A 72,089-nucleotide genomic window follows, 5' to 3' on the forward strand; every position below is an offset into this window, starting at 1 on the left:
TCGTACATTGACATTGACCATAAGTCCCCAAATATGGGTAAAATATCATAACATCACAATAAATCTGATTGGCATTGCTTCACAATATGACAATTTATCCTACAATGTATTCGTCACTTGACATAGCTTCTAGAGAATCCGCCAAGTTGTTAGAAGTCAGTTACACAAAAATGACATGATCTCTTTAACCGACAATGGCTTATTTATCAGTGATTTAACGACTTTATTCAGTCTATTTGTTTTTCTTCTCAACAAGTAAATGAAGAGTCGATTAAAGCCCATTCCGGTCAATAGGCCTATTTTCTCAAGTACTGGCCTCAAATCAACCTATTAGATTAGATTGCAGTGACAGATGTAGAACCTAGCTTAACTTGGCTGCATTCTTATTCAGACAAAATTACAACATCGTTTAATTTATATTTAATTATCTTATGACTTGTCATTGGTTTTTATTGTGTGGACTAATTGGTAGACACAATCGTTATCATGTTCCATGAATTAGATCGTTTAGATGAAGAATTAAGAATTATCGTCCATTCAAACTATGTATTGTTATACCAGCCTTGTAAATTCGCTTAATAAGCTGACAAGGCGGGCTGTCAGTTAATAAGCAATTCGTAGTTATCGACCAATTTGTATGAATAGCTAGCGATAATTGTTGCTGAGTAACTAAACTGACTATCTTCTACTCCCTCCAGTTTTCTTGTAATTGAATGTATTGTCTGTCCAGTTTGTTAATTAGAATTGTTGTATCTGAATACGACAGGCTTATTGAGATCTCTCTAACTCTCGTAACAATTACTACATATGCACACGACACATTGCATGAAGAAAACGTGACATGGGAATTCAATGCTAATTATAAGTAATTCAACGACGGACCTTGTAGCGATTGAACACTTTTTGTCTTTATATCTATAATGATTTAATTTCTAATATTATATGGAAATCGTGCTGTTGCCGATCGATAAAATTGCCTTTTTTTAATCGTTGTATAACAGACTACACCTTACTATAATAAATGTAAAGGACACTGTAAAGGAAATGAAATGGAATTTAGTTTTATGATCTGCATGGATGACGAGGAACACCAATGATAAATATTGTCAGGACCTGCCAAAGCTCTTTTTAACAATGTACTATCTGACATACTAGTCTGTACTAATCCCATTGGTGAAAATACGTTGAAAATATCTTCCATGTGAGAATCAAATCCTGGATCATGCTTCTGACTTTTGACTCACTCTGCCACCAGAGTTAGAAAAACACCAAGTTTGGAATAACATCCACATGGATTTACATTACAAAATAATTGTAATCAAATTCCAATCTATCTTGAGAACGTTTTTAAAACAACTGATTCAGACATACAGAGCACACTCTGAACTGAACATACTGAACTTGACTTGAACTGGGCATACTGAACTGGTCACATAATCGTACGTGTTGTGAGGAGAGGGTGAACGTTGCATATTGAACATTCTGAACCGAACATACTGACTGAACTGGACAAACTGACTGAACTTGACATACTGTGAACTGGACATGCTGTGAAATGGACATACTGAACTAAAGACAAATGACACCATACATATGTTCTAAATGCAACCTTTTGGGGTTGTTAAACATAAATGATGCAAGGAAATATGACAAGATGAAAAAAGAAAAGAAAAAAAAATACAAAATGTACAATTTTTACATAACCTTTCGAGCAAAAAACACTGTTGTTTATTGAAATAAAACTTTTTTTGAATACTTATTTTTTAATTAAGTTTATTAGATTGATTTTCACTTTTACCACAAGAGTTATATTATTTTATTTTGAGATAATTTTATGTGATTAACTATTTTGTCTGCAAGTGTAGTGTTGTGGTGTAAGTCATTTCAACAATATTTGAATTCTTAATGCACTAAAATAAAACTGAGTTATGAATACTGTGAGTTAAATTAGCACGTTGGCAGTTTTCAGTATTAAAGTGCGACTTAAGAGTAAGTGCGCGTGTTGAAAGTTCAATGGCATGTATCGTGACGCAGTGTGTTTCATAATCATTAGTTGTTATTATATAATGCAATACAAAACTACCATGCGTTCGGTTAGGTTAGAAGAACATTTCGAAGTATTTTGTGTGTTTGTTTCACTGATCAATGCTGTTGCAATGAAGCAAAGTTTGACAAGACAGAAGCAATAGCCTACCCGATCTTGATTTCCTTGCCTCGTCCAACGCTTTTACAGTCCAGTACTCTCACCAGCATACCTGACAGGCGGATCGCGTTCAAAAAGTCGAAGCTCAGTACTACAAGTATACGATTATTCTTTTCAATCGTCAATTCAACGTCCAATTCAGTACATTTCCAAACATTATTATCGCGTAACATAGCCAACAAAATATCTTTTTTTTGTTACATTTTTAAATGTAAATTATTTGTTAAAATTCAAATATTATCTGTCTGGATGAGTGAATAGCAGTTGTTAATAGATGGTATGGTCAATACGAAATACTAGATTGGTTATTAACGATTTGAAATTAAGGTTAAATATTTCAATTTAGATTTAAAACAGTTTATTTGAATAGAAACTAATTAAGAAGGTGTATTTAGAAACCAATGGAAATAAGCTAGACATTTGCTGAAATTCCCTTAATTGGTAGCTGTTATGCTTTCTTTTCAAAGACTAAAAATAATCATGTAAACAATTTTTTATTTATGCATAACACACAATCTCAAGCAATGGAAAAAAGTAAACATTTCATCAAGAAGGAAATACGTGAATCAGACTCGAGCGAACTGCCTATGGGATAGGGCACGTATAAGTCCGAAACATCTGTCCCAATTCCAGTTTCTAAGAGCTATTTTGAAAGTTGCCGACTGGAGTAGGGTCATAAAAACTAGTCCTTGTTTTCTCAGGATTTTCCACACCTCCGAAGGTGAGGGTTTTCTTAGACATATTCATTTACTTCGAATCCACCAAACCCAGTTGCTGGGCATCACTGCTATACTCACTGCTCGTTTTGTTTGAAACTTGTTACCTTGTGGCCCTTGATCCTTGGATGCTCATGCAGTAATGGTATGACAATAAACTGCAAAAAAGTCAACCTTTCCGAGGTTAATGCATTTGTTTAAAAAAATTATTTCCTAATAACAACGGCACAACGACATATTTTGCTAACCCTACTTCAGCCGACAACTGTCACAAAAGCTATGAAAGGCAGATATTTCGCACTTGACACGTATCTGCGGCTGCGTGTGATATATTCTTTGCAATCTAACGAACCCTACAAAGAGTGGGCCATGTACTTGAAAACCATAGGTAAAGGCCTTTAATTTGTCTACTGGAAAAACTTTCCAAATTGTTTTCATTCTAATTCTTCTGTCCACGTTTCGAAGACTTAACAACCAGGACAGTTGCAAATAAATCCCAGAGCATTCTTTAATACAACTCTGTGTACTAAAATATTTCATTGACACATGTCTGTGTTGCTGAGATGTGATACAGATGATTTTAGAGCTTGTCGCCGGGTAGAGATTCAACAATTTTTTTTTGTGAAGTAAAAGCTAAAACCATTGCCCATAACATCGACCTCTTTTGGTACAAGACCCTGAAATCTGCCTGTTTAATTTTTCCCACTTAACTCGCTTCTTTTTCAATACTTAAATAATGCCAAATTTCATAATCCAAAATTCTTTCACAATCGAATTTGAATATTTTAGGCAAATCAGGGGCAATAACTACAGCTCCCTTTATCCAAAAACGTTAAAAAAAAACCTATTCATGATTTTAGATTAATTGAAGCATTGGCCTATAAAGGCGATTATCAAATTATTGTGTTATTTCCTTTATAAACAGATAAACACCCGACTGAGGAGTCCACTGCTATATAATTATTAGTGCTATCGTAATATTGTTTCCAATGCAATGTTACAATCATTATTTTATCTTCACATGGAATCTTCAAAACCCAAACGTTTCAAATGTTTCACTCGTTTCTTCTCTGGCTGACCTTGGACCTTCAATTTGAAATGTTTTTCCTGTGTGTATGTGTACCCCGAGGTGTGAATCCGAAATGCTTTGTGGTAACATTTGGAAAGAGGAGAAGTGGGTTGAATACACAAAGGGTAATTTGTAGTACATAGTGAAGAAATTTAGCATTAATTCCAAACTAAACTTGCTGAGCTTCAGAATGATTCTTCAGCTGCAATTTTCTACACATTATGAATGTCTGTGTCCAAATTTGAGTGCACATGCACAAGTCATTGCCGTTACCCACTTAGTATCTCATGGAGTGCTTTTAGCATCATAGCGGCAATCGTGACGAAAAACGAGCTATAAAAACTATAAAACTAAGACCCATAGGGCTATAAAACTAAGGCCCAACTAGAAAACTAAGACCCATAGGGCTATAATACTAAGACCCAACTAGAAAACAAAGACCCATAGGGCTATAAAATTAAGACCCAACAAGAAAACAAAGACCCATAGGGCTATAAAACTAAGACCCACCCCGGTTTCCCCCTTTCAGTGATGCTGGTCGGAGGGGCTGACATGGAAAAAGCGTCTAGTCGTTCGGATGAGACAATAAACCGAGGACCCGTGTACTATTGGCAGTGCACGATAAAGATCCTTCGACTGTTGGAAATCGAAAACATGAGTAGGCTAATGCCGTTGTCCTGGCAAAATTCCCATCATTGCACACTGCATGGCGTTTGCCCGTCCTCATTAGCACATACAGGTGCCGAAAAGCAGGGTGTAAAACTCTATTTCATTTCAGGTTTTGAAAGGAACAGTTTCATTTACTCTAAATTATAACTTATTTAAAACTTGTCTAAAACTTCGAAATTTTGGGTCTTAGTTTTATAGTTCTATGGGTCTTAGTTTTCCATTTGGGTGTTAGTTTTATAGTCCTATGGGTCTTAGTTTTATAGTTGGGCCTTAGTTTTATAGCCCTATGGGTCTTAGTTTTATAGTTGGGTCTTAGTTTTATAGTCCTATGGGTCTTAGTTTTATAGTCCTATGGGTCTTAGTTTTATAGTTGGGTCTTAGTTTTATAGTCCTATGGGTCTTAGTTTTATAGTTGGGTCTTAGTTTTATAGTCCTATGGGTCTTAGTTTTATAGAGTCTTAGGTCTTAGGTCTTAGTTTTATAGACACCCCGTTCCCATCCGTATATCACTTCCGAGGAAGGGCCAGATGTGTCGGGCTATTTATGAAGGATGGTCACATTAGATGTCTGTGGATGACTGCTGAATGACAGTACATCATGCATGATGACAATACATCATGTATGTGGCATTGGGTGACAATATATGACGGTGGGTGACAATAGAAGATGGTGGATGAAGTATATTATGATGGGGGTGACAATATAATGAATATGATGACAGTAGATGACAGTATAGTTGGTAGATGACAGTAGATGGTGGGATGACAATTACATTAATGCATATATAGACACAAATTTATGGAACAACAAACACTGGTTAAAGTTTTGTGCAACGTTTCGACGTGTTTCCCCCTTGTTGACCACCAAGACAAGCCCGGCAATGAAGGAACATCTGCTGTGGCTGAACATCTTGCTATGGATGAAAAACAGGACATAAAGTCAACTTTGACAACACCAAAATACTGACAATCGATAAGCACATAGATAAAACCTGGAGACTTAATGAAGCTATCAACATCAGAAGATACCAGTCTGACCTTAACAGAGATGAAGGTGTTGTAATTATTCATATTCATAAATGTATTCAATTTAAAAAAAATTTCAACTTTAACCATAATTAGTTATTTGAACCAATGTAATTTCTATTAATAAAAGACTCCAATACCAGCAATAGTTGTTTATTTAATCTTCAATTAATCTTTTTTAATTCATTTATTTTATTTCAATTATTTTACTTGATCAGTCTGTATGTTATTTAAGAATTATGTACCTCTTATTGTACCTGTTAAAATTTAATGTAATGTATCAATAAACCATTTATCTCTTGTGTGTTCTTAATAATAAGCATTAATGTATATATAGTTTGCCCATCACTTCTTCTCATTATGTGCCTGAGGACGACAGGGGGGAAACACGTCGAAACGTTGCATAAAACTTTAACCAGTGATTGTTGTTCCATAAAGCTGTGTCTATATATCGTACTCACAATTGCTAAATGTCATTCAAAGACTTTACATTAATATATGACAAAAGATGATGAAAAATGAGTGAAAAATGGTGGATGACAGGAGATGGCGGTAAATTATGAAGGATGATAGGACATGACAGTAAATTATAGGGGATGACATCAGATGATTGTGGGGACAGCAAATGGTGGTATATGACAGCATATAATGGAGGATACCAGTGGGACAAGGGGGTATATTCAAATTGAGTGACGATACGAAGTAATGCTGATTCCTGATTTTAATAATATTTATAGGCGGTTAACGTTATCTCAATCAGGTCAAGGTATATAACGATTCAAGTCCGCTTTAATTTGAAGTAGTTTTTATTGCAGTGATAAATAAGCCGATTGGATATTGGTATTGTTTTGCAATATTTTTTTTTCTTTTTTGGCATTCATTTAAAAATAAAAAGTTCGTTGTGAATGATAGATTTCTCTTTGGCGCTCTCTCGAATGGCGAGCCATAAAAATCATCTATAGATAGGGTTGCAGAATAGATATTTACTATATGATTCCATAAAGTGCAATAACTTAATATTAAATCCATTTATCTTAGCGACACCTCCCTGTCGTTGGTAAGGATATGCTGTGAATCTTTTCAAAACATGAACAAATACTTTTGTTCGAATTTTCATTCTCACAATGAGTTTACTCGAAATATAAATATAAAGGCATACAATACAAAAACAATTCTATTTAATTTATGAATTCAGTTTTATAATATTATCTTCATTAACGTCAGTCAGCGTGTTTTGGGGTATTTTTACCTCATATTTCTTGATAAAACATACAAGTATTATCACTACTGTCATTATCAGGAGACCCTTAAAAGTACCATTTCAAAGTAAATCATGGGAAACACGGGGAAGATAAGAGGCACCAATGGAGATTACATTTCCAGTTTACGACTCTATAGTTTGACAGATTCACATGCCCCACTGACAACAAGTTCTGTTATCGAGTTCGACACAGAAGGAAATTCAAACTTCTTTGGTACAAAACTCCTTGGTGTCGGTATTGGAGACCCGGTTGGAAAATCAAATTTGATATCGTTAACACTCTTGTGGATTGGCGTACTGTTAGAAACTATATTCGTATCTTCCACTCGTAAAGAAAGGGCTGCCGAAATAAATGCAAATAAAAAGTTACTGAGACAGCTGATAAACAAACAAATAGTATGTTAACGCTCTTAAAATGTCAAATGCTGCATATAATCTAATATAAGAGCAGTGTATTCAAAACTTGCAACGACAAAATATGCTCACCTGGTGAAAAAACGGGCGTTTCATCCAAAAAGCAATGATCTGTACTCGACAACTTTGGTTTAGCTGGAGCATATTCTATAGAGCTACAGTTAGTAGATTCTAAATCCAGCAGTGACAAATATAGTGAACCGCTTGTAGATGAGCTGACCATTGGGGAAGACGCTGATGATGTTGCTTCTGAAGGTGGTGAAGAGAATACAGATGGGTAAGATGTAGCCGAGCCAGATGAAGATGTGGCGAACTTTATGGATGTGGTAATCAGTGATGTTGCATTAGCTTCACGGTGGTATTCGGCACGGGATCTTTTAAGTGAGGAATGCCCCATGGCGTAGTATGTTATTTGGGATTGTGTTAAAGACAAATCGCTACATCTTGAGATTCTTCTCAGTACTTCATTATCCTCCTGAAATCAATCACGTTATTTTACGATTTTCATCAAGAAGCTGGTAGAACCTTTTTTTTAAATGGTAAGATCTTTCATATTTGGAATGTTTTGTTTATTTATTATGGTTTATTGTTATAGTATGGTTATATTCATACTTATATCATATGCTAATTACAGAAAATAGACCTCTGTGAATCCAATCCCAAAAATTCAATTTTTACCTACCTTATCATAATTGGATCTCTTAGCGTTGTAGTAAAGGATGTTATCGTCACTTCGGTATTGGTAGATAACTCGCGACTCATCTAAAAAAGGAATAAGTGAGTAATAAGGAAACTACTGACTCCCGGGAGTCCCTAACTATAAGGGAAAAGGTAATCATTATCCAAGAAATATAGAATTCATCGTTTGCTTTAGGGATATGTAGGGGGACATTAACAATATCATATCTCCTTATTTCAATGTGAAAATTGCATTATAATCAGTTAAAATAGAGAACAAGAAGGTTTTTAGATTTACCATTTTCATTTCCAAAAGTAGGTTATACTGCAGCCATGGTGAGGTATTCTCAATTCAGTCTGATGGTTTAAAATTCTTCTGCGATTTATATCGTGTACGACTATCTTGTAACAACATTGAATTAGATGGCTTGTTGTATAACAAATGGACATCGGCTCTTTGAGGATATAGTCAAAACAAAGTAATATGTGCCTCCTTAGATTTGAAATATGTGTAGCAAGGTTAAAATTTAAAATTAATAAACTCTTAATTTTTTTTTTTCAATTAAAGAATATGATATATATTTACTCACAAATGGAGTTGTTGACAAACAATATTGGCCACTCCTAACCATAATAATATCAATTATCAATAAATTTTATCTTGTCATAAACATGTAGTGTGACCTTAAGGGATTGTGGGGTTGTTTTTATATGTATTTGGGACACTATTAGCAACAATTTGCACCATTACAATTAAACGTTTTTCGTCCCTGCAATTTCTCTCAAAATAAGTGTTTGATGACGTCACTAATTCAACACAGATACTCCACTTTTGCGGATGCTGGTTCTTTTTCTACTTTAAAGAAGTAGGCAACAGAATTCAAACATGATAGAAAGAAATTTGACGATAACCCACGTCATATTATGTTTATAGGCATCACTCATGAGATGATTGAGCACCTTATCATGACAAAATTTTCTGCAAGATGGGGGCCAAATCTCTGATAGTTAACGGGAAACGTGTGGGATTCTTGATGTCCCATGATACTTTATGTCGTTTTGAACCTGGTCTCGCTTTTTCTTTGGCATAATTTGCAGTCATGGATTATACCTGGATTCACAACTTAAAACCAGAAGCCACAATTCAGTCTAAACAATGGAAGCATCAGCAATCATCCACTCTCCAAGAGACCAAGTCAGTTCCTTCTGCTGGAAATATTATGGTTCCAGTCTTTCATGGTTTCAAAGGGTATTCTGTTGATGGACTACCTTGATAAAAGAGATGTGACTATTAAATGAAGATATTATGCTGACCTACTGAGATAGTATCTGAGCAACTGTCCCGGTAGGATAGCATATATATCGTCCATTGATAATCGGACATCTTTCTGCATTAGTTGCTAATTGGCGCGGAGGTCCAACACAATTTTCCTGTTCACATATTTATGGTTGCCATGTCCCCTTTATTCGGCTAATTTGGCCAAGTCAGACATGTTTCAAAAAAATGCAAAAGGAACTAGCCGGTCGCCAAGGGTGACTGAACTAACCTTTTTCTTGGTCGGCTTCCAGGAGCCTTGAAGCATCGCTTGCAAAAATGTATAAACCTGGAAGAGGAACTATTTTGAGAAATGGGTGAAACCCGTAGATATAGTATGGGTCCACAGCTAAGCAAAAACATTTTCAGTCAGTACTAATAGAATGCATCTTCGACAAATTGTTCACAATGTAGGCCTAAAGTGCTTAACCCCCAGATAAAAAAAAAACTCATATAGTCGGTGATAAGAGTATCAATAAAGAAATATCAAATATAATTACAATGGTACTGATACAAGAACTCGTTTGAAAATACGTTCTTCTATAATTAAGTAATTAATTAATTAATTAATGAACTTTTGCTTTCAAAAATATTTATAATGCATAATGCAGGTATGGGTGAAGGGAGTTAACTGTGAAATATAGTTTATCAGAACACTGTTAATAAATAAATAATGGATGAGTTTGATTTTCTTAGTCTAGTGGTTTTGGAAGATTCTCAAAACTATCGAGCAAAATATTGGGAAATGTGTACTTTACTTTAAAAACGGGAAAAGGGAACAAGGGTGTTAACAGATGTGAAATATAGTATATCAGAACACAGTTAATTATATAGTAATTTTTAATTTTACTTTGGTATCATATTCAACATCAAACGGTGATTTTAGATTTTGTGCAAATCAACCAAAACAAGCATAATTAAATAAAGCGATACCCAAATTGTTCGATTGATACTTTAGATTTTTTTACTTAACACGAATAAAGCTTCATTTTTAATTGAAGATCCAAAACACTTCTATTTGCCAATGAATGGCATCGATACTCGAACAGGTATGAAAAGACTTTCTTTTCCAATAATTAATTCCAAAAAAGTTCATTTATGCTTTATGCTTGGAGACGTTCACAGGTTGGGCGATGTGTATTTCAAGGGAATTAACAACTCTGAAATACAGTATATCAGAACACAGTTAATTATTTAATGAGCTTCTATTTCTTGGTAAGAAATTCATAATCAATACTTTGATTTTGGAGTTGATGCAAATTTTCCAAAACGTATAGATTTAAATAAAGCTATTATTAAAACAAATCTATCAGTGATAATAAAACTGAATTTTGTGAAAATATATATAAATTTTCAATTTAAAGCTCTATTTTTAATTGGAAATTCTAAGCATTTCCTTTTTTATCTAAAAAATGTATATTAAAAGTTAATCCTATTTAAAGAATTGTTTGATCATGTCTTAGATTTGGCGGCTATGAACAACCATCAATACTATTTATCGCAGGATAATAGAACAGGTCGTTACTTTTCGTACCGTACAAAAATGGGCATTCAAAAACATATGGCCATCCCTACCTAACCCTAACAAAGTCATTTAACATCAAAAATAGCTGTAAAATAAACATACTGACATTTATGATCTATCTAGTATAGCCTACTGTTTGAAGATGGCTTCTTTCCTCACATCTTAAGTTTCGGTAATTATCAAGGTCGTGAGTAATCGCTCTGTATTTATTTAATCAATCTATCGACAGCTCTGATAATGCGACCCGACCCATACTGTACGGCAATAACAATATTCTGAAGCCATCAACATCAGAAAGGTTTTCTGTTCAACATTCACAAAAATATGTTGAAGAAAATATAATTTGTAGACTGACGCCCCGTTCTCCCTTCAACTCCCCTATGTGGCAAATGAAAGATATATCAGTTATACACATTGGCAGCAAACAAACAATAACCTTTAGTTAATTAATTAGGTTGTCATTTAGATTTGACCCCCTCACCCTTCAGAAACAATGAATTAAAGTATCAATTGGCATGATGTGAAAACTATTAGTAACTGTAAATTTATCTTGTAAAGTATCGACTAAGTATCGCGTTCAAAACGACGAATTAGGTCCAGCGGGAAAATATAACAGAAATAATTCATAACAAATATTTATGTATATTGTAAGATGAAATGCATAAATGGTAGCAAAAAATCTACAGTTTCTCATAATCTTAAAATATTGAGTATCATTGTCGTTAATCCACTAATCAAGGATGAAAAGGAACCGAGATATAATCCACGATACCGATTTAAATCTTTGATGGTTTCATTCTCTAACAGTTCGGTAAGTTGTTGTTTTTAGACTACCTATATAATATAGTGAGTTCTGGTCAAGGTACATCATTTCAACCTCTGGTATTCCTGAACATACATTAGTCAGCACAACATTCCTGTTAATAATACAATAAAAATGGATTTTTCACGATCATTTTGTGATGAAAGTGGTAAGTAACATATTCTTATCCGTTTGTTCTCTCTTGTTGTGAAAGCTCAGGAAAATTGCAAGTTTTTATTGTGTCGTGTCTATTAGAGGAGATGTAAAACACAACATTTCCACAATTAACATTCATTCATCATGTTACAACCCTAAATATTCACATGTCGATGTCTATTTTGTAGGTTCACCATTAATGAAAGGACCACCCAAGAACCGACAAAGACGGAACCGCACATATTTCAGTGATGAATCTTTAGATCGTTTAGAAACAGTTTTCAACGAGAATCCATATCCAGATATAGTACAGAGAGAAGCTTTAGGTTTAGAATGCGGTGTCACCGAAGCTAGAATCCAGGTAAGGATTAATAAACTAATCAAAGGGAATGTTTTTATTTGACACTGCGAATTAAAGTAATGAACGTTTCGAACATTATGGCCGATCCTGGATAATAACGATAGCGATCCAAAACCAAAATAACAGTTTGTGGCAATAAATTGGTAGTAACTAATGAATTTTTAATATAAGGAAATATATTCATCATAAATGAGGAAGTATTTCATAACGAAAAGATACTATAATTAACTATTTATAATGTATGTTGATTCCAATTTTACAGGTATGGTTCCAGAACCGTCGTTCCCGTAATAGGCGTACCAAGTCCAAAAAAGCGCCAAAAGCATCACCATCTTCCACTGCCTCATCATCTTCACTATCATTGTCATCTTCATCATCATCTTCGTCACCATCACCAATTAAGATCACGCCGTTGAAACCAAAACCAATTACAACATCAGCAGCTCCTAATGTTGGATTTCAACAACCAATGCTAAGTCCATATGCCTACCCTTACATGTATAATCCAATGATGATGTCACCTATGTATCCTATGATGCCAGTTTCCAACATGTCCAGCTCTTCGTTATGGTCACCAGGTAAGATTAGATTAATTTCGTTAGCACAGCATATCACCAGGGAGATTTTAGGGGTTCGAGGGAGCATTTGTAGGTTGCCAATTCTTCTAGTTTTGAATAGCATTTCGAAAGATGATCCGTTGTTATACGTTATTATAAAACATTGATGATCTGATTAAAAAATATTTAGATAAATTTTTATTTTTCAGTATCGTCTCCATTGAACAGAATATTTGAATTCCCATTGCCTTACTCGCCCACCCAGTCTCAACTATTAATGGGTCGATTCAGTTATCCTCTTACTCCAGAGACTAGTCCATCCACCACCGACTCACCTACTTATCTTCCATTCCCACCAACACCACTCAATTCGATGGCGACTTCCACACCAGTTACACCAGCTATATCTAGTTCGGCAAAGGGAGATAATCGTGAAGAGGAGATCGACGTCGTTACACCCTAAGGCAAAGGTTACATGAATGGTTTTTGATTTAGATAAAGGGCCTTCCGCTTTATTGCAAAACATTTTCATTATCAAAAACGTCCTAAATTATACCTGAAAATGTTTCTTAATTATGCTAATTATATCTATGTATCTAATCGATCAAACTGAATTAGTTTTCAAAGGGTTAATTAAAAACCGAGAGTACTAATTGTTAATTAAGCAGTTCGACCTAGTTTCGGTGATTGGCCCTATACTGGCTCGTTATATTTAGTTGAAATCTTTAGAAAACCTAGGAGTCTTTTCTCTACAATTAGGTATTTATTTTACTCAAACCCGTACAGTAGTTTTCTAACATCTCTCAAAAAGCATGACGAAGTTACGTAAAGTTTTGGCGTTAATTTCTTAACTGCTGGATATTTTTAATTAAATCTTACAAAAAGCGGAATGTCCTTTTAAACGTACTAACAATTTCATTCCAGTGCTTTAAGATTGTTGTATATAATATTCTAATATTCGTGCTTAATGTTTAATGTTTTCTAGATTTATTTATAATTCAGTGCTTTTGCTGTTAGCAAACAACCAGTGCATAACACCACTGACATTTTGTATATATGTGATAATGATGTTTTCGTGAAAATCTTGTAGTGCTTTGTTAAATAATTGTACATTATGTGTAAATAAACACTTCATGCAATCTATTTTTATGTATTTTGTAAAGACAGCAACACATTCTACCCGTCAGCCTACAAAAGATTTAATTTTAGAGTTATCCCCCATTAGCTACAATCTCGTATAATCAGGTGTTGGGGTATTACCGAGTTTGGTACCTCGGGCTGTGTGTGCTTTTGGGTAGTAGTTTTTTCTTAGATGGAGACAAATGTGGGGAGAGGGAATGCAAGTGAAAGAGCCTTTGAATCGCCAATCGACGTGAACCTCTCTAAATCAATAAATCAAACACATAATCTCTATGTTGGGATTACCTTAAACGATAATAACATGTGAACATGCCAATTTAGGAATTCAGCTCTAGTCAGACTTTCAATCAATGAATTCCTATATAAGAGTTTATATACCTTTTGGTTGGGAAAGCAGCATACTTCTACTTTGTCGTTCTGTAGAAAAAATGTCAAGAGTGTTTCTACAGAACGGCAAAGTAGACGTATGCTACTGTAACTAATTATACGGTTCAATATGAGTGACAGTATCAGTACCATTTTTAACGACTGTTGCGGAACATGGATTTCTTCGACAATTGCCATCCATTGCTCGTTTTCCTCATTCTTTAAAAATAATACTGGTTGATAAAGACGAAAACCCCTCTGTATTATGCTTTCAAACATGTGGCGTTTTTTTTAAAAAGAGAAAATCGTTTTTTCGTAGCTTCAAATAAGATTTAATTTCAATGAAGAATGAAATGAAATTCAAACGATTGCGATTAAATTGCGATTAAATGTCCATAAAGAATGTCTCCTTTAACTCGTTATCTCTTGTTAAGCTCGAGCATAGTCCATATCAACTGTTTATAAAACAGTAAGGCCTATTGTTTCATAACACCCATCTTGGACGAACAATTTTTAAAACTGGATTTATGTGTTTTATGACTCTCTGCATTTAAAAATCGTTCGGCTTTTGATTTTTACTCATTAATATCCAGTTAAAGAGACATTCCGGTTTTTGTAGGTCGAAATTTGCTCAAATTTGTGAAAGCTATAAAACCAAAATGTATTCCATAACGTATCTGAAAGTTATAACTAAAAAAATCAAGCTGTTAATTTTTGCAAGCTGTTAGAAAACTACTATACGGAGTAAAATAAACACATGATTAGAGAAATATATCTTTACGTTTTCGAAAGATTTCAACTAAATATAACGAGCCATTTTAAAGTCAATCACCGAAACTAGGTCATACTGCTTAATTAACAATTAGTACTCGCAGTTTTTAATTAACCCTTTTAAAAAAAATTCAGTTTGATCAAGAAGACACATAGATAAAAATAGCACACTTTAGAAATATTTTCAGGTATCATTTACGTTTTCGATAACGAAAATGGTTTACAAAAAAACCTAAGGCCCCTTTAAGGCACACACTTTAACAACTTGGTTAAGACTGGTGAAATTCTGTAGCTTTTTCATCTAATTTTTCCACAAAATTTCAAAAGTAATAACATAACATAACATAACATATTTATTCAGTAGAAAAGGCCACCAGCCCATAGTACAAATTCACAATATACAATATTATAGTAACAAAATATATAACAGCATGTATAAAAAATATATCCAACATAATAAATATTCATACATCATAATCATTTGGTAAACATCTATCATAAATTATAGTTTTACCATAGTTCTTTTCCGTAAAATATATGCACGGTAAACAAAAGTTGCTAAATTCTCAATGCTGTTACTATTTACATGAGACATTACATTTTCAAAAATTAATTTAACATCGTATTTACACAAGGCAATAATTCTTTCCTCAAATCATCATATAAAGGACATTCTAACAAAACATGAATTTCATCTTCAATAATATTTACATTTCTTGTACTACAATTTACATTTACATACTCTTTCGGGTTTAGGGATATTCTGCCATCTTCCAGTTTCTACAGATAAATCATGGTTAGAACACCTGAATCGAGTTAGTGCAACTCTATGTTTATAATTATGTATATTTAAATAACTTTCAAATTCTAATGATTTCTTAAATAAACAATAGTTTTCAAGTTTTGAGTTGAGATGGATGTCAATTGACCATTCTTGACGACAACAATCTTTAATTCTTTGTTTAAATTCCGACATGAATGTCGTTACACTGATAACACCCTGCCTGTCCCAAACATATCCAAAACCGTATTCGTGTAATATGTTTCTGATATGAGATGCCCAGTTAACTCTCCCTGCTTCATGCAAACTCAGAAGCATATTATACGCCGCTTTAGGGTATCTATGACATGGTAAGCTTAGTAATTTTAACCAATATTGAACACAGTTACATATATATATTACATATAATGGGAATCTCCCAACTTCTCCATAAATAGCACAATTTCTTGTTGTGGAACCTACATGCAGTATAGACTTAATGAATTTGAGCTGCAGTGCCTCAATAGAGTCTTTGGGTTTAAAGCCCCATATAGGAGAACCATAACACAAAATTGGCACAATCATACGATCAAATAAAAATAAGGAATCGTTGACACTTATATTACATTTATTAATAAAACCCAACAACATGTTTGAGGCTTTACAAGCCTGTGAAACCAAAGTATCCGTTGCTAGTGTCCAGCATAGCTTGGGAGTAAAAAATATACCTAAATACTTATAATGATTAACAATATCAATTTGCTTTCCATCTAAATACCATCGTTCATAGTTCTTTATTATCCCCCCATGTCTAAAAACAATTACTTTGGTTTTTTTAAGGTTAATTTTCATACCATAAGTTTTACAAAAGGTTTGTATACAGTTAATTTGTGCCTGTAATCTGGCGACTGTATCAGCTACAGCTGCAATGTCATCTGCATATAACAAAGCTACAATATTATTGATTTCGGGATTTACAAATATACCTTGACGTTCATGCAACCTGTCTATAAGCTCATTTAAAAACAAAGTGAATAATAGTGGACTCATCATGCAGCCTTGCCTGGTGCCAATTGTACAATTAAAGTAATCAGTAATGAGAGTTTTATTAGTTTGCACACATGATTTTAATTTGCTATACATTGATTGAATCACTTTAAAAACATTACCTCGAATTCCATTTTTTAATGGCATATATTGCATTAAGTGATGCTGAATTCCATCATATGCGGTACTAAAATCGACATAAATACAATAAAATCTGCCTTTAGCTTTTGTTTAATATTTCTGAATAAGGGCCTGTAATGTGAATATCTGATCGACTGTTCTGTACCTCTTTCTATACCCTCCCTGTGCTTCCAAAAATAAATCATTCATTTCACACCATTTCGTCAATCTAACATTCAGAATTTTTGTGAAAACTTTACTTAACGCTGATAGCAAGGCAATTCCGCGATAGTTTTTAGGATCTTGCACATTGCCTGACTTATGAATGGGGTGAATTATAGCATCGCACCATTTCTGTGGAAAATGTCCTGTTGATAATATTAAATTAAAAAGTAAAAGAATATAAGGTAACATTACATCCAATGAGTTTTTAATCATTTCATTAACCACACCATCTGGACCTGCAGCTTTTGATGTAGGAATAGTATTCACAGTCAAACTTATCTCATCAGCTGTTATTTCGGCGTCTAGAATCTCATTGAATTCTGGAACATGGTTATCAATAGTTTCATGAGCAATATCACTTAAATCCTTATCACTTTCGAAAATGTTATCATTTAATAAATGTTTGAAATATGATGGCCATGCGTGTGCTGTGATTTTAGGTTTCACCGAACGTTGCCTCAGAAATGATCTCATATTTTTCCAAAGCGTGTCACTATTAATTGTTTTGTAAAATGTGTATGTTAAATTGATTTTCTCAAATCGTTTTTTACTTATATCACATTGAATTTTGAATTTAGACTTTGCTTTTTTGTACTAGTGTAAATCCTCATCACTGTTAGTTACTCTGTATACATCCAGAAACCTATATTTCTCACATGTTAACAAGTTACATTCCTCGTTCCACCAGTCTGGTTGTTTTAAAGTTTGATTGGCCCTTGTCGGTTTTATTATCATCGACGTTGCTGCATTTTGTAAAATCTCAGTCAGTTCGGCTACGGCATCATCTGATGTCTTCAAGAGTTTCTGCACGCTTTATAAAGTTACTTTTATTATCAGGACTAGTAAGGTTGTATCGAAATTGTTCTTTTTCAGACGATCTCCATTTAAACTTTGTCCAAGAGGTATTCATTATTTAACTTAAAACAAAGGCCAGAGAACTTAATGTGAAATACCCGAGAGAACGACGAATGTACAACGTACAACAATTCACAATTGAAAGTGAGGTTTACGTCTCACCTTCCTTCGCCCCAGGGCTTATGATGACGGACAACTCCATGCACTGTGCCGATGGAAATGCTGCTAGTGCATAGCGAACTGTGGAGAGATCTTTAACATGCATACTGGGCCTCGGTTTATTGTCCCAGCCGACCAGCTGAACGCCATGCCATGTCTTTTTTTTGAATTTCCAACCTTTGGATTTGTGGCACTGTTATGTCGAAATCCGCTTGAAAAATCCGTGTTTCCAGCTGGAAATACTTTTGAAAAGACCATGATAGATGTTTGAATTAATTGGTCGAATATGGTATTTAGTCCAATGGTAATGACTTGAATTTGTTTCCAATCATTTGTGGCGATAAGAACGGTGTTATCAATTTCTTTGAAGCTCGGTCTGCTACTACAATACAGTGGGCCCAGAATATGGGTATACCATAATATTGTACATTTTCAAAACGGCCTCCGTGAAAGTTACGCTAGCGCTCTGCAACGTATTACGGTAGGTAGGTAGATGACAAGTAAACCTTCGCCTCCAGCGGATGCTGATACCGCAAACTAGGTAGTTGGATTGGGTCAAATTGGATGATTCTGTGTTGTTGGTTTGGTTGTTGATAATTCGTTAAAACTGGTCGGGTCGGATCCAAACTGGTTCTGATCATGGTATTCTGGTTGATTGGTAGTCGAATGGTAGTCGTTAGTTTGGTTTGGTTAGATTATCTAATAACTGTTGGAAAACTAGAAGACCTAAAAAAAAAAAGAAAAGAAAAAAAAAGAATTTGAAAAAAGAGGGGGAAAGGAAAAAATAAAAATAAAAGTGGGAAAAACTTTCAACAAAAGGGGGAAAAGATGTTCTCTGAAGTTTCTGCATTGAAACTTGTTAAATTGATGGGATATAATTTAAAAGTATTATGAAACTAAAGAGAATAAAAACTTAGCCTATCTGTTCAAAACAGATTTGGTTATAAAATGGAAGACGAGTTCCATTATCCAGTATACCAGTGGTCCGTGGGTGAAGCCAAAACATTCTGTATGTTGAGTGGAATGCCGCTGGTTTCCAGGTAACATGTCAGTGGCTTACGAGCGGGTTTCAGTTAAGTGCAACGTGGTCGCATCGACATTTAATGGCGTTGAACTTATGGTCTCGCAGTACATTGTTGGTCCGGAGTCTGAGTTGAAGATATTCAAACTGATAATAAAATGTACCATGGATAACCAATAAACAAAGTATAGCATTAAAGATGGATTCTCTTATTTTTCATTTATGCAACTGAAAATGCTAATTCTTATATGAATAGAAAGTAGAGGTGTTCTAATGACTTGAAAAAGTACCAGTTTGTCTCACCTGTCCACAATGAATTCAAAATCAGCTAAATAAGAAGAGAATTACCAGCAGAATTCCGGTCAAAAAGTCCTTTTTTGTTTATCCAGGCTGTACATACATGGACATTTATGAAACTCTTAATTATATGCAATAAGAACATAATAATATGATTAAAAATACACGATAATGCATTAGAAACACCAATTAATCAATTAGTTTACCTAATTTGACATAAAAAAATAAGGAAGCCAATCTTTAAATTCCTAAGTAAGTGTCGGAATTATCTCCCAAAGTCTATAAATTTAAGGACTATATTTAAGTCGCAATATTACTTTCACTTGACAAATCACTGGTAACTACCGGATGTAAAGAGTCTCACCCAATAAACACAACGAAATTCACCAAAATTACCGAGTCAGATTCAGTTTACGACAACTGCCGAGAATTGCCGAATGGTACTTATCGAACACAAACTCGCTCACTAACTTTATCCCTTTCAAAATAAAAAAAAACAAAGCTGAACATAAAACCCCAAACTAAATCCAAAGAAAACGAAGAATTTTTGTAACTTCAAAACAAACCCAAATCACTAAAACAAAGCTATTCAAATAGCAATTCAAGTTTGATCCATATTTTGTCGATATTTTGTAAAGGTAATTTTTATTCAAAGTATTATTTTACTAGCGATATCTTTTTTTTTTTAGAAATTAACGATATCATTAACTAACCTCTTCTAAATAATAGAAACATTATTTTAGATTTCATTTCCGATATTTGTAAAGTAATGTATACACATTTGAAATTCCTATCAGTTTCAGATGTTAACATCCTTTTTTGCAGAAAAGTTCAGCAAATGAAAAACAATATGTTGTATTGTAAAATACAAATCAATAATTGTAACAATGTAGCCTATGGTGACTCCTTGGCAAATTACTTTAGATAAAGATCTTGCTCATAAATCATCCAGTTTTTTAGTCCATAATGACTACAGGAAAACAGTATTTTGACCAATGAAAGACGTAACAAACGGGATTTATTTTATGTCAAATGTAAAATAAAATCATGAACTGCATTTTTAAATGTTCTTCTTTATTTGAATTTCTAGATTTTTTCATTTAAAGAATAAAATGGTAATAATTGACAATAAAACTTCCAGCAATATTTAGTCAAACCTTTAAAAAAAGAAAATCTCATTGCCTCTCATTTAAGTTTTTGCTTGTCCATAATGAAATGGCGACAAACCAACTTCAAAGTGTTTATCCTAATGGCTTAAATATTCAACGACAACCAGATAATACCCTTCGTTACCACCTACAATCATACTGCCACTAATGCCTCTCATATCATCAGACGCCACTACCAGAATCTTCAACACCAATATCCTCATGTCTACAGCAAGAGACTTGTTACAGCTTACAGAAGAAATAAAAATTTCAGTAATATCCTAGTCCATGGTATAGACTTAACCCTCGCTAGTCTTAAAACATCTGACTTCTTTTCTTTTGAATTTCCTACAGTGACTTTTATTAATATTATATTAATGCTTCTTATCTTCTTATAGATACATGAAAAGATTTTGTTTCACAATACAGGTTTTATCTTGAGATGATTATTGATATATCAGAAGAACATTGACTCAGCTATTTCAGCTAAAGAAATGATACTACCACAGATAGTATTACAGAGACATCCTTAGTTAACATATCTAATTATCTTAACATTTAACTTGCACCTTGTTTTATCATAAATCTTTTCATTGTGACCTCATGAGACTATGTTCTCATCACCATCTAATAAGAACCCTCTTTTAAAACTCGATCTTCATTAGCCCACATGGTGCAGAAAAGTAGGACGTAAACTCCATTCATTTCATTCTGAGTTAAGAATTTACAAAAAGTAGTATACTCTCACCTTTACCATTCATATATTAGTGCTAATATAAAATAGCAGTGTGAACATAACCATATTGATAGGAGACCCATACTTGTTTATAAAAATGATGTCCCCTTTTTTAATTTTCAATCGCTCCTATATATAGTTGGCTGAAATAGGTCAGTTGTCCGAAGATCGCATTGCGTGAAAACAACATGATTTATTTTAGGTTTTGTTTTAATATTTATAGCTTTTATTTCAAATAAATTTGCATAATCTGAGATATTTATAAATATTTTTATATTAAATAATGGTATGAAATTTATAAATGAAAAGAAAATAAGTTACCTTGTTATGAAATCCATTAACAAAACATTTAAAATCTAGTTTAAAAATAAAAGAGCATAAATGTTAAAGATCATGGAATAAAGATACAAAGATATATACATACGACTAAAACATTCCAATAGGTTAAAAAGCATCGAACAGAAATCCAAATATTTTGGTAAACAAAAGTTTTACTGAAATCATGATCTACTGTCACAATATTGTTTAAGATTTTTCAGTATGAAGGTCAATATTAAAACCAAAATATATCTTTAATGTTAGTAAAAACAGAATTGAGATTAGGGATTGAGCAATAAGCCCTTTCGACTTTTAACTGTTAGGAAGAAGAACACATGAAATGAAAAAAAAACCCACAAAAACGGTCACTTTTAGGACGTCCAATAAGTCGCGTGGTAACCTGACAAATACTTATTGTTAATTAAAAATTCAATACATCATGAGCATGACCATTTTGAGTTAGTTAAATTGAAAGTATAACACTGCCGGATATACAAATTTTGAATCCACACTACTGCGAGGCCTTGTCACTTGGCCAACCAGCATGTCCACAAGATATACTGTGTGCAGTGCGCGAGAAGAGGTGAAGTAGCTGCTTCAAATAGGCAACGCGCCTGCTTATGAGATCACAAGAAGTTCCTGGTCGAGAAGAACATCGCCATGCAAGAGCAACCACCCTAACTGGCTCCATGTAATTTTGTCATCTTTTCCAAGCTCATGGGTTAGTAAAGGTGACCCGTTTTGGTGGTGGTAGACATCAAGAAGGCCACGATGACAGAGCTGCCAGAAATCTTCCAGCTGATCAATTTTGAGATACGCTTCAGTTCACACTGTTAAAGGTTAACAAGTGTTTTGGAAATCATGGAATGGATATAAATTTAAGCGCTTCAATTGTAAGAGGTCTAATGGTAACTTTATTTTGCTGGCGGCATTCATAGTTCATTTTGTATTTAATATCTATTCAATATCTATTCAATAGAAATATGGATTGGACATTTTTACAAAAAATACAATGTATGCAGAATTTATATTGTAAATATTCTTAGTAAAAAGCATGTTTCATTCTTTTGCTTTCATTTCAATTTGTCCTTAATGCTCAAAATCACTTCAAATATTGGTTTAATGAAGGGTTCGAATTTAATGGCGATTTTCCTAGTTTAGAAATAAAGGTGTGAATAAAATGGCTCTGTGTTGATTCATACTAGTTTTCTATTATTTTACCAAAGAGAATAATCAAAATAATGATATTTGTTTTAGTCTGTAAAACTTTTATTTAATAATCTCTCGACAATTTAACATCAAAATTACTTACAAATTCAATCCATTCATTACTCTTAACATAACAATAGGTTACGTCCCTTGGGAGAGCGAGGGAAAAAGGATTCACAAGAGTTAACCCCGGGACAGCATTTGTCACAAGATGTTAAAGATCCAATAAGAACAAGTCAACTGCTCTTCTGTTATAATAAATGGTTTGAATAGAAGCGAGTACCCAGGTCTCCACCTGTCGAACTTCATATCAATCCCTTCACTCACTTTCAGCTATAATTAGACTACAGGCCATTTCATTGATCGTAATTTCGTTTTTAAATACTCTTTCAGATTATAACAGAGAAACAAAACGAGAACAAAACACACGAGGCCCTCAAATACGACCTGTTCTCCAAACAAATGCCGTTTTGCAATTAAAAATCTCATTTTCTTGTAAATCCTTTAGCTGTTACACTGGCTTATTGTCAGACGATCGATCTTTGACAGTCCCAACAAAACATTATGAAGCGAGATCGGATATTTGACAAAACCCTGCAAGCAATAAAACGTATTTTGTCGGCCATATATCCACTGTTTATGTGATAAATGTTCTGTGTGTTAAACCCAGTTAATGCCTTGGTTTATTGGCGAAACAACGGCAATAATAAATGAAGCTGAAACCTATTCAGTCAACTCAATTGTTTCGTTTCCCCAATGGACGTTTAGTATTTATCGCCTTCACATTGAAGACATGTAAAATGTCAATCCGATTTTTTACATAACCAGCCTAATTAGACCTTTATTTATGAGACTCTATAATGTAGCTAGCACATTTTTCTCCCATTTTCACGAAGGTTATGAGTGCTATAGAAATATTTATTAATATTGAAAGTTTAATCACAATTGTGAATTACATTACCTCTTAAATCAACAATCTATATTTCGTCGACATTATTCTATTTTCTAATTTACTTCTGTAATGAATGTTTTTATTGCTTGACTAATGTTCTACAATCCATTAGCTAGTGTTAACTGATGCATTTCAATAGATTTTATTGCCGATTCCACAATGGGTTATATAGGTAGGATATTGAAAAGCAAGGAATAAAGCTAAATCGCTTTACTAAATTAACTCTCTGAAAGGTTAACACTTATAACGAAACATTTCAGTCTGAAGTCTGTGTATTTTTGCATTGATGAGCGAAATTTTAACAACCTTGTTTCGTTTAAAGGTTGGAAGTGTTAAATATCTCAAAAATACACCAGAACCAGATCTCTTTTTCTGTTTTCATTTTTAACAAATGTAAGCCGTACGAATTACCGTTGGTCTTATCAACTACAGTCTCCAAAGGGGTATACGTGCATTATTTAATATTTGTATTTAGGTCATGTTAGCGTGAATTTTAATTAACAACAAAAATATCGTACAGTAGTACGATGATCTTGCATTATTTAATGTTTGTAATTAGGTCATGTTAGCGTGAATTTTAAATAACAATAGAAATATCGTACAGTAGTACGATGACCATAACGGTAGGATCTTGTTCAATACTAATTGTCCCCTAAAAAAAATTCAACATAACATTACCATGAAAATTTTGAGTAGACCAATGTCGGATATTTGCATTTTTTCTTCCGCATCTAATTCTCTTTTTTATACCAATATATGAAGGAAATGGAATGTTTAGACAAATCAAAACCCAGATGAAATATAGGCATGTAAGGGAGAGAAGAAGGAAGAAATACCAAGGTATACCTATATATCTAGATATACATGTTAATATGTATTAGGATACCATTGAGTTATTTTTATCAATGTCTTTTCCGTTTCAGGAGGTGAACTTGAAGATAATCGCCTGTCAAATCGCAGCATTTCAGTTCAAAGGTGTTTGTTTTGCATCTTACTAGAATAGTAATACTAATACAAATGTATTTTTTAATATTGATATTTGACTTTTTCGGTCCGCTTGAATTACGTTTCAGCTGTCAAGGTCACCAGTTCTAAAACGAAAGTAATATGGACGAAAAACGTTAAACAAAATCGACATTATGAATCATAAAAAAGTAGAATACGCTTCGTGTACAAACAGGTAAAATAAGGTACCTTAACAGAGACGACATATCAATTAAACGATTTATAAGATCGTTCTCGAAGTAGTTTTAGATTTAAAAGCTTGGTCACTCTGATATCGGGTCATGAAAACTAGGAAAACGAAAAGTTAATGGAATAGAAGACAAGAGACACATAAATGTAAAGTAAAAATTTTAATATAAAATGTGGAGTCCAGACAGTTTCTACCAGATCGGATTCATAGTTGATCGAAACGGAAGAAATTAACGAGATTTCAGCTCACATTAATATCCACCCAGCATTAATGTGCTATCCATCATATACGTCACGCTTAGCTCAATGACAATAGTTGACTGCGGCACTAAACCGGATCCTCTACTTTTGCTTTCCTATTTTAAGTCACAATCCATTTCCGTCACTTAAAACGATAAAGCGACTCAATGTCTTTGTTCCATATTCAGTGCACAAACTTTATTGGTTTCTCTTTGAGTGATTATCGAGTTATAGTTTCCTATTGCCGGCGAATTATTCGGAATTCACCAAGCATCACGACTTGCTGAAATGTAGAAGAGCGCACGTGATGAAAACTCATTTGACAAAAAAAAACTAGAAGCATTGATAATATAAACGATTTGTAAATTATTTTAAGATTTTTCTGCGAGATTAACCTTTGATTTTATAAAGGAGGAGACGGTTTTCTCGGATCATTGCGTCTTTTTATTGGCTTCAAAAGAAATGTGTAATTGACTTTTCATCACAGTTCACGGTGTTTCAATATTTATACCATAATAATGGATGCTTCGTGTGTTTTACCCGCACATAGGACACTGCCTGTCAATTAAACACGCACGTGTAGTTTATATTGCGCACACGAGCCTGTTACTTTGCTTCCGACCACCTCAGATCGGGACCGTTTTACAAGTATCGGTTTTCGGCAGAATGCGGGCTACCTTTAAGAAGAAATAACAAACTTGATATGGTGTCTTAAGTGGGATGTCCTGAATAATAATAAACTAAAGAGTTAATTAAAATATGATATTGAATATTTAATTAGGAAAATATTGACACATCTAAGCTTAGATTTAAATAATGTTGTATTGACAGAAATCTTTATTAAATGTATTTAACGAATAAAGCCTTTTTTAAACGGCGAGAATATATGAAAACACATATGCAAAAGATACATACGTATGTAAATGTCGCTGTATAAACATGGCTTTAGTGCATTTATGTAACGATACTGAAACGCAAGGTAACACCTCTCAAATTAGTTATGTATTATCTTTTATATTGTGACTGGTTTATTTATTCAAAATTGAGAAACTTTTAAGGTATCCATAATAAAAAAATTTTATAAGCATTTGCATTCACTTCATCAATCTTACCAAGTCTTCTTGAATAAAAAATTGAGATATTTTGGTATGATTGTGACAGCTTTGACATTGAAACAAGAAATCTTATTATCACCAATTTAACAAGTTAAAATATTTTAATGTTTCAGGAAAATTAACATTGAAAATAAACGCCAAGCATCCAATCTTTAATTTTGAACCTACTTATTTAAAAATAATAATTTCGAAGCCGTATTCCCTTAATATTGTACCCTAATTATGCATCAAACACATGTGAAGAACATATAACATGTTGTTTCGCTTAAATTCTAGGGTCGTTACATTAACATTCAGTCAATTGGTTTATAGCATGAGTAACAAATAAACTTATCTCATTTATAAACTCAATATAAACTGATTTATTTTTATCAGAAAACTCATAATAAAAGGAAATATCCGTGTAGCGGAGTTACAGTTAGCTAGTCTAATCTCAATTTCCGTTTTTGATGGAACTACTTTGTTCACAGAGCGAAATGATAAATCGAGCGCAAACAAATCAACGATGACTTCAGTTTTCAACTATTAAATCCGTCTCTCTGAAGCCTGGCCTACAATCACTTCACAAAATACAATCGGAAGTCGCGAGTTGCAAATAAATCTTTGGTGGCCATTAGAACTCGGTGATGCATTTAAAATACTTTTATCCAATTAGGTTGGTGACATTTGTATCACGAGGAAAATTGCTTGTATCTGATAGTTTGAATGAGACGAACGAGAGGAGAATAGAATATTGGCAATTACTGGAATGATCGTATTATTGAATTCAGTGTTTGATGAATACGACTTAGAATTCAATTATCTCCTTTACATTTGACCGTAATGTACAATGGCGTAATAGTTGCGCTGTACTATTGGATTTGATTTCTCTGTCGTCTTTATAAAACGAATTGTAGGTAGGTGCCTCAGAAAGTGCGAAATGGGATTTTTATTTCAATTATTTTGTTATTAAATCTGATTGGCTCTTGTTCAATCAGAGTTCAATAATAATGATGCAAAACTTTAAAATTTCTACAGGTATCTACTTATGGAGGTCAATTTACGCCATTAATCCATGCTCTACCGATTTGTCTAATACACTGATTCAAAGACAAATGTAAAATATCTTATTACCTACTACTAATTATTCAAACAACATAATGATTGAAATGCTAAAATCGAATGTTTATATTCACATGTAACTTAACTAAAGTTCATTCAAATAATTTATTTAGTATATTCCAAAAATCTTAAATGATAAACCACTGTCATATTTGATAAATACCAGAAGTATATTTCAACTGTAAAGTGTTATTTCTAAATTGGAAAATGTTTGTAGTAAAATGATTAGAGTATTATGTCTTCTGTTTTATCTCAAATAAATAATCTTTTATGCAAATTATTTAGGTTGTGACTCTATTGAATATTCAGCATTGCAACGTCATTTTTTTAAACAATGAAAGAGTAGCAGGCCAATTTTTGTGGCCGATGGATACACTAATTTTTTGGATTGATTGTAATTATTGTAAATAAATAAAATAAAAAAATTGTAATTCAAATAAAACGTCTAAAAAGTCATGAATTTTTTTTATCGTTATTCATAAACTTCAAACAATATAATTCATAAAACTAAAAATATATTAAATAAAAATATCACAGATTATGCAAATTCATTTGAATTAAAGGCTACACACTCACTGTAGGAACGATTAAAAATTAAAAATGGGGACATCGTTTATATAAACAAAGTATGGATCACCTTAGAATAGGGGTGCAAATTTGTTTAGACTGTTATTTTTTAACAAAACTAGTATATTAATGATAAAGGTGCAAATTTACTACTTTTTTTTAAATAATTGACACAGATCAAGTTCTAAAAGAGGGTTGTTATGTTTAAATTGTAGCCGTTTCAAAATTGAAATGAGAGGCAATGAGGTCTTATTTTTAGAGGGTTAACCAAATATCACCCATTATTCAAAATCTAATTGCCTATAACCTGTATCATTAAAATATGTTATAGGATTGATAAAATCTATTTATAAGGATAAAATACTGAATCCCTATTGGTAAAACTTATCTCCAATATAATAGCGAGCTAGGTTCTTGGTATAGAGCTTCACTCAATAATTGGTAGAGTAACCTTGATCATTATGGGTAAAGTCTATGAGCTTGTCATTTACAGGTCTTGGTCTGAGGAAAAAACTTTTCTAAAAAATATGGCCAAGTAGTGGGTATACATTGTAACACTCTCTAGTAATATTTTGCGAGAAATTTAGCTTTTCTTTTGGTAAACTTTCCTAAAATATCCTAAAATGGATTCTGCATCAGTCTGTTAGGAACTGGATATCCGTCACTGGCCAGATTTGAGAATTTATAGGAATAAAAATCATTTCTCCACATTGTACACTTATATATGTCAGATTGGCATCTCAGGACCTCAGAGGCATCAAAAATTTCATTCATAATTCCATATGAGACCATCGGAAAAAAATTGACCATTTTTCAAAAATTGGTCATGTAGAGGCTTAGTCATTGACTGCCCAGTAACACAATAAGGCATGAAAATACCATTATGTTGGAATTTTAACGATATTCTCAGATCTGAAAGCAGCATGTAGGTGGATTCCTGCCAATAGCATTAAGAAATTAGCCACAGTTAGGCATGAAAATGCCATTATTTTGGCATTATTATATTATATATATATTATAATCGGATGAACGGTTTTGGAGTTACTGCCCTTGACTTTGTAAAACGCGTCAAATTTGGCTCGTAGACACGATAGAGGCTACAGTTTTTATCCGATCTTGATGAAACTTAGTTTGCGTGTATTTGCTAATGAGATAAACGGTTTGAAAGTTATTGCCCTTGAATTGACTTGTAGGCATGATAAGCGCTACAGTTTTTATACGATCTTGATGAAACTTGGTATGTATGTATATACTGATGAGCTCTCGATTAAATTTATATTTGGCATTGTTTTTTTTAAGTTATTATACACGTCAAATTGGTTTGTAGGCATGATAGGGACATATACAATCTTGATGAAACTTGGTATGGGGGTATATACCAATGAGATCTCGCTTACGTTTGAATTTGGCATTAATCGAATGACTTTTTTTGCATGCAGTTATTGCCTTTGACTTAGTAAAACGCGTCAAAATGGTTTGTAGGCATGATATGGGCTACAGTTTCTATATGATCTTGATGAAACTTTGAATTTTGTTACAATCGGAGGAGCGCTTTTGACTTAATAAAAACGTGTCAAATTGGTTTGTTTGTATATACGGATCTTATAAATCTATAAATTATTGACGATATTTTGTATTTTTAGGAATTGCCCTTGACTTTTTAAAGAGTGTCAAGTTTGATCGTTAAAGATCATAAAGAAGACAGTGTTAATCCAATTCTGATGCAATTCGAAATAAATGTGTATGTTGATTAGAACTTGTTCATGTTTGAATTTGATGATAATTTGATATATATTTTTTAGCTATTTGACTTACAAAAAAACAATGAAACAGTGTGAATGTACGCAATGTCAGTAGGGCAAGCAGCTTATTTTCGTTGCTGCGGGTTGTGCATGTTGACTGCAGTGGTCCTACTGCCCAACTCACTGCTGTCAATTTGTCAATCTCGAAATTAGCAATGTTTAATCTTCTGAAACCGTTTTACCCAATGTTCTTCTTGAATGATGTTGACATTAATGTAAATTGTGACATTTCACAAAGAAACTATCAATCGCAACTACGGTGGCCAATTTCGCTAAGAAAGAAAAGAAGAAAATCTAAGGTTCGATGATTTTAGTTGAATCGCCCAGAATTACTAAGATATATATATTTCACTTCAATTTGGCGTTTGTGTCATTTAAATCCGTAAATAGGTTTGTCTCTAAAATAAGTGACAACTGAATAATAAGAACAGCTGTGATAAACTTATAAAAGATATGTTTTATTTGCGTCATACCAAGAGATAGTGATAACTATAATTAACGAAAATACTGAAAAAAATTATTTAAAGTTAATGGCCAGGTGTTACATTTCCGGTGGCTTAATTTTTACTTTGAATATTTCTAAATAGTCTTCAGAACTACTTGAAAATGAAAATCGTATAATGGGTCAAATAAATTGCAAACAAGAAATCTAACATTTGGTTTATTTCGTTCACAAGCTTCTCTCTGAAATTTGGAGTATCCGAAAATTGAACGTCTTGTTGATATAGTCTCTGACACCAAGACATCTTTCGTCGCAGCTGTGCGTAGGTGAAGTGGGACAGGGTGATTGGGTCTACTGTATACACATTACGTCATCAACGGATACCCAAAATGAAAAGTCTCTTAAAATGACGATTCGTTAAACTTCCAAACATTATAACTATGAATACACCTGGACTGGAAGGCTTAAATGTCATGTCTAATGGCATGGCCTTGTTTTTGCAAGGTTCTCGCAGAAATAGAAGCCATGGTCATCGTCGTTACACAGCACCACGAATGTATGACATTTCTGTTAAAGGCTTAGCAGAATACTTGTCCGAAACATCTGCCTCTATTCCATCCTCTGATGGATATTTTGACAGTTGTCAGCTGGAGTAGAGCCAAAAGAGAAAGACCTTGTTAAACTGGTCTTTTGATTATACTTGGGTTTGGCAGATTAGAGGTATCTAAATAGGTTTAAAACCCTCCCACCTGTGAAGATGCGGAATGTCCCCATTTAACAGGGCTTATTATTTCTGTCTCTACACCAGTTGACATCTGTCCAAATAGCTACCAGAGGCTGGCATAGAGACAAATGTTTCGGTCTAAGCAGAACACCTGCAGCATTCACTGGGCAAGCACTATATCTGCACTAAATTTGTTTCTCCACATCTAATAAAATTCAAACAATGATAGTTTTTTTTTTTGACGCCGGTACTGATTTTTCTCCCGAAAACATTGCTATACCTAGGATCTCCTACTCCAACACGAAGTCAATTACGTCTAAATTATTCAAATATAGGCCGGCTTTATATGCCAAAGAATAGGCTAAACATGAAGGAGAAAAGGTCGATGTCTTGTCAGAATGGCTACAAGCTGTCAAGAGCAATTAAAACGTAGCCTCTGAGCCAGTAGTACTTTTAATTCTACGTCCATTTGCAGCGATACCAGTGTGGCTGAAAATCTCAAACTACTCCACGACAAATATGTTATTGTCCCAACAGATAATGCCTCTAACACCATTGTATTTATATGTAAGGCTTACTATTACAGTTGTCTTATTTCAGAACTCGGTATTGGAACGTCTCGTTGTAATCCTGCTTACAAGCATACTGCACTTAGAAAGGGTGAAATCCTCTCCAACCACAGGTCAATCCTAGCTTCATTCAGAATTCCTTCTAAGAAAGCAGATTTTGAACTGCCTGTATTATACTGGATTCCCAAATTACAGAAAAACCATTACAAGCAACGTTTCATAGCGGGGTCTTCCAAATTTTCAACTAAACAAGTATCAAATTAATGAACTTCTATTTTAACAACTATAAGGGATTGCCCTCCAAAATTTTGTGGCACTGTATAAATCAAATGTGGATCTTGAAAATTATTAATATCAATATACAGAAGAGGATGTCATCAAAATGTTTAATTTTTTGATAGATAACACATTTGTGGAATTTGGCGGAGAGATATTTCAGCAAGTAATCGGTATTCCTATGCGCACTAACTGTGCTCCTTTACTTGGTGATTTATTTCTTTTCTCTTACGAGGCCGATGTTATTCAAAGCCTCCGACGCAAGAGCTGTTAACAATTAGCCTGTTCCTTCAATTCCACATTCCGTTACATAAATGACGTTTTATCACTGAATAGCTTTTGGACATTATGAAGATAAATTTTCCCAGGAGAGTTGGGTATTAAGGACACCAATGATTCTAAGACTAAAGCGTCCTACTTGGATTTGCTTCTTGAAATTGTCAACAACTACGATCTTTGTGTCAGACTATTATGACAAACGTGACGACTTTGATTTTCCCAAAGAAAATTTTTCATTTATGACCAATAACATACGACACTCATCTGCTTATGCAATTTACATTTCATAGCCCATCCGCTATGCTAGGGATTGTTCTCTTTATGAAGATTTCCTAGCTAGAGGTCGAGTATTAACTTTGAAATTGCTGGAACAAGGTTACTTCACACACGTCATGTAGGAAATTTTATGGTCGTTATAAGAACTCCTTTATAAATAGAATTAAGGTGAGCAGTGACGGTAGGGAAGCTAAATGAATTCATTTATGCCTACTGGTGTCATAGTTTTGAGCTCGTGGATCCAATGTAGTTCTGCGTCTTTCTTTGGTGGTCTATTCTAGATCAGGGTCATGGCTTATGGTTCTGATTAGATGGACAAAGAAAGGATCTGGGCCATGGTCGGGTTTATTGAAGTGTTTACTTACTGGTGTGAGTCTGTTCAGCCGAATGTCGGTAAGATGTTCCTTCAGTCTTATGTAAATGGGGCGTTTTGATTCTCCGACATATTGCAGTCTGCAGAATTTGCAGGTGAGCAGATAGAAAATATTGCGGGTGTTGCAATCACAGGCTGATACACAGTTGTATCTTTTTCCAGTCGAGGTGCTGCGTATCTGGTTTTTTGATATCCAAAGGCACATATCACAATGTTTGTTCGTGCACACAGGCTGTGTCCACTAGACCGTTAGTCCCGAGATGCCGGGTCTGAAGGGATATGTGATGGTAGAACTAGTGACTAGGTCCTTAAGGGTAGGGTTACGTCTGTAGCCGAGGTGGGTCGGGAGGATAGTTCTACAACTGGCGGATGCAGATAGGGGCCAGTTAGAGATTAAAATGTGGATTAATTTGAGGGCACATGGGTTGAAATTGGTGACAAAAACATAACGTTATGTGGAGGGAGGAGAGAGGGTGTTGGAGGCAGGCGGTGGTTTTAACAAGTATTTTCAGCTTTTGGAGTCAGCCCTGTCTTTATTAGCTTTAATAATGTTGGCAAGGTATCCTCTGAGGGTATAATATCAGTTAGGTCCTGGGCATGATTTTGGTAATCTGTCTCGTGGGTGCATATTCTGCGTATGCGTAGGAACTTACTGAAGGGTCCGTTCTTCTTCATATGTTTTGGGTGACAGGAGGTTTATGTGAGATAGCTATGTGTATCAGTAGGTTTACAGAATAGGTCGAATTGCAACTTGATAAGGTCTCTGTTAAGGATGACCCAATTCATGTGCAAGAACTGTGGTAAGACTTTTACTTTTTCGAAGAATAGGAAAAGGCACGAGGAGAGTGTCCATTCAACCACGAAACACCACTTCTGTCCTTGTAGAGCTGGATTCTACCGACTTGCGGATAGAATTCGGCATACTTCTTCTTGTAAGTCTTCGACTGTTCATCAAAAGTCCACCACAATCATACCGCCTCAAGACCAGACCGGCCCCGACCCTGCTGCCCACACCCCTCTTTCAACCGAACAAGGAACCGGAAACTTTTTGAGTTTCCGAAAGGCAATGTTGGGACTGACCTGACCTCGAACTGGTCTAGCCTATTTGACCAACCCACGTACGAGGACCTGTTCTAAACAGATAGCTCTGTCTGCGAGTGGCAACTCCAAAAAGCTCCAGACATCCCATGTGCCGTCCCTCGTATCCTTACCCTCCCTGTGTAGACTCAAACAGCATTACTTTGATGTACTCCGGGTTGCTAAAGACTACCAACCCCCTAAAAACACAATTTGTGTCCTCTATATCTATCAGCTACACCACTAGGGTCACATGCCAACCGGTTCGACCATCCTGCTTGCCCCCTTATCCCCCCCCCCCCTCCACTAGCCGAATCCTCCAGTTAGGGATTAAAAAGTCGACTCCGCATCTGACTCAACTCGCCTCCGCACTTGAACGGAGTTGCCTCCGCATTTAACCTGGTACGCCTCCGCAAATGACCCGAGACGCCTCCGCATTTGACCAGAGACGCCTCCTCATTTAGTCAGTTCGCTTCCGCCACTGACCCAAAACGCCTCCGCATTTCAGCAGAGACGCCTCCGCATTTATAGCTATATACATAGAGGTGAAGTTTTCACTTTTGCCTCGTTGCCCCTGAAGAGTTCCAACCAGAACGAAACCGGACGGGCCACATACCTAAGAAAGGGTATTTTCAGGAAGTCATTTCTTCCTTAAAATAATTCTGCTTTATAAATACGATCAATCTGTTTCTGACATTTTGGTTGATTTGTTTGGTCAGGCCTGAATTGATTTGGTGTATTTCATGATTTTTACCATCGTGGTAGTGGCGTTTGTCGCGCGCAAAGCAGGCCATGCTTACTCTTTTCAAAATATCTGATGGTACTACCGTTTGGAGGAGTCCACTACCACACATCTTTTACTCTCGAATTTGCCATACTGAGATTTTGAATTATCTAGTTTGTACGCATTTTTTATTTCAACATTATTACTGATTAGTTTAGCTGAGCAATTCATTATTCAGTATTATTCATTCTCGGAAATGCCGCATTTGTCCCTTTATAAATCGAAGCAAAGAACCTTCAAGCCCATTAAATGACCATAAGGTTTAGATTTCGGGGTAGGGAGGGATTTATTCTCCAAAATAGGTTAGATAGAACAAGTTATATACTAATGGGCTTTATGAACAAGGCTGTCATTTAAGTTCTTGTATGTAATAATCATCGTTTGCTTATAGACAAGGGGAATTTCTCTTGCAGGCTCTCATAATGGACATACACTATCTTACTTGCTCAATTGCTAGACGACAAAGGGTGCTATGCAACTATGCACATATTTATTAGTAATTTGATTTCAAAGTATTTATTGGCAATTTGATTTACAAAGTTTTCATTGGTTATTTGATTTATAATGTATTCATTGGCAATTTGATGCGTTCATTGCTAATTTGATTTACAAAGTATTCATTGGTAATTTGATATACAAAGTATTCATTGGCAATTTGATATACAAAGTATTCATTGGCAATTTGATTTACAAAGTATTCATTGGTAATTTGATATACAAAGTATTCATTGCTAATTTGATTTACAAAGTATTCATTGGTAATTTGATATACAAAGTATTAATTGCTAATTTGATTTACAAAGTATTCATTGGTAATTTGATATACAAAGTATTCATTGCTAATTTGATTTACAAAGTATTCATTGCTAATTTGATATACAAAGTATTCATTGGTAATTTGATATACAAAGTATTCATTGGCAATTTGATGCGTTCATTGGTAATTTGATATACAAAGTATTCATTGGTAATTTGATATACAAAGTATTCATTGCTAATTTGATTTACAAAGTATTCATTGGTAATTTGATATACAAAGTATTCATTGCTAATTTGATTTACAAAGTATTCATTGGTAATTTGATATACAAAGTATTCATTGCTAATTTGATTTACAAAGTATTCATTGGTAATTTGATATACAAAGTATTCATTGGTAATTTGATATACAAAGTATTCATTGGTAATTTGATATACAAAGTATTCATTGCTAATTTGATTTACAAAGTATTCATTGGTAATTTGATATACAAAGTATTCATTGGTAATTTGATATACAAAGTATTCATTGGCAATTTGATTTAATAATAATAATAATAATAAGAAATCTTTATTATCCCAAAGGGGGCAAATCATTTTACAACAAGAGAGATCTCTGATACAAAAAATAAATAAATAGGAACCACAAACAAATGAAACACAAACATAAATACAAACAGTACAAAGAACATATATATATTGTTTATTGGAAAAAAATGAAGTTTTCATCAGACCTGCCTTAAGAATTGAACTTTCGAAAAAGGGGATAAAAGAATAAAGGGCTCTGTTGCTTTTTGCAGAAAGGGCTAGAAATCTTTGACCAGAGGGTAGTGGGATGTAATTATCAGATAGAACATGTGTATAGTCATGGATAAGTTTCTCAGTTTTCTTAATAAACTGGCTTTCAAATATTACGTTTAATGATTGTGATCTAGTTAATTTGCTGCATATGTTAACAATTTTAGAAAGCTTGTTTTTATTTACAGTTGACAGATTACCGTACCAACATAGTATGTTGAAGGTCAGCACACTTTGTATAAAGGATGAATAGAATAGATGCATAATTGACTTATCGATCTGAAATTTAGGCGCCTTAAAAAATATATACGTTTGCGACACTTTTTGTAAATGAAATTTGCAGTATTTGCAGTCCACGTTAGTTTTGAGTCCAGTATTGTTCCGAAGTATTTGTACTGATCGACAATCTCAATTTCACAGTTATTAATAACAATCGGTTGGAGGGCAGGCTTCTGTTTCCTGAAATCAATTATCAATTCTTTTGTTTTGTTTGTGTTAAGATGCAAGAAGTTATTGTTACAATATTGTGAAAAGTTTTCGATATCAACTCATATAGATTGTCCGATTCACCATCGCTGAGCTTGCCAACGAGAGACGTATTGTCTGCAAATTTGATCAAGAGACAATTGTTCGCTTGGCTTCTGCAAGTATTTGTATATGAAATGAATAAGATGGGCGAGAGAACACAACCTTGTGGAGCCCCCGTTGAGGATATACTCGATTCAGACTTGGAATGGTTTACTGTTACAAATTGGGAACGATTTACCAGAAAGGATTCAATCCATTTAATCAGATGTATATTAACATTTAGATGAGCAAGTTTATTCATGAGAAGATGTGACTGTATTGTGTTGAAAGTATTGTATTGTGTACAAAGTATCTGTTGCTTTTTTGATTTACAAAGTATTCATTAGTAATTTGATTTACAAAGTATCCGTTGGTTATTTGATTTACAAGGTATTCATTAGTAATTTGATTTACAATGCTCCATTGGAAATTTGATTTACAAACATTCATTGGTAATTTGATTTACAAAGTATTCATTGGTAATTTGATTTACAAAGTATCCGTTGGTTATTTGATTTACAAAGTATTCATTAGTAATTTGATTTACAATGCTTCATTGGAAATTTGATTTACAAACATTCATTGGTAATTTGATTTACAAAGTATTCATTGGTAATTTGATTTACAAAGCAATTATTGGCAATTTGATTTACAAAGTATACATTGGTAGTTTGATTTACAAAGTATTCATTTGTAATTTGATATACAAAGTTAGATAAAAATGTAATTTACCAAATTTCTTGTAAAAAAAAAATGATGTTGGTGAAACCCAAAATGCGTTGCTCGTTTTAGCGCCACCGTTCTGATATACTCCATAAGAAAGATAGACCAATTGCGAAACCATTTAAACCTACCCAATAATTCCATGGAAGATATGCATGTCATGCCAATTGTAAAAATTCCCTTATTACCTACCGTTAAACCCAAAACTTCGTTAAAATCCAATAACAAGTGGTTGCCTAACAAGATACGCCCACATTCCTGATACATTTTCAGCATATCAATGGAGGTCACCAATCTATGTCAAATCATACCAAAAATCTAATTTGTGCAAGATATTGTTGATTTAATCAAACACGCAAAATTTAATAAAATTCGGACATAAACTGTCGCATTTATCGCATTAACAAGCCAATAAATTTTGATGCCTTTATACATTGCAAGGGCAATAACTCAAATTCCGTTGATCCAAAAATTTAATCTTGATCTTATCATTATAATTAATTACACCAAATTTCATTTAATTCGAAAACTGTAGTCTCTATTGTGCTCACAAACAAATTTTGACGCGTTTTTCATAAGTCATGGACAATAACTCAAAAACCGTTCATCAAAAGATCGTCAAATTCGAACTTGTCCAAGAACTCATTACTATAAATGATCACAACATATTTCATTAAAATCAGATAAAAACTGTTGTCTCTATTGCGTTCATAAGCCAATTGTGGACAAACGGGGCGGACCGACAGACAATATACAACCACATCATAATATGAACGTATAAAAACTGTTGTATTTATTGTGTTCACAAACAAATTTTGACGCATTTTTCGTGAGTTATAACTCAAATACTGTTCATCATAAAAATCGTCAAATTCGAATTCTACCAAATTCTTAACAACAAAAATGATCACACAAGGTGTCATTGTAGTCTCTACATTGTGCACAAATAAATTTTGACGGATTTTTCCTAAATCAAGGACAACTCAAAAAAATGTTCATCAGAACAAATTAGACCAATATAAAAATGATCACACCAAGTTTTATTAAAATCAGATATAGTATTGTGTTCACAAGAAAATTAATGTTGACCGCCCAACGGGCCACCGGACAAGGGCGACGGCAATATTTCCATTTAAGAACCATCTATCATATTCCAGTTTATTGTAAGTAAAAATAACAACAATGAAATGTAGTTCATCAATTAGCTTGTTATTGTAACAGTAAATAATAGGGGATGTTGACAGTTTGGATTTTAGATTCAATCAATGGGCTTAATATACTGCTGATATTCCATTATCTTCATATCCGACTTTCAACTTGGAGAAACTCTATCTAACTATGACTTTACCAGGTGATGCTAATTTCCTACAGCTAATCAGGTCTCGGTAACATCAAAGAGTTTGTACAACAGGTGAAATGAACGTTCCGGCGTCACTAACCACGTGTATTTTGTTAAGTTAAATAGTTACATTTCGTTCTAGGCGCAGTAGGCTAATTATTTTAATTACTTTCAAATCATATTTATTGATTGTAGTGTTAAGAGTGAAGAAGTTCCTAAAAACTTCTATGTAAAGCACTGGCCAAGGTCACAAATAAAGAGATAAATGTTCAATACAAGATAAGGTGAAGTTAGCATAGTTAGTATTAAGTTAAAAAAAAACATCCACGAGTAATCTACAATAAACACAAGTCTATAATATGAAAGTTTTCTTGTTACCAGTTCTAAAAGAAAAGAGTATGAATAGGTTCTGAAAAGATAAACATCTATATATAAGGATTAGAATATATTATACTTAATGAGCTAGAAAATAGAGAGGGCGGTCAAGTATTATTGGATTCAATGGGATCGAGTCTACCACGGACCAGAAAATTATTAAGGTTTTTATTGCGCTTATAGGCAATTACAAGTCGTTTGGTATATACATTCCGAAATCTGTTCTGTAATTCACTGTAATATTGTTTGACGATGGATGAGGTTTTGGCAGCTGTATGATTAAAGGTGGCAACAAATGGAATCATTTGATTATCATGCTGGATGTTAAGTCCATTTGGAGTTTGGAGTTGGTCCATCCAGTAGCTCTCTCTCTGTAATCGTTTGGTTTTTGGTTTGATAAGATCAGAGTCAGGAATTGATTCAATAGGCATGATAAATAGGTCTTCAATGGAATGGTCTGGTAAATTAAAATGATGAGAAATTGGTCTATTTTTGCTATGAATTATATCAAAGCGATGGTTCGCAACGCGTTCTGGGTTTCGCCGACGTATTGTTTGTCACATTTTTTACACGAAATTAGGTAAATGATATTTTTATCCGTACACGTGAGACGTTCTTTAATTTCAAATATTTTTCCGTTTTTTTTATTTTGAAAATAATGAGGCATATGGATATGTTCACAGGTGCGACACCGAGAACCTCTACATGGTATTGCGCCAAAGTTATTTATTGGAGGAGGGGGTTCATTAATTTTCAAAAGGTCCAAAACAGTGTCATTTTTAATTTTGCGCAAGAATCGTTTGGAATAGCCCCTCTCTCTTAATTTACTGAAAACTAGTCTATCCGTTGGTTTAAAAATACTTTGATGTCTAATTTGTTTGTTTGAGAGAAACTTGGTCCTTTGAATACCGTAGTATCCAAAAAATCCATACTTTGTTCAGAAATATTCGCAGTTAGTTTTACAGAAGGGTGGTGATTATTTAAAATTTCAAAATATTGCCAAAAATTTGTTAAAGACTCGGTCCAAATAATAAAAATATCGTCAAGAAACCTTCCATAGAAGAAAGGTTCAAAAGACATAATTAGACATAATTCCAAAAGTTCTAATATTTCTTTGTCGGGTCTATCTATGCAGGGATTTCGAAGAAAGGCCTTTCGGACAGCGTCTAAACCGGGTTTTATTATCAATATTGGTATACATACATCTAATGAGATAAATCTTGCGTTTGGAGGAACAGTCAAGCTTTTAATTTTTTCAACAAAATCGGTGGTATCCTTAAGATATGACGAATGCTTACACGCTAATGGAAGTAAAAAATGGTCAATGTATTCAGAAACTCGGTAGGATTCGCTCGCGCAATCTGAGATAATAGGCCTGCCTTTAGGAATCCTATTGCCAATTGTCAGTTGTAGTCTACAAGTAACTTCTTGTATGTATGCTATTACTAAATAGATCTTGTTTAAATGCCTTCTGGTAAATATTTCCGTAATCTGACAAACGCATATCATGCTCCAGCTTCAAAATAATCAGACTTGTGATACGATTAGTTCTGCTTACTGACAAACGTTTTTCAATTTGAGTAAAATCGTATTTTTTTTCATAAATGTCAATAGAATAATTCTAGTTTTGTCAACCTATTTAATAATAATTTTTGTCAGATTTTCATTTTTTTTTTAACACCATAATATTCACATGATATATACATTTTAACATGTGCTATTGCACATTGTCACCATAACCAAGTGACCTTCCTTTTTCCAAGATGATAAACATTTTGAGCAACATGAAATAGTGGATAATGAGTCGAATGTAAACCTGTTTGGTTCCATGTGTACATATTTGACTGCTGTACGGCTCCGAACACAAATCACATTACACATCGGACATCGTGCCTCATCTCTTTTCACCTAAACTGCTATAAATGTGAAAGGTTTACTCCTTCAACTGGCATCATTCAAACTCAATAACCTTAAACCAATCTGTATTGAACATCGATTCCAAGCTCAAAAATGATATCCAGTTATGTTCTTCTCTTGAATTTCACAAACAAGCGTTAATTGGGTCGGGTAAGGCTTCATTGACTGAATACCATTGGCACACTATAGCGTGTTTAACAATTTGTATTCTCTGAGAACCTATACGGCTTACAATGCCTTTGGTGTTTTTTTTTTATAAAAAAGGGGCGTGAAGGGGTAGGATCATTCTTTTCTATGTGTTCAGAGGATAAACGCATTATTCCTTTAATTTTCTATAAATATAAAACACTTTTGAAAGCTTGACAACTTTTCAGTGAAGTTAAAGTATTTACTACAATGCTTTACTTCCTTTTATATCCAAACTTTATTTATCACAATTGTTTAGAACGAACCGGGACAGAAAGTGAAGGCCATAATCTATTTATTACTAGATGTATTTTTATTAAAATTATTTGAAATTATTAGCATCATTATCATTCTAGAATAACCACTGGAGGTTAAAATGCCTCAAACGGAATAATAAAAAATATTCGGAGTAATATTTCCCTTATCAAACTTATAAAACTGTATAATTAACGTGATTTTATTCTCTTTTAATTACTGTTTTTGTAGGACCCCCTTGTGATGTACCCTAACATCCGATAAATATTCTACACGTGCGCGTAGCCCATTGTTTTCACTTGAAGTGGTAAGGCGTCTTTCCGGTTAGAGATCATTGCGCTGTGACGGACTATACGGTTGACAACTCTTATAGATAATGGTTAATAATTGATATTAAAGTTAACTACATTGATTATTAATATAGAGATAAATGACACTTTTTAATTATGAATTGAGTCTCAAGTGCTTCTTTTTGTCCACTCAAGTAGAAATATTTCAATTAAGATTATATGTAGCAACTTAATGATAAAAATTTTAAGTTATTAATAACTTTGTCTGCCTCTGTGTTTTTGGAAGTCGATGGCTCAAAATTGTTGATAACATTACAATGTTCTTCAAATCTACATTTTTCTAGTTCAATATTGATTCTACAACTGTACATGATTATTCCAATTCGCATACATTGCATTTCTAAAGTATTAATTTTCTTTTTTAGAAAAATTTTTGTCAAAAATGCCGCAGAAAGTAACAAGTGGTTGACTAGCAAGATACGCCCACTTTCCTGATACATTTTCAGTATATCAAGGACAGTCACCTATCTGTGTCAAATCAAACCAAAAATCTAATTTGTGCAAGATATTATTGATTTAAACAAAGACACATTATTTAATAAAATTCTGACATAAACTGTCACCTTTTTCGCCAACAAATTTTGATGCGTTTTTACTAAGTCATGGGCAATAACTCAAATTCCGTTGATCGAAAAATTGTTAAATTTAATCTTGACTAAGATCTCATCATTATAAATGATCATACCAAATTTTATTTAAATCAGATGAAAACTGTACTCTCTATTGTGTTCACAGCCACATTTTGACGCGTTTTTCATAAGTCAAGGTCAATAACTTAAAGACCATTTATCGAAAGATAGCCAAATTCAAACTTGTCAAAGATCTCATCATTATAAATATTCACACCAAATTTCATTGAAATTTGATGAAAACTGTAGTCTTTGTTGTTTGTTCACAACCACATTTACTGGTTGTAGGCCGCAGCTATAGAAATTCCGTTACAAAGTGAGTTGTCGCCGACCTAAACGGTATATACGTGTAAACCAAAAACGCATCGGTCCATTTTTCAATGTCCGTAATTTGATTCTTTTTGGATTTTGGAATTGCAACTATCTCACCATTAAGAACGGCTAATTTTCTTTCAATATTTTTTGGATCAATCGGGCTAGCAAGAAATATCATAGATCTACATAATGACCATTATATACCTTTAGGAGTCGTCAGGGAGTTATTACCAGACTTAAACCTCTTTCTACTCGATCAAATAGAGGACATCTTATCTGAAACTCAAGCATTGTAGGAAATTGATTATGGAGTTTTATTTAAAATGATAGTGTACCGTATCCGTAGGAAGGCCTATCTTTCATTTAATTCGAAAAAATTATTTTAAAGACATAATCGTTATATTTATGGGTGGTCACCATCAAAATTACATTTGACTTCTAAAATAATCCAAAATTAGAATTTGTCCCTGATGTTCTAGTCTACAGCCGTACTCAAATTTAACAAATTATTCTGAATTTTTTCTTATGCTATTATAACGTGACTGTCCTGGGCGTAGGTTAACGGTAAAAAGAACCATTACTAGGCATTCATAAAGGGATATAACTCTGGTTTTAATATGTGGTTACTTCCCTTTGAATTTAACTTAAGGCTTATTTCTAAAGCTACAAAGACGACAACCTTAATCAGTGCCATGATAACGTAATTTATTTCAGATCGAAATAAATTTTATTGTCACATTTCCTTTCAACCTATTTTAGTCCCTGTAAACTGTCAATAATGTTTCTCTTAAGTTTTTCCCTGTGATATGAATTCGCAACCTGTTTCCCATGATAATTAATATCATCAGATCTTTTTACTGCACATTGTAAGTTTTAGCGAAACAAATTCGCCATTTCCGGGATATATTCTAGTTTTTAGTGAATGTAAATAGTCTTGTGAAGTACTTGGAATGTAAAAAAGCCGTCTTTTAAACTTTCTAACTTGGATAATTCTGATTAGTTAAGCTAAAATTTTCCGTTTCTGAGACTAAGGTAGATTCGTCAAACGAATGGCGAACCTGTCCTCTTAAGTATCACTGAACATCGTGCTAGTGCATATTCTTTGAAAGAAAATAGCTTCCTTTTCATCCATCGTGACCTGCAATGATAAACTCAACAGCCAATGCGTTATTGTCATCGTTGTGTTGTGTCTGAGAAGGAATGATTTTAAAGCCCGATTCAGTTAATTTCTGGTTTACAATGTGGTGTGTCTTTTGATAAATGACATCTTTTCCTAAACCATTTGCGACAATTTATAGTGGGAAAACTGGCTAGACGAAATTTAAAGGAAAATGGATAGTTCAGACTTAAGAGAGATGTAAAATATCAAGGGAATCAGTCAGACCATTAAATAACGCCTATTAATCCTTTGAAAATGATTGAAGTCTGGTAGAATCAGTCGTTAACTTATCACAACTACAGTTCTTTTAGATTCATTATTATTTCATTACTAGGTATAATCAAACTTGTAAAACAATGTACAATGATAAACAATAAATCTTTTTTATTTCCAATCCCGCGGCTCTCGTTTTTACCACCACTACCAATTTCAAAAAGATTGATACAAGACTGAAGATAAATAAATCTATTATTTACAGATATGTTACATATTGAACACAAATTACACACACCTTTGTATCCAACCAGTCGAAGAGTATTTGTACAGTATATATCCTGCTTGTTTGAATATAAATGACAGCATACTAATGCGTTAATTGTAGATAGCAGCAAACCAAATTTGTATTCTGAAAGAGTATATACCATGTATATTCTAGTGAGTAGTGACCGCAACAGATTTCATTATTTGTAACGAAATACACGTTTCTCTCTTCTTGTTCAACTGTATTTGTTTGGAACGAATTTTATGTAACCCCCTTCAAACTTTCCCAAGAAAAGATCTGTGCGAGATGATTACAATGATTTGGGTTACTGTTGTGTTTCGTAAGATAACACATATGAGTCTTGACAAAGAGCTATTTTTGAAATAGACGAGGTCAATTCAACGATTTTAAGCTTATCCTGTATCATGTGGTGTAATAAATGGAATTTTAGTCAATAAACATCAGACTCTGTCATTACTTCGACCACCAACATAGAAACAAATTATCTCAACTTTTGATTAATTTCATTTTCCGACAAACATTTCCAGAGTTGACTGACAACTTTCAGAACTACCATCCATTTTCAAATGAAGACGGCTTTATTTAATATTTTTTCCTCGATTTACATACTATAAAATTATATAATGTTTTCAAGTTTCTGGAGAATCTTCTCGTTGTTTGTAGTATAATGTAAATGAATCTGTTTAGTGATGCAAATTGCTGTTATGGAGTAGTGCAATGGGTTCTTATCCGGTTAGCTTGTTAAAATTCAATTTACCTTGAATAACTCATCTTTCAAGATAATTTCAGTCGACACAGCTGTAAATGTGTACTAATTAAGTCATCTTTCCTCAATATTCAAATCAATCCAGTTTTAAATTGATGCGAATGATCAGTGAATTCCTAGAAGTTTGGTTAGGGACCAGCTATTAGGTTTGATCTTCGTGGTCTTAATTTGCCATCCTTTTTGTTCTATGTAGTAACGGTGTGTCCTAACAGAGTAGACCTATCAAATTCTTATAGTCTGCATTCCCTTTTGCATTTTCTATTGGATCCGTTTTTAGATAAAATTGAATGTGTTTTGTACTTAAGGGAACGAGCTGGACGTTTCTCTAACAACAAAGTAACACATGCAAAAAAACAAACAGTTATTTCTGCCGCGAATAGCAGCCACCAAACAACACTATTTAGCAGCTTTTAATTATTTCTTTCGCGAAAATAGGCCCAGTTAAACGAACTCCACTTGTAGAAAAGTCTAGATGGAATCCACAATTTGACCATCATATTTTTTGTAACTGCGATAGTTTTTACGAATTTTCCCGTTTACCACTGATATGAATAGAACAACCTTACCAATTTTGAACGCTCTGATTTGAACACTCTGAAAATTAATCAGAATATTATAATCCTCAAGAGTGACAAGGGAAATTGTTGTGTCATTCAAAATCGGGATGATTATATATTTGAATTAGAAACTCAATTAAATAATGCAAATCACTACCGCGAACTAGACTAAAGAAAAGAAAAAAAACCGCGTCCCCGCCTAACGTTTTCCTTTCTGTATCATGTGGAGGTTCTAGGTGTCGTACCTGCGAATACATACATGTTCCTCATCAATTCGAAAACAAGAAAAACGGTAAAATTTTCCAACTTACAGACGTTCTTTCATGCATCGATAAAAACATCATAAACCTAATTTCCTGTAAAATATGTGATGCATAATATGTTGGCGGAACCCAAAACGCGTTGCGTACTCATCTAAGCGGTCATCGCTTTGACATTCGTCATAAAAAAGAGAGACCAGTCGCGAATCATTTCAATTCAACCAATCAAGGTCTTGTTATGTCCATAGAAAAGGTTTCTGTATCTACAACGATCAAACCAAAAACCACGCGATTGCAAAGGGAGAGTTTCTGGATAGACCAATTACAAACAGTTGTACCTAAATATACAGCATGACAATCAAATTATACCTTTCGTTGCCACCTACAATTCTACAGCTTAGATTGTCAAACGCTTTTATATAGAACTTCAGGACGAATTGTCTAACATCTATACTAAACGTTTGGTGACTGCTTACAAAGTGAATAAAAATCTGAGTAATGTTCTTGTCCATGGTAGATTAGATCCCATATCATAAACTCCCTAAAACTATCGCTTTGCATGTCTGAATTATTTGTTTATCTCTGCAGGTACGACTTTTTGACTGCTCACTGACGATATGCTGGAACACATGAGCGGCCTTTTGAAACTGGTAGTATGAATAGGGGACAATGTTGGGTTTGAGATTCTAAATGCGGAATCGCAGTGGACCGTAAATGGTCGGTCTGGTGAGATTCTCTCATAGATTTTTTTTCTAAATATGACGAGGTGCATTTTTGGGCAGAACCGTATAAAAAAACATCTTGTGAAATTTATTAGAAATGAAGTTGGAGTGCAAATGCCTTCCCTATAGTCTACCCCCAGTCGCTAGAACGGAACTAAAACGTGATCTTGATTATTTATTTGTTAAAAAATAGAAAAGTGTTGTTCTTATTATCCATGCATTTCGTCCTTATTAATAGTTATTTGACATAGTCTCTTTTCCCCTGATATGTAAAATGAATATTTTATAGCATATAATACACGAGTAATACAATAGAATTTTATAGAATCAATTTAATCTGAACATTTCAATACCAGTTCTGTTTTATTAGAAATGTATTCTAAGCAAATCAGGCATGCAACAAAGAATCGTTTACTAATATCCAGGTCAAAACTTACATTCACTGTCAACACGATTGGAGGATGCAAAAGTCGATCATTTATATGTGCATGATTATCGGTAGGCCAATCACTAAGTTCGATCAGTTTAAAAAGAAACGACGAGCATGCCCTGCCTAATAAGCAGCCGAGACTCTAAACGTAAAGCTATCGGCAAAAACTCCAAAAGAAAAATAAACTGAATGTCAGCTATATTAGATGTCGGAGTGAAGTGATGGAGAAAATAGAGAGATGGTATTGTGTGTTTAAACATTGCATGTTATATGACGTGTTTAGTGACAAGCGGATGAAATGCTGGTAAAATAAAAGATTAATGTTAGAAGAACGTGTATCTATTATTTCAACTTCCATCTTTGACATTCTAGCTAATTTAACCATGTTTATTTCATCAACACATTGGTGAGCTAACACGCGACTAACAATTCTAAATATACCCACTTTATATTAATCTTAATAATCTTAATAATATCGAATAATTAAGCTAAATAATATATGACTTATGATTATCCATTGCTATACGTTGTAGTGGTTATTACATTTTCTGTTGGACGGGAAACAATTGTTTTCCAGAAAAAAATCGATACCTTTAATAACTAAAGATGTGGAAAGGCGTTCATAAATGTCTTCTAGAAACGTCTACAACCATGTTTACTCTTTTCGAAACGCCTGATTGTCTTATCGTTAGAGGAGTCCAATACTATACTAACTTTACTTATTTACGGAATTGTCTTGCTTGTACGCATTTTTATTACCAACGTCTCATCTTTACAGTCTCGATCTTTGTGTTTCACATGATGCATCCGCAACAATTGAAATCTGATGGCTTCTGAAGACTAATTTTATTGCATTAGTGAATTATAGGAAAGCCAAAGAATTAATTACGTTTCAACTAGTGAAACGAAAACTATCTAAAATATTTAAAATGGAGAGGACCTTATTAGAATGTTTTGTTTTTTTTTTTTGTCAATTATTATGCATTTCAAAATTGGGTGAAAATACTAAAATATACTAAATTTACTATGGGCATAAAACTAAATTTAGTAATTTGGGAGGATATAGAAATCCATTATACTGGTCAAAACAAATTGTGAAATTGGCAACTACATGTACTAGATAATGAACGAAATGAAACTTGATAAATTTGATTAATTTGTGAAAATGAAATAAAGTGAAACCCAACCATGTTTGATAATAACTGTATGGTATTAATGAAGAGTTAATAAAAGAAGATAGAAATGTTGGTATTAAGCCAATAATGAATCGTGTAATTATCATCAATGTCAATATAAGTAGTATTCTTTATAACTATATTATGTTATATATTTTCTTCCGAACAAACTTAAAATTATACAGCCAAAACTGTACTTTTTAAATTTTAACAAAAAAATATTTTGCTTTTTATGTTCTGTTATAATATTTTTATATAGCTCTACATTATTCATGTAATGAGCGCAGTGAACATTTAACGACTTAACCTCATTTCATATCAATATCCTAGATTAAAAATCAAACGAAAATGTATTTTGGTCTTTTTAGAAAATATATTTTGTCCTGATGGGAGAAAAAAGACACGCCTATAGCAACTGACATAATAATTTCATGCGTCCAAAAATCAAATCGGAACAAGTTCAACTCAAGTATGGCGCATCTGCATGGAATTCATCAATATCTTTGGAGAAAGTAGCCAATTTCTGCGTTTTAAGTTCAGTCTGCAATGGCTATTGCAACGAAAAAAAAATTTAACGCTCTATTTCAGTTGTATAATTCCGTTTTCAAGCCATTTATAGTCTTCAAAAGATTTCCGTAATACAGAACAGTGATTTTAGAAATGATGAAATTTTTAAGAGCGACTAAGAACAAAGTGACAGGATAGGAAATATATTTTAAATAATATTTTTCATATCACTAAGTAAATGTGAAAGAATATTTTGACTTGTTATTTTCCATCATTTTATTCTACTGTTGGGTTATATTGAATGCTAGTGGAAGATTCATGTATGTTATGCCCTTAAAATTTAAAAAAAACCCATATACCTCATGCCGTTATATGGAAGGCAAGTGTAAAGAAGGAAAAACTGCAAGTTGCAACGTACAGCAAAGTGGGTTTATAACACCTTTATTGTGCCCATAATCTAGCTACTCAGGTAGTTCAGCTGTGTCACACGCTGTGTATAACGGGGTATTAGTACAGGATGCACCGTGCCGTAAAGTGCGCTACCGGATTTAGGGGATCGTTGACAAAGGGGGCCGATTCAGGTTATTACTGTGTTAATTAGTTTGTATATTACTATACAGGAGTTATTATTACATGTTGTATACAGGTGCTGCCTATCTATAGTCCTCTACTCTCATAAACAATAAAATATTGTTAACTGTTTATCACCAAATCCAATTAATTCCTCTATTGGCATCAGTACTCGCTAAATGACAAAATATTGTTTCCATAGTTCAATAAAGAATCAGCATAATTTATGACAGGAAACGAAGGCTGGACTGTTAAAGACTTATTGACCAATGAAAATTGAGTATTAGGCCTGCTGGAAACCTTGTCGGTATTTTCTAAAGAATTCCGAGTGTTTATTAACGGTAGAATTAGAGCTCAGTCATATTAGAATTTCATCATGAATCGTGAAGTAGTCAACTCTCATCTTAACTTGACTCCTAATTCTTTAGTTTCTTCTAATATCGGTAAGTGAAAGAGTTTTATTTAATTTCTGAGAGATTTGGCGACATTGGCAGTCAGCTAACGTACAAATTGAGCCTAATATGCCTGATTTTGGTTTATTATCTTGTAGCGATCTGATAGGATCGAGGCTTGATTTAATTCATTTCGGGCAAAATTAAATCTGCACGTACCAATTCTGTGTTGGATTGTTAATGAATAATAACATGATATATAAGATAGCAGGTTTCAAGATGTCATTCTTCATTTTGTTGTTACTGATTATAAACTTATTGTATATAATATCATTGTCTGTCTGATTTATATCTTATCTATTCTAACAATGTGAGAGGCAATTTTCTCCAACTAATTTACTTTCAGAATTAATTTACAAGATTCAATATGAATAAATTGTTTATAATTTTTTTTTAATTTTGATGGAAATACTCGAAATTTCAAGAAACATAATTTATTAAATTCTGAAAACCTTTTATTATTTTTAAATTCATATAATTTTTTTTTTCAACTAAAGGAAACCGATCAACTGTATCTCCAAATACATTGAAAGATTTGTCGGACAAAGAGAGAAATATTCTAGATGATTCGGATCCCTCATCTTCAGACTTGGACAAACCATCCAAGCAGAAACGTCACCGGACCAGATTTACCCCTGCCCAGCTGAATGAATTGGAAAGGAGTTTTGCCAAGACACACTATCCTGATATATTTATGCGTGAAGAAATGGCATTAAGGATCGGTTTAACAGAATCCCGAGTACAGGTAATTCATCTTTTTTACTTTAAAAATATTGAATTAAATTTTCAACTATTCTGATTTTAAAATGAAATTTTTGACACATATCCTGTCAAATTTTTATTAAGAATTTTCTCATTTTCTCATTTTCTAAATTACATGTTTATTATTTTGATCAAGATTAAATTATCAAGTGATCCAAATGAAGGATTTATAATTTCCACATCATTAACTTAAATTTGTAGAATGTACCGTTTTATCTACTTCGTCTTCTAAAAGCTGAGTGAAACAGAATTTTCTGGTGTGAAAATCTGAGTTTTTAAAAGTTATAACAAGTTGGAAAACAAAGACTTCACTTCAAAATATTAATATATATTTTTATATTATTGACTATTGATATTAATTTCTGTTTTCTGAATTAAATCAAAGCGGGGTCCTATCAATAGACCATAATTTCCCTTTAAAATTTCATAAACGGCAGATACGATAAAAGATTTTATTTTCGGTTCAGGTCATTTCTTTGAAAAAAAATAAATTATCTGTCAACATTATCTGACTAGAAACATATAGTTGTATATGTTTCATTTCTCATTTGGAATTTCCAATTGATGATATAAGAAAAATATTATCTTAGTTTCAAAACCATATTTTCATCAAACTTATAAAATGTTTGTCAAAATATTTCTTTCAAATTAGTTTACTTTAGTTGTTTAACATACAAATTAAAAAAATGAAATTTTATGCTATAGCTTCGTTTCGTAAATATTATTATTATATAAAGATTTATTTTAAATATTAGGCTGTTTGTATTATTCATTTTAGAAATTTTTATGTACTTTGCATAAGGCAATAAAACAATACAATTCAAACAAAATCCAGCATAAGTTAAATTATTTCGAAGATAAGCAAAGAAGAAAAGTGAAAGAAAAATAATTAACAAATACTCTACAAATTAAAGCACTTGTATTTATTCAATTGTACTTAGAGATCAGTTTTTCTTAAGCTTTAATGAAATTTTGTCAACATTTCTGAAATAATGTTTTTACTAGTTTCTTTCCATAAAGCATACGTACCGATTATTTTGGCGCTTTTAACTTAATTTAATTAAATCTAAAAGTTATTTAAAAAATTTTTCCAATAAAAAGTAATCAGACTTGTCAATGAAATTCAATTATTTGGATAATTTCAAACAAATGTTTAGCGTCTGTAAGGGCGCCCCGCTAGTCAAAATATGGGAAGGAAACACACGCGAATCTCTGGATATCGGTTAGCGTGTTATTATATTTTCATGGAAAATGCGTTGAAGATTCCGTTTTGTCACCTTTATAATGAACATATTAACCACGCTGGGCGGCAATTCTCGTTTCCGACTATCAGGGGATATCACACTGCAACGAAATCGGGAAAATAAGACAGCGATGAGGGCTTATATATTCCCGTATTGCGTGCGAATTTGCTCGAGTCTCGCGCGCTTGTCAACGTAGCCTGCTTGCTGTAGTCTCTAGGGTGACACTCAAATGACTGAAGAAGGCCGAGATTGTTAGAGGAGTAATTTATACTAACTAGTTATTTCCATGCCTCGCACCACCATCCCGAATCCCTCCACTATTTGGAAACTAATAGCAATAATGGGAATTAATTTCTAATGAAATGACTCCAGTTTCTTGGTGTCAATTTGTAGAATTTCTCCCTTTTCTAGCCGACTAACACGCGATATGAAAAAGTAGCTCAACTATTTAGTGAATAATGAAAATACGAGACGAAATAATTTTTCTGTTAGAGATCACTGCCTTAAGAGTAAATAATCTTCTATTTTTTAACATAAAGAAAATACTTTGGCCAACGAAAGTCATCCTCAGCCCGAATTGAAATATTTGATTTTTCAAATAATTCCACATATATTTATAATAAAAATGTTAAATACACGTGTTTTTACACCAAACACGCGAAGAAAAAATATTCCTTTTTAAACATTTAAAATAAAATTCGGTTTTCGATTTGTTAAATGGGTTTCGGATTTTGGTTTCTTAAAAATGGTCCCCTTTTCATCATTTCTATTGTGCTATTCTTAATTCAAAGATTTGGTTATCAAGTTTTGGACATTTCTGTTTGATTACGACCATTTATTATTTTTGAAATTTTCATTATGATTAGATTTTCTAAATTTTCAATGTTATTTGAACTGGGTGGACAATTATCTGCTTTAAATGTGACAAGCTTATTAACACTTTCACAAAAAAAACCAATTCATATATATTATATTAATAATTGATAATTGAGAAAGTACTTCATACATAAATCTTTATAGGAACTCAAATTTGAAATTTGTATTAGAGAAATCTATTTTGCTGTCATCAGTTAAATTTGAACATTTTTATAAACATAAAATATTGATGAACTTCATAATATGCTAATTTTAATATTATCTTTTGAATAAAAAATATTTCAAATTATCATTGTAAAGCCTATAATAATGAATTATTTACAATGTTAAAATTGTGCTCAATACAACAATTGTCTGAAAATCGCGAAACGGGAAACTCTGTATAACAACATGATTCAAGTTTGTTTTAAATTTCTTAAGTAAAGCCTATAATTTTATGCAGATAAACATATAATATATTTTTTAATTTGTAACATCATACAAAGGTTTTGTTTTTAATAAACAGACTATATTACACGTAAAACAATCAAATGAATATTATGAGACTGATTTATTAAACTAATTGAAGTAAACAGATTATTAAGGAAGCAAAGGGCTGACTAAGTAGCATAATGGACACAAATAAAGTTAATTACAACTTAACTGTACGCCATTCAAATATTCAATGTCAGTAGTTAATTGTCCGTGTCGACCGCCATAAAATTTGATTCTCTCGTGCCCTATCATTTACTTGTATTGACAGTTCCTTATTATTATCTTAACCCTGACTAAACCAGCGCACGTGTTCATCACGCTAATAGTTCTTAACCAAGGACAGTATTTCTGATTGACACAATGTGGAGAATATTTTGTTAATGACAATCTAATTAAACATGATAACAACTAGAATATTGTAAATAGCGTTAATGAACATTTTTTTTAGTAAATAACTTGTAAAAATGCTATTTTATCGATAGTCTTTCTGAAATTCAATTTTTTTTTATTTTTAGGTTTGGTTTCAAAACCGTAGAGCCAAATGGAAGAAACGAAAGAAGGCCACCAATGTTTTCAGAACTCCTGGGGCGCTTCTACCCTCAACTGGATTCGGTCCATTTGGAACAATGGGCGAGGCGTTCTGTACTTTCCCGGGTACGGATCCAAGATGGGCGAGCATGCAGCAATTTGGCTCACCGATGAATGCCAATGTCAATCCGTTGACCCTATCAGCAAGCTTACCGCGCCAAGGTTTTGCTCAATCACTGTCGTCACAAGTACCTGTTGGTTCCCTTGGCAACAGCTCGGTATCACTTAGCAACGGTATTTCAGTCTCTAACGGCAGTCCGGCCATATATAATCCTAGTTATGGTGTGACGTCGACATGCTCCCCACCCTTGACTGCTAACTCCCCATCCCCAACATTTACTACTTCACAAATGTCTTGTGGGATGCAGGAAATGGATGATGTATGGAGAGGAACGAGTATTGCTGCTCTAAGACGAAAGGCTCTGGAACATTCCGCCTGTTTAACAGGATTTCGTTAAAACGAGAAATAAACATCAACAAAGTGTATAAAAGTGCTGTTTAGACTTTATAAAAGTGTTATTATATTTTTAGTCTAGTCAATTTTTTTTTTCAACATATTGTTTTATTTGATATTCTTTATTTTTACCGCCATATTTCATCAAAGTATTCATTTTCATATCTCAAGTAGTATCCCATGCCAACACATCAATTATTTAATTACAACTTTATTTATCACGTCACTATAGGCGTATGTGCATACGAAAAATTCAATGTTATTAACTTGTTTGATTTAGCGTAGTGCAATATAAATGCATGTCATAATGCATTCAAAAAATACATGAAACGAAAAATCGTTAAAAATATAATTTTGTTTCTAATCCGCATTTAATATTGCTCGGATTATTAGAAATAATACTATGAATTGTATATTAATAATTAATGTATATCTGTTGTATATAAATTATTATTTAATTGTGTATCTAGTCAATATTGTAACTTTTTTCTTTGAAAATTACGAAAATTGTATTCCATAGTTGAACTTATTAAACTAAAAGATGTGAACTTGTTTTTTTCTTGAGAAAAATCTACAAGAAGGAAATAAAAACTGTCTTATCCCGGCAATTAAAAGTTCTTTTTTTAACAGTTTTTTTTCTTTAATTTTTATAAGGAAACATATTTCCATCTCGACATCCGTCCCCTTTCGTTCGGCTGAACGTTGAGATTTCCTTTTAAACGATCTAGAATCAAGTTTTCCAATGGAGTTATTTTGGTATATGTAAAAATGTATCTGAAATGAAGATCCAGTTCGCCGAATATTAACACCCTATTGAGTCTACAGTGTGTGTGTTTCCAAAAATTTAAAACGACGATCAAGATCAAAAAATGAAGTTAGACAGTTTGGGATTATTTCGAAAATAATTTCCGTTGATTGCCACTGTAATCTCGAACCCCATTATCCTTAACTATGCGGACGAATGATTTAAAAGGAACTACTTAGTCTCACTGACGACACTCGTTGCCCTAATTAGAAGAAAAACTGTTCGAGTTGATGTGGGTCATTGTGATTTCTCGACAAATTTTAAATTTACTATGCGGCTGTCAGCCTGCAAATTCTGGAGTAAGAACTGATATAGATGGGTAACAATATTTATATTCATCACGACACGATTCAACACGAATAGGATTGAATGTGGATGTTTGATTTCATCATTGATCGCCTTGTTTAACTAAACGGGGTTATAATACGAATACATTTTGATATTTTTACAATGTTGACTATAAAAATATGACAGCTATCCTACATTTTGTCATCGGGTTCTACATGACACGCTTTAAGACAAAAACACGGGTCGTCTTGTAAGGTATACAGCACGTACTAATTGTTAATCATTTGTTGTTGAAACCTTTAGAATAATATAATTTGGTGTTTATTTTGCTAAAATTCATACATTAGTTTACAAACATCAACCAAAATAAAAAGCAGCGTAAATGTGTCCGTAAAATTAACTATACTCTGACTCTGATATTTTACAGAATCGAATTTTTCTAATCTTTTCTTATTGTTAGATTGTCTTTTGGTTGTTGAAAATGTCAACCTAATATATGGAAAAAAATATTATTTGTAAATATGAATTTACAGAGGGATATTTTCAGTCCAAAAAGTGGGTCATTTTCTGGGCTGTAAGTCTGTTTATTTCAAATGTAAAATCATTTATATCTATGGACCCGAAGACAAATGGAATGCAATATTTTTGGTTTCAACTTCCAGATAAGATTAGGGACACATTTCTCTAGATTTTGGTCTACATCTTCATGAAATATTTTTCAATTTGCTTAAAAAATAGAAGGTTGATGTGTTCTAATGATTGTGAAATGTAGCAATATGCCATAATTATTTTGTAATGAGCTTAATCGGACACTTAATAAAGATCATCAGGTCTCACACTTTCCATAAGGTAGGTAACTCTATATGTGTCTCTTTACAGCCGATCGTCGCCAAAACTGCTAAATGCCAATATCTGACGGGCAACGCCATGCAGGGTGCAATGAGGGAAATTTTGCCAGGACAGCGGCATTAGCCTACTCTTTTTCGATTTCCAACTGTCGAGGGAAAATTTCAATGGTTATGTTTCCACAATAGGGAAATATACATAATGGGTAACTTACAATATTCCTTATAAAATCGATTTGGCTTGAAAATATTTACACGAAAAATTCTATTTTAGTCAGTGAGTAAACAAGGAATCCTCTGAATACCCAAGTTTATATACTTCCTCACAATCTTCAAACTCAAGTTCCTTTAATTATTTACTACAAACTTCAATTAATCGAATAATAAGCGTGATTTGAACAAGAAAAATAAGAAAACCCATCGTTAATTAACACGACGTTACATATATTTCATTTATACCAAACAAATTTTTAAAAAAACTGTAAATAAAAGATCGCCAGCGGAATATACGACATTCATACTTATTTATACTTAATCATACCATCCTTAAAAGATAGTGGTTCATAGTTCATTGTTTAATAATCATGTTTAACATTTATTTTTTCTAAATATTGGCTGAAGACAAAATAAATTAGATTTGAAACCGCACATATGATAATGTAAACAAAAAGAGCATGTTTCATACACATCTTTTAAAACTATGAACACTAGAATGTTTAAGAGAAAATGGAACCTGGCGTCCACGTTAAACGTCCACAAAAAGGTAGAAAACTCCAAGAAATCAAACATCTTGATTCTATGAATTTATGGTTATCCATAGTCCTTTGTGATGATTGGTTGCATAATATAAAGACCTATATTTAAGAAATTTAAATCTAGAATTCCATTGAACCGGGTTTATTTTTGACATTTGTGCGTTAATTAGATTTTATATTTAATAATCCATTCCCACGTGCCGATGAAAGTGAATTATGATCTATCATTGTTGGTATTGGCTAAACAGTTTCTAGTATTCTATCAGTCATCTATTATATTCTTACATGACATTAGTCCTATTTCAAACTGTCTCTTATACAGTATAATACTCACAGGTTCTAATATCCTGATCTATTGTCATTCTTATTCAACGAAATGAATGCCTAGTTTAATTAATGACATCCGCTCTTCACATTTCCATTCAGCCCAACATATTGATATTGGACTCAATGTCGTAATAATCACGCTGTAGTTTGTTCATGTTGAATTGTTTGCAGTGAAATCAGTTCCAAATTTAACATATAATTGGCAATAAACCGTGTAACGTATTAACCTTACTACTATGTTGCTGTTTTAATTTGGTTGCTTTCTAACACGTAACGCTTTGCGGTCTCTTTGTAACGGTGTTAATAATAGGAACTTGTCAATGATAATGAATAATAATTGAAGTTATACGGAAATATGGTTCAGTCGATGAAAAACTTCCCGATCTAAACCGGAAGTGAAATGGCGTTAACTGTTAAGCTGCAGCGATCTGACTACAATATGCTGTAATCTCTGAGCGCAGTGTGAAATGCAGAGAAATAAAACATGACTGTTAATAATATGCTATGTATACCCTTCATATGGCATTAGACCGAAACATCTGTATCTATTCCAGCCTCTAATAGCAATTAGGACAGAAAAAGGCCCTGTTAAATGGGGATATTCCGCATCTCCGCAGATGCTGGGTTTAAACCTATTTACATATCTGGGACAGGCAAAACCCAAATATATGTGGAAAGATGAATGTTTTTATAGTTCTTTAATACCCTCATTTTATCCCTAAACCATATTTTCACATCTATGTTTCCATAAATTTTTTTAAACGAAACTGAACTCGCAACGGTTATTTAAAACTGTGTGGTCACGTGATACTAACAAAATGAAAGTTACGGTGATGCCCAACACTAATTTACAATCATTATATAGGTAATTTGATATTACATTAGAAAATACAGCTTGCCAGGCAAGGTAATATACCCCCACTGGCAGCTTTGATTTTAAATAAAAATATTTGGCAGTACAGTAAAAATTACCAGTATGAAATATTCAACCTTCAGTCATACACTTCTTTTGAGGCGATACTGAATAATATTACCATGTTCCGCCAATCTTCATTGGAATTGAGCCTTCTAGAGTGTTTACAGGCTAAAGCTTGAACACGTTTTTAAGAACAAGGGCAATAACTCAAACTAAATATTTTTCGATTTTTCTGATTTTCAATAAGGATCATTCTTGGGTGATAACAAACACTCACACCAAATTTTGTTGACCAAATCTGTCAACAATTGAACCTTCTAGAGTGTTTACAAGCTCAAATTGAAAGCGTTTTCGAGAACAAGGGAAATAACTCATACTAAATATTTTCCGATTTTTCTGGTTTTCCATAGGGTTCATCCTTGGATAATAACCAACACTCACACCAAGTTGCATCAAAATCCGTCAAGAATTGCTCCTTCTAGAGTATTACGAGTATTTCAAGAACAAGTGCAATAACACATACTAAATAATTTTTCTGATTTTCAATAAGATTCATCCTTGGGTGATTACAAACAATCATACAAAGTTTCGACGAAATCAGTCAAGAATTGTGCCTTCTAAAGTGTTTACGAGCAATTGTGGATGGCCGGACAGACCAACGGACCGACGGATGGAAATGGGTGACGGCAATATACGCCCCCTTATTTCATGTGGGCGTATGAAAACGCATCTTCGGTGCTGTGGAAAATCCCCATTTTGTCTTTATTCTGACAACTGTCCAAATATCCATCACAGATTGGAATATAGGCAGGTGTTTCAGACTAATATGGCATCTTATCACAAATCACACAAACATGTCTATACAAAAACATGATGCCATGGTTACAAAATTGTTCCCAAGGTATTTATTAAATAAATCACACTTTTCTTTCAAGTGAGAACAAAAGATCAAGCAAGCATCCTCCCTAATCGGTTTCGCGAAGAACGACGCAAACATGTAATAATACTAAGTTACTTAAAGATTTAGTCGAGCAATTTTTTTTGCACGTAATGAATTGTACTTTTAGATAGAAATAAATAGAAATTGAAACAAACATTACCATTTATACGTACCGAATATAGCCTGTATGATTTCCTTTAGATGAACTCATCCCCTGTTTTAGCAGAATAAACCTAGAATATATTATATTGTTCTCGCTATATTATATTCTCCTTAAATGAATATATTATATTCTTCTTAAATAAACGTCGATATATTATATTCTCCTTGGATTAACCTCGATAATTATGTTCTCCTAGAATAAACCTCGATATATTGTATTCTCCTTGAAATAACTTTGATGAAATATATTCCTCTCAACATATTATATTCTCCTTAAATAAACCTCGATATATTATATTCTCCTTGAATAAATCTCGATATATTATATTCTCCTTGAATTAACCTCAATGAATTATATTCCTCTCGAAATATTATATTCTCCTTAAATAAACCTCGATATATTACATTCTCCTTGAATAAACCTCGATAAAATATATTCCTCTCAACATATTATATTCTCCTTAAATAAACCTCAAAATGTTATATTCTCCTTGAATAAACCTCGATATATTATATTCTCCTTGAATTAACCTCGATAAAATATATTCCTCTCAACATATTATATTCTCCTTAAATAAATCTCGATATAATATATTCTCCTTGAATAAACCTCGATATATTATATTCTCCTTGAATTAACCTCAATAAATTATATTCCTCTAGAAATATTATATTCTCCTTAAATAAACCTCGATATATTATATTCGTGAATAAACCTCAATATAATATATTCTCCTTGAATTAACCTCGATATATTATATTGTCCTTGAATTAACCTCGATATATTATATGCTTCTCGATATATTGTATTCTTCTTGAATTAACGTCGGTATATTATGTTCTTCTCTATATATTGTATCCTCCTTAAATAAACCTCGATATATTATATTCTTCTTAAATAAATCTCGATATATTATATCCTTCTTTAATAAATCTCGATATATTATATTCTTCTTAAATAAATCTCGATATATTATATTCTCCTTAAATAAACCTCGATATATTATATTCTTCTTAAATAAATATCGATATATTATATTCTTCTTAAATAAATCTCGATATATTATATTCTCCTTAAATAAACCTCGACATATTATATTCTTCTTAAATAAATCTCGATGTATTATATTCTTCTTAAATAAATCTCGATATATTATATTCTCCTTGAATTAACCTCGACATATTATATTCTCCCGAAATAAATTATATTCTCCTTGAATAAACCTCGATATATTATATTCTCCTTGAATTAACCTCGATATATTATATTCTTCTCGATATATTGTATTCTTCTTGAATTAACGTCGATATATTATGTTCTTCTCGATATATTATAATCGCCTTAAATAAACCTCGATATATTATATTCTTCTTAAATAAACCTCGATATATTATATTCTTCTTAAATAAACCTCGATATATTATATTCTTCTTAAATAAATCTCGATATATTATGTTCTTCTCGATATATTATAATCGCCTTAAATAAACCTCGATATATTATATTCTTCTTAAATAAATCTCGATATATTATATTCTTCTTAAATAAATCTCGATATATTATATTCTCCTTAAATAAACCTCGACATATTATATTCTCCTTAAATAAACCTCGATATATTATATTCTTCTTAAATAAATCTCGATATATTATATTCTTCTTAAATAAATCTCGATATATTATATTCTCCTTAAATAAACCTCGACATATTATATTCTCCTTAAATAAATCTCGATATATTATATTCTTCTTAAATAAATCTCGATATATTTTATTCTTCATAATATAAAGCTCGATACATTATGCTCTTTTTGAATTAACCTCGATATATTGTGTTCTTTTTGAATTAACCTCGATGTATTATATTCTTTTCGATATATTGTATTCTTCTTGAATTAACTTCGATATCAGACGAGATTTTACCTAATAATGAAGTTACAATGTTTTAGCCAAAAGTGGAAACAACTCTATGCGGTACACATTTTGACAAGAGTAAAGACAACAACGGAGTTTATTTTTGTATTTTTGTTTTTCATGATTGATACATGATATAACTGACACATTAATTGTAGAAGTACAAAAAAAAATCATGTTCTATGTGAACAGGAAAAAGATTACAAATATTCAGTTAAAAAACGAGACGTGTTTCAGCATATTAGTTTATTTACAAGATGTTGGTTATTTTCCGAGAACGTTCTTTTCTGAAACATGAACGATGAAATTATGAAAACATAACTGATTTATGTTGAAAAGAAAGAGAAAAAAAAAGAATAAGAATTATGAGAGAATATTAGGCAGCTTGTTTTTATACAGCCTGCCAAACGGATGTTTATATCTTTTCATACGGATTTTCAATATTTATAGAATACAATTAGCTCGTTGTAAATTATGGTCGTTACCTATTTCTAGAAATGAGCAATTTCTTTGTAACAATCATGGCGACTTTACATCGAACGTATCATGGATGGCTAATGTGATCACCTTTAAGCCATAGGCAAAAAAAAAATGGGTATTAGAATCATTGAGCACTCAGCTAATCGTCATAATTGGTAAACCGATAGTCACAGTAAAACATTAATGCATAATTTTGTGTCAGAATAATCCTCTAAAGCTCTATATTTAGGTCGCAATATTACTCCCACTTGACAAATAAATGTGAAATGCTGGATGTAAAGAGTCTCACCAACATCACCGAGAAAGATCCAGCTTTAGGGACGTTGAAGAGGACTGCCGAATGCCTTGTGGTCTATTGCAAAAATTATTTATATGGTTGAAGTAAATTACGTCCCTTGGACTATAAAGTTAGAATTCGAATGCAGCTATGCAGATTGTGGTCATGCTATCCCGTCATTGACATAAATTGTCGGAAACTCAGTCCATACATAATCAGGGTGTGATAGACTGAGAAAAGATGTAAGACATAGTCTTTTGTATTCAATTTACTTTATAAATGCACAAATCCATTAGGGACAATTCTGGGGTGGGTTTAAAAGCCAACCGCCTACCGCCGCCAACCGGCATACAGGAATGAAAAAAAAGCGCTAAAATGAGCATTGTTAAATTTATGGATCACTGATTTTCATACTACAAAACGAAACTATTCAATTTGACGGGATTTTTGTTGACGTCAATATTATGGATTCAAAATTATTTTAAAAATGAAACGAAACAAATTAATATTTCTTTTCTTGCTTTGAGGTAGGTTTGTTTTATAATATGCTTCAATGGACTTACCTGGTTTATTAATTTTACAACAGAATCTCTCAATAAGTATAATCCATTAAATCTTAAAAAGTATTAAACTGAGCCGAGATGCACATTTTTTTTCACCAGCACTGGGTCTATAAATACTGGTACTAACAATGGCACAACTAGGCCATGTGCGTTCTCCTAGGCGAAATACACAATCATCGGGTCATGTACTAGACTTTTTACATCCGACAGGTGACCGCAACAGGGTTTTCGTCAATTTCATCTCTATTATACATAGTATGACATGAGAACACATGAAAAAAGTATCCTTTGGAGGCTACCAAATTTTCTATCTTTAGCCTTAAAGGTTTGTATTTCAGTTATCATCTTCCTGACATCAGAATTGCCATGCTTGGTGAAGATTGATTCTGTTGGATTAACAGGAGGAGCATTCGCAGAATTATTATAGTCTACGTCAAGGATTAATTTTGAATAAATTCTTATAGGTTGAAGAAAGATTCCTTGGCCTTGATGCTCCATGTTCCCGACGACAGTAAAAAGTTAAGGGAAGAAACTCTGAAACAAACGACTTTGTTCAGTCGTTGTGATTATTAAAAGAATATCTATAGGTTTTTGTACGTTTTATTGTGTGCCCCATTTTATTTTTAAGAGAGATTATTGCTATTTTAAACACGAATTGAATCAGTGTGAAGGAAAATATATCAAAGCAAGAAAAGAAATATTAATTTGTTTCGTTTCATTTTTAAAATAATTTTGATTCCATAATATTGACGTCAACAAAAATTCCGTCAAATTAATATTTCGTTTTGTAGTATGAAAATCTACGATCCTTAAATTTAACAATGCTCATTTTAGCGCCTTTTTTTTCACTTCGGTATGCCGGTTGGCAGCGGTAGGCGGTTACATTTTGTTACATCATATGCATCGCACATGGTCTCAGTTTGTAACCGCGGGAAGTAACAAAGATCAGTCTGCATTTGCTGGTCTTAAGATAGATAGAAATTGCCTACTAACAACCTCCAATTGTACCCCTTTTGGCACCGCCATCGTTGGAATATATACCATATATTACCGACCGTGAATGCAAATGATCTCTCGACAGTTGGAAATCTACATTTTATTTCATTTAAGATAACATCATAATGCGCCGCCCGCCAGTCTACTAGATTTATGAAGAATTAAAAAGACTGTTCCAGACAAATATACAGCGATATACAGGAATTCAAAGGCAGTACTTTCCATATTAGTAGTTCACATCTATAGACATTTCACAGAAATTACCACCTAAGTATTACGACAAAATCTTGTTAGTTTATCCATAGTCGTTATATTTGAAATCTTTCTCATAATTACACTGCACCACCAAACATATAAACATATTCTCTTGTCATGTATCATTTTATAGATGCCAGTGTGATTTATTTGTTTGAAAATTTTAAGTCATTCAGCACGAATAAGTCATATCGTTTTGTTCTGATTTTAACGCAGCATAATCCCTTCAATTTTTAAATAATTTAAACATCTGTGAAATGGTTTGAGTGGCAATTATTGACTTTAAATCCATTCTTTATATTCTAGTGAATATATCTAGTGAATACCAGTAAAATACCTATAATAGATTATGATACAGAATTTTACTAAGTGTTCAATATATATCATGAAGTGAAGTGGAAAACTGATGTTTATTAATAAGGCGTTGGTCTTTTTATGTCGAAAACTACAATATTCTGTGTGATAGACATTAAAGAGACGTTTAAAGTCTGTAAAGTGTTATGTTAGTTAAATGAGTAAAGGTACACGAGCAGTCTTGGCCAGTGATTTTTGTCCCCGACACGAATTTGGAGTAAAATCTCGTGTGAGCCCGTGCTTCCACGACAAGATTATCGTGTCGCCGACAGGATTTATAATATCAAATAAGTTTCATAATTGTCTACGATAGTTTTAACGTCTGCAAGATTTTCCTTTCAATTGCATGCTCCGCACGTGATTATCTACTAAGTGGAAAAGGGCCGACTGTCTCCTCGTTCACCCGTGCCAGTCGTTGAAACTTTAAGACAAGATTTTAATCGGCAAAGTCTCCGACCAAGATTTCTCGTGTATCCGCGCCTTAAGATAACTATATTTTACGGCTAATATTCTTTAGACCCATAATGAGGGATTTGGAAAGAGGAACGAAAAGATTTACGAATTTCGAATGCGTTTGCTATTTTTTGTGTAAGTCTTTAAACCATTTTGGAAACCATTTGAAATGTGTTTAAAACTTCAACAGCAATGAAACTGAAAGCTGGTTCAACTAACGTCAAACTATGTAATGTAAAAAGCATTTAAACTAAATGTATTTTAATCAAAGTCGTTTATCTGAGAGAACTGTAAGGTTTACCTGCTATTCCTGCCAAATTGTTTCAATAAATTAAGGTAAATTGTTGAACTTTGCAGATAAGATTATTTCTAAAAACAATTTCATCCTTAATGCCAGAATTAAAATCCTGTATATCACGTTGTACACAAAATGGTTCAAGTCCAAGGTCTAAAACATGGTTTTCACATTTACACCATTTTGGGAATTACAACAATTTGGAACTTGTAATAGCTTTTGGAGGCCATTACCAGATCAACTTTTTATCCCTAGAGTCAATATTTGAAAACTATCTAGAAATATTGATATAAAGATTAGTCTCGCGTACATTGTACATGAAAATGATGTTTGCCGATCATGTCTGCGAAAGATTTAAGTGCTTTTAATTTGTGTTATAGGAGTTAAGCCTTTATACAGCCCGAAAGCGCTGGAACTTAGACCATTGAATAAACGGCCTGAATGTGGGACATTTTTATATATCCCAATCAATAGAGGCTAAAACTAAATGAAATGAAATGGTGATTTACTGCTTCTGACTGGCCTTATTTGTATTGGATATGCTACAGGTAACTAACTAGTTCAAATACGTTATACGTTACATGGACTCACATAAAGCGATACGAATCATTTCAAAAATTGTCATTATAATCTCTGGCATGATAAGCATGGCCGTTAACACTGGGGATACTAACTATTGTGATTTGGCTAAATATGAGAACAATTTTGAAATGGTTTTGTTTCGTTCAATATTTTAAAATAGTCTAAATCGATCAAATATGTTAATGTACCACCAGATCTGTCGTTAGCATGCACAACTAACCGATAAACATTGTTTACGTCATAAAATGTCATTTTGGATTAAATATCAACAAATCACACTGCGTTTTATTGTGACACATTTCATATATAGCCTTGTAATAGTAAGCGTTTGTCCTCTGCGTTCTTCTCATTTACTCAAATATAAGAAGAAAATTCGCTTTGGCATAATTTGTGACTTAAAAGCAGGACTTGTACACATCATTTACGTACAAACCCCAGGAATATCATCATTTCTTTAGCTTGGCTGGTATTCTCGATGACATCTATATTAAATCACGTCTTGGCCTAAGCTGTAAATGTTGATCGTGATAAGGTCGACTTCCAGATTCAATATTTATTCAAAATAAATCACGAGTAATCAATGACGGCGCCAACTCTCAGGTGCTCAAATGGAGGCTTGCGCCTATGTAGAGCTGCCGAAGCCTCAACCTCGACAGTTGAAACCTTATTCAGTTCCCTCTATCTATACCCCAGGAGATTGACACCGCCGGTGCGAGCGATTGGCCGAAAATTACATTTGTTCAGTCGTTGATGCCTCATCCAAAGATACGCCATGATGGAGTCAATGAACATCCATCTGCCAGTCCCCAGTATCTAATGGTATGGTATGGTATGGTATCAGAATGGACAGTCATAGTGTAGAATCAACACACATAGAACATCACATAATTGTAATCAAAGTAATCGATGAGGTGTGAATGGCCTGTAAATTTTCTGAATATTTTCCTATGTGTTAAAACGTAGATACTAGCGACAGATGTAAGATGTGAAATTCGTTTTAGTACATCTTAATCAATCTTTATCCAACACTTGTCAGTTGTTTTTAACCTGAATTATTTCTAGACTAACTTTCGTGATTGATTACAGATTATTTATTAAATTTAAAAATAGCTTCCGATCCCAAATTATTCGAGATTCATACCTTGACATTTCGTGTATCGAATGGAGCTCTTGGCAGAAGTTGCTCTTGGCAGATATGGTAGTCGTTCTAACACGAGCTTTCTATAGCCATGTATATCAGATCGTTAGATATTGAAGTCCAAAAGAAAGATTTGAGGTTGGAAAGTGTTGAATTGGAATAAAAATCTACCGCTGTCGCTGGAGGGATATATTTTTCAATTACTTGAAATAAGGTATTACTAGGAGAACAAATTTCATTTACAAAATACTTTCATTGAAACAGAGATCAAACGCATTAACAACAAAAACAGAATTTCTTTCAAAGCATTACAAATATGCTATAACATACCTATCAATTTTTGTTGAATCAAATATTTTTTTATCTATTGGGTTGGCGTTAGTACAAGATGCTCCTTTAAAGAAGTACAACTTCAAAGGATCAATATCAAGTTGCCTCTCTAAGGCCCATTAAGAAATAAACGGATGTAAAATGTATATAAAATATATTTATAGCTGAGATAGTAAGCAGATTGACACCTTTTATTTCACCAGTAAAAAAATAATATAAACAACAATCTACTTTAAGTTTGTAATATTGTTTATACATCCAAGTAATAAAAACTTAATCAATATATTACGATAATATGAGAGAAAGCCTTGTTTAGATTATGTTAAGATATCTCTTTATTCTAGACTTGAGTCTTGAAATATTTCTTTATTTGAATAGAAGGACAGATTGTGAGAAAATCAAATTTATCTGCATATTTTATTTATGATTTACAATACCATTATGTCTTTAAACATAGTCTTTAAATGAGTTGCAATTATGGCACCGTGTTTTTGTGGTTAATGACCGACACTATCCATTTTCCATGAACATAACACCACAAAAAGCATTGCTTAAAAATTTATAGAAAAAAAGTTTACTCTGAAATAAACTGATACCCTGTAGAAGAAATACATCAATTAAAAACATTCATTGTAGAAGGATTTGTTGATAAACTTTGACTTTGATTGTAAGAAAAGAATTAACAAGCTTGAGAATTTTTCTCTTGACATTTTGTAAGACCACACACAGGCTCAATCTACCATTTTAACCACATATTAGAAAATAATAGGCGATATCAGAGAAGTCTATAAAAATGTAAAGTAAATATTACAAGCATTATAGTATTATAAATAGAATATAAGTACTTAAAGGGAATCTTTTCTCAAAATTTTAGTTATTTTTCGACAAAATTAGATTTTTACTTCACGAATACTTAACGCAAAGGAACCTTCTACGTGTATTTTACAAGTGGTAGAATTGAATTCGGTATTCAATGGAATCTGTTGGAGATGGGTTTTGTTATATCTGATTTGAATGTTTATTGAATGGAATATTTATGTTTTGAAGGGGAATATATAATGAAATATTCAACTCTTCTTTTAAATCATTATATAGTAAATATCCACATACATCTAGTTAATAGTTAATTCTGTTTCTTATAACGGAATATTTCTTGTATTTCTATGCATCGGATCGTGTGAGGGATGTAGGTGCTATTTTGATTCTGCTATAGTTAATTCTGTTTCTTATAACGGAATATTTCTTGTATTTCTATGCATCGGATCGTGTGAGGGATGTAGGTGCTATTTTGATTCTGCTATAATTAATTCTGTTTCTCATAACGGAATATTTCTTGTATTTCTATGCATCGGATCGTGTGAGGGATGTAGGTGCAATTTTGATTCTGCTATTAATGACATTGTTATCGCACACGAGTCAATTGCATTACAGTCAGAAACTCATATATGGTCGGATTCCTTCTTTAATAATGTAAACTGATTACTGCGGACACCACACCTTTAAATCACCATCAGTTTTATTTCTATAACTGGCCACATCGTGATTTATCATTAAGCAAACACTTTTAGAAATGTATAAAATGTCGGTCATTTGTCCTGTGAAATTGAAGGATTAAGTGGATTAAACAACGTGTACCATACCATATGAAAGATTAAAAAATATCTGTACAACATTGATTTCACATTAAAAAGTAAATACTATTGGTGTAATATGTGGCAGTACGACATATGCTAGATCTTGTCATACTTTCATGCTAAGCCAAATAGGCACACTTCAAACATCAGTACGTATTGACTCATATCGATAATTGATTGATTGACTAGGTTACCCTAGGTTACCCACAGACAATTTAAAGGATAGATCCTTTTCATTCATTCTTGTACAAAAACTTTTACCTAGAACTAATACATTAAATATTGATGAAATACAAACATTATTTTCTAATTCATTTCATTATTTAATGAAAGGCTTCTTTCAAATTCATTATTTTATTCATTATTATCATTCAAGTTCCAATAACACACCAATGATTGTTCAAAAGAATTCTACTATCACATGTTACTAGGAACCCTCGACCTTCTGTTTACTAGACAGACGCTCTAACCCCTGAGCTACGGCATGAATCCTTTTCTTACTATTTAAATATTGCAATGCGTATGTATGTTGCTAACCTACATGGCATACTATATTGTCTTCTGAAACCTTTCTACTTGATTTTCCAGCTCTGCGCTGTTTAAATATGGCTATATTTCAATTTGGTATATTTAATGTATAATGTGTTTATTCCTTTTGTATTATCATGGGTTACAATTTCCATTTTTGAGCAGTATAATGGAGTTTATTTATTTATGGATTTATTGTGATAAGGAATTTTTCTATATATATGACCTGGAATGTTAAATGTCCGGCTTGTTTTATCTAGTGTTGAAGATATCGTGAGGATATTTAATTGACCATGAAATGGCCGCAGTAATTTATAGTGCAACTATTGTCATATTTGTGGTTTGAGAATAATTGATAGATTCTAGATCAGTGGACCACAAAATAGATAAACTTGTCCGATAGCACATCGCACCTAGGACGACGTACAGTTTCCGTTTTGGCAGCTTTTTTTGTATGAAATCTCACATCCTTAGTGATCTTGTCACCTTATCAAAACTAGAGAGATTTTACTTGGTTGAAGAAATTTTCCTGTGATAGACACGTTTTACGATGTACTGACGCAATTTCAGAAGCAGCCTTTTCTATTACCTATTTTAAAACTTATTTGACTGTTACGTGTTGTAATTGTTTATATCAACAAATTGTTGGGTCTAGTTCGTTAATTTAAAACGGTGTTAACGTGCGATGTAAATTGGATTAAGATTGTCAACCTTAATAAGCAGTTTGTTTTCTCATAATAGTGTCATGGTGGCTATATAATAATTGAAAAAAACCCAGAAAAACGGTTAACATTTGTCGGGGTACTTATCCAAGAGTTGGTTTTAAGACAACAGATTAAGTTCAAATGCGCTCACTTCTTGGGTAGAACAAGATACTTTCGATCATTTCAGACATGAAGAGCATATTATACTTCACAAAGAAGGATGCAGGCGTAAGACAATAATTATCATTCCCAAGCTAATTTCCACTGCGCTAATATCATCTAATTATTCAGTGGAAAACGTAATTTACTTAATAGCACTTTAATGACAGAGTTTAGCGGCACATTTTAATCAAGTGCAAACGGTATAAGAAAACACAGCCATTTTATGTTCATGTTCAATTAAATTGTAGTTATATTTGAAGACAAGTCAATATTGTACATATTAAACCATCCAAGTAACACCCTGAATGCACCAAGTAACATGCACCTGCAAAATGAAGGCATCACGAGAGCCTATTACCTTTTATTACCAGTATTGTACAATATCAAAAAGAAGCAAAGCAATCCAGAAAAGGTGTATTCAATTATTTAGATGTTAACGTCACGACAGTTTTTTCTCATAGAGATGGTTTATATAAAATTCTGACAGACGATTCTAAATGAGATTTGTACACATAAAAAGTAGTTTTTAATCACTGCACTCACGCATTGCTATAGATTTGACGCCTACAATTTCTCACAGAGAAAAATGTGACTCCGTAGTGAGTTGAATTTGTGATAAATAATTGTTTTTTCACAGCTTGCGATGGTGATACTTTTGCTCGTGGTGGTCAATTGTCTAGCCAATCAGTCTTGGGTAAATTAACAATTTCTCACGCAAGTCCTATGGATCGTTATAGATACTGCTGTCTTCTAATAACTCATATTAAAAGAGCACAATATAGATCAGTGTTTCTCAATCGGGGTTCCGAGGTCCCACTTAGGTCCTCGAGGCCTATCTCTTAGGACTGAGCCTTAAGGAACTTGAGCAACATAACATCTTATAAAAGATTCTAAATAGTATATATCTCCATACTTTAAATTCAAATGAACTACAGAATAAGAAGCAATATTGATTACCAAATTATTGCAAGACTTTTGATTAAATGGTGCCAAATAGTATATATCATTCACCAACCCAGTGTAGTGTAGTATATCTTATATTAGTACCAGTATGTTTACCTGGTTTAATCTGTCCACATTGTGGCTCAGTAGGCTACCTTCTAGTGTAAGATGTCAATGTCATATCTACTGTCCACATTCGCGATCAAACGCCTAGGACCTTTTTCAATACCATACTTATTGAACAAACAGGATTTTTTTCTATGCTGGTGATAAAAAAAAACAATAAAGACACTCAAAACAACTGAAACCTGATTTTCGGCCAGGATGAAGGCAGACACCAGCAATCTAACTGAACAGTTGACAGAGTTATAGACAATATAATGATTTTGATAATTATGCAATGTTATAATAGTTGTGTATGATTGTAAAAATCATTTTATCTCGTGGTGGGATGTAGAGTCTTAATACCGTTTCTAAACTGTTACCGCAAACCAAAAAGGTTCAGAACCGCTGATGTTGGCAGATAATCATATGCATTTATTTAAAAGAAAACTTTTATGTTTTTAGGATGAGCCCTATCGAAAATCAGAAGAGTTGATAAATATTTGATTTGAGTTATTGCTCTTGTTCTTTAAAACACGTTCAAGCTTTAGCGTATAAAAACTCTAGAAGGCACAATTCTCGTGACAGATTTTGACGAAACTTGGTAATATTATACAGTATTGCCCCAAAAAGACTTCAGGTTGAATATTTCATACTGGTAATTGTTACTGTACTATTAAATATTACTATTTAAAATCAATACGCCCGTGGGCGTATATTACCTTGCCCGGCAAGTTATCTTTCTTTAGAAAAGTCACTTCTCAGAAAACACTCCTCTATACCAATAAAAACAGAACTGTAAACAAATTATGGATTTATTCCCGAACTTGTAGAAAAGTTGACAAGATGTGATGAATAACATCCATCCACCCCTAACATTGTAAAACATGAAATAACTAAAAATAAAACTGAAAACGTGATATATAATAGTATTTG

General features: G+C 33.0%; 3 protein-coding genes across 3 annotated transcripts; 2 read left to right on the forward strand and 1 right to left on the reverse strand.

The window, feature by feature from the left end:
• Window positions 1-12,047: 12,047 nt before the first annotated feature.
• On the forward strand, window positions 12,048-12,492 carry LOTGIDRAFT_100384 (hypothetical protein; the record flags this gene model as incomplete). The annotated part of the gene is made up of 2 exons (XM_009056578.1): window positions 12,048-12,194; window positions 12,457-12,492. Coding segments are annotated over 2 exons (183 nt in total), but the record flags the coding sequence as incomplete, so codon positions are not given.
• Window positions 12,493-35,283: 22,791 nt separating this feature from the next.
• LOTGIDRAFT_66306 (hypothetical protein) lies at window positions 35,284-35,999 on the reverse strand (the record flags this gene model as incomplete). The annotated part of the gene is made up of 2 exons (XM_009056457.1): window positions 35,284-35,425; window positions 35,602-35,999. Coding segments are annotated over 2 exons (540 nt in total), but the record flags the coding sequence as incomplete, so codon positions are not given.
• A 14,178-nt stretch (window positions 36,000-50,177) lies between these two features.
• Window positions 50,178-54,622, forward strand: LOTGIDRAFT_150185 (hypothetical protein). The gene is made up of 3 exons (XM_009056579.1): window positions 50,178-50,218; window positions 50,505-50,752; window positions 53,879-54,622. The coding sequence occupies exons 1-3, from the start codon at window positions 50,200-50,202 to the stop codon at window positions 54,407-54,409; spliced, it is 798 nt and encodes a 265-aa protein (XP_009054827.1). The 5' UTR covers window positions 50,178-50,199; the 3' UTR covers window positions 54,410-54,622.
• The last annotated feature ends 17,467 nt before the right edge of the window (window positions 54,623-72,089 follow it).

Source organism: Lottia gigantea (assembly GCF_000327385.1).
Source record: "Lottia gigantea unplaced genomic scaffold LOTGIsca_28, whole genome shotgun sequence".
NCBI lineage: Eukaryota > Metazoa > Mollusca > Gastropoda > Lottiidae > Lottia > Lottia gigantea.

Coding starts and splice junctions, on each gene's coding strand:
- LOTGIDRAFT_150185 (XM_009056579.1), top strand. Junction 50,753..53,878: donor TAACAGAATCCCGAGTACAG/GTAATTCATCTT, acceptor TTTTATTTTTAG/GTTTGGTTTCAAAACCGTAG.